Source organism: Chiloscyllium punctatum, chromosome 27, assembly GCF_047496795.1.
Source record: "Chiloscyllium punctatum isolate Juve2018m chromosome 27, sChiPun1.3, whole genome shotgun sequence".
NCBI classification, from domain to species: Eukaryota; Metazoa; Chordata; class Chondrichthyes; order Orectolobiformes; family Hemiscylliidae; genus Chiloscyllium; species Chiloscyllium punctatum.
In genome coordinates, this window is record NC_092765.1 from 76,691,244 (window position 1) to 76,763,332 (window position 72,089).

Sequence of the window (72,089 nt, forward strand, 5' to 3'; positions counted from 1 at the left end):
TTTGAACACAACTGAGGTCCCGGAGGACTGAAAAGTTGTTGGTTAAGAAGGGTAGCATGAATAATCCAGTTAATTATAGACCAGTGAGCCTGTCATCAGGGGTAGGGGAGCTGCTAGAGAAGATATTGAGGGAGAGGGTCTTTTCTCATTTGGATGAAAATGGTCTTATCAGTGATAGCCAAGATGGTTATGTGCAGGGAAGGTCATGTCTGACCAACTTAATAGAATTCTTTGAGGAACTGACAAAGTTGATCGATGAGAGAGGGACTGTAGATGTCATGTACATGGACTTCAGGAAGGCGTTTGGTAAGTTTTTCCATGATCGGGTTAGAGAGAAAGTGAAGTCACATGGTGCCCAGGGTGTGCTAGCTACATGGATAAAGAACTGGTTGGGCAACAGGGTACAGAGCGTAGTAGACGAAGGCAACTTTTCAAAATGGAGAATTGTGACCAGTGGTGCTCCATTTAAGATGTTTCCAGAAAGATACATGAATGGGCAGGGAGAAAAGGGATACAGACCCTTAGAAAATTGGCGACTGATTTAGATAGAGGATCTGGATCAGCGCAGGATTTGACCGACGAATGGCCTGTTGTACTGGAATGTTCTTAGTTCTAACATTACCAAAGACCCATCACATGCCTGTAAAGATCTCCCACAACCTCTTCTATCAGGCTAAAAGATACAGAAGCTTGAAAACACAGAGCAACTGGTTCAGTAACGGCTTCTTCCTGGCTGTTATTAAACTGATGAATGGTCTCTCTAATCTCAGATAATGCTGATCTTGTTCATGTTGATCTCACCTAGCGCATGCTCTGTGCAGCGTACCCTATGTGCCTCTCAGACATGTTTTACAATTATCGTTCTGTACGTCCTTGTTTATTTTGATCTGCCTGGACATCTTGGTACAGGTCAAAATAAATCCTCACCTCCACACCCCCCCCCCCCAGCTCCCACCAGTGCTCACTCCCAGCTCTCTTCGGTCCTCACCCCCAGCTTCTCCCATACCCCCCAGCTCCCTGTGACCCCATCCCCAGCTCCCCGTGTCCTTTGTCTCTCACTGTGTCACTCACACTGTCTGTTTCCCTGTGTTTTCCTTTTCCCTGCCTTCTGTTTCTTTCCCTGAACCTATTACTTTCCCTGATCCCTGCCCATGTGACTGTTTGTTTCCTTGTTTTGTTTCCGTTCTCTCTTTGACTGACTGTCCATCTGTTTCCCTCGCTGTGTCCTCTCTCTCCTTCCCTTCACATCTGTCTCTTTCTCCCTCGCTGTGATGGTGATAGCTTCTCTATTCGTTTGAAGCCGGTGATGGCTCATTGGTTCGATGTTGGCAATGCAGTTAACTCAACTGGGTTTTGATATCGAAGACATCATTTAAAATTATTGGTTAAATTTCAATTGTTGTCAAAACAGCAACCAGAACATGGGTATCCATTTCACAGCCAATTGTTAGATCTAACTATTTTAGAACAACCCGTCTTCCAATGTTCCGTACACTGGACCATAAGAAACTACAGACGGTTGCGTATGTAGCCCAGCCCATCACGGAAGACCACCTTCCATCGTTTATACTTGTCACTGTTGCAGAAAGGCTGGCAACATCAAAGATCTCTCCTAAACCAGTCATGATATCCTACAACCTCTTCCCAACAGGGAGGAGACACAGAGGCTTGAAAACATGGACCAGCATGCTCAGGAACACTTCCTTCCCTACTATAATTAGACTGATGAATTGACATCTCTTTCTTTTCAAATAATATTAATCTTGCTAATGTCAATTTTGCTTTGCTCACCTCTTGTGAAGCTGTAACCAGGTATGCCTCACTGTGTGTAAGTACCCCACGATCTCTGTTTTCTTGTTTACTATGCTGTGCCTGCTCTACCCACAAACCAAACCTTTCCATTGTACATTTGACTAAAATAAATCAAATCAAATCAGATCAATCACATGGACTGCATTGGCTCAAGGTCTTCTCAAGGGCAACTGTGAAAGTGAACTAATGCTGGCCCAGTGAGTGATACCCACATCCCGTTAACAAATATAAGAAGATGACCACACTCAGGGAATACTGACAGGGGGAATCAAATCGCTTAAAACATGGTCTTAGACAAATACAGGTTTCCCTCGCTATCTGAAAAAAAAACTGCCCGCCAGCTGATATTGTGTAAAGTGCAGTAGCACTAATTTATATGGGAAAAGCTTTGCCTTTCTTCGTAAAAGTGAAAATCCTCTTCGGATTTCTTTTGGTTCGCGAAACAAGGCCCTAATGTAAGTCATTCAGGAAGAGAAGTGGCGAAAAGCGAACTTTTGAAAAGCAGGGAATTCCTGTATGTAAAAGGATATGATATTCAGGAAGATGGGAATGGCGAAAAATAAATGAGGTCAATCTCACATTTTATTTCCAGCCCAGGTAATCATCATTCTCTTTGTTTCCTCTTTTTCTTCTATATCCCTCTTTCTCTATTGATTCCTCCTTCTCTTCAAAGTAAACTTCCCTGTCAACGGTATTAATCACACTCCTTTCCAGCTGCTTTCAGTTCACGAAAGTTCCCCAGCACTTTCTGTTCGTTTCTTTGCATTGCCTTGTATCATTTCAGATTTTCAGCATCCTCCTTTATTTGATTTCACCTTCAATTTTGTTATTTCGTGGGACGTTGGCATCTCTGCCAAGGGCAGCATTTGGTGAACATCACTAATTGCCCTGATTCTGAGGCCATTCCACAAGCCAATATAAAGTAAAGCACATTGTCACGGGTCTGAAGTCTCACTTAACCCAGACCGGGTAATAACATTAGTTTTCTTTACCGAAGGTGATCAGTGAAACAGGAAGGCTTTCAGACAAAATGTTGTTGTTATGGTTGTCTTTGTGAAATTCACTTCTATTCCAATTCTTATCATCTTTATTGAAGTTCCGCCATCAGCTGTGGTGGAACTGAAATAAATTACTTGAAACAATATCTTTCGTTTAATAAGCTTTGCTTCTGAATTACATCCAGCGACATTCCTACATTCATATATTGTCCTAATCATGAAGTAACGTCTGAGACAAGAACATTTTTCTGTTTGAAATATTTGTAATCGGAAAAGTGGTCAGATGAGAGCTTGAAACATCAAATCTGAATTTTACCAACCTGTAGGCAATGGATTGTTCAGCAACATCACTGATGCAGAGATGAAGATTGGGGATATTAGGAGCTGGTAGTGGACAGGTTTGGTGACAGAGAGAACAGAAGACATAAATCAGTTCAGGACAAAAAGAGATCTCGAGGTTGTGCACAGTTTTGTTCTCAGATGTTTGTGAGGGAGTAGTCTGCAATTCATGGAGACTGCAATTGAAACTGAAGACAATAGTTTCTTTCTCTGACAAATATCGATAACAGAAATTGCAACGAGGTTCAAACTTGTTTATGGGATTAATGAATGGTCAAAGGTAGAGAACACCAACAATAGAGAGAATAGTTAGTAACACACCATCCACCCCGCCCAGAATAATCATCAGCACTGCTAATATCCGATATGGTAGAAATTCCCAGCAGGGGGAAATCTTGAAAAGACTCAAGAGAAACCTCCTCTCCATTGTTATAATGTTGGAGTCCATTATTCTCAGATTTAGATCTGTCCTCTCTCTGTCTACACAGCTGTTGATCACTGTTACTGTTGGAATTGATACATCTGCTCCTACACTGGGATAGTGCACTGAATGAAGCCCTTCACCAATAGGAGAAGGAATCCCTCCAGTGACTCAGTTGCAATGCATGGAGACTGACATTAATCATAGTCACTGAGCAACCAGTCCCAGCTTTCAATCCAGTACATTCAGTTCACAATATAACTGGACTGGACTACGTGTTGACATCGCTGGCTATTGGTCAAATCTCCCATCACCAATTGCTCTAGTGAGGGAGAATGATGGATGATCCTGCTCTGTTGTCCATTTAATATGCTGTTACCATCTCTCCTCAAATCCCTCCACCCCTACAAAAGAAACACAATCAGGACGTTGTTACTGTGCTGATCTCTCCTCCACGGGAACAAACGCCACCCAACACACTGTCACTGGGCCTAGTTGCCCTGAACATAGACAGGAAGTGTGGACTTCTCTGAATGTTCCTCTCACTGCTGTAATAAGGCAACTTTGGAACTTCCAAAGGGAATATTCTTCAGTAATTTATTTATACAAATTGACAAACTTCTAAATGCAGTTTTATTTGCTGTAAAACCGTACTTTTTTACGCAATCTGGCCTCAATCCAAAACCAAGAGTGATAATTACAATGAACGTATTCATGAAGATTTATGAATCAATGAGTCAGGCTCGAATGAACATGACATTGGTTGGGAGATAGGACAGAATGGGGATAGTGGCTGTGGAGACTGCATGGGGTGTACAATGATATTCCCCAGTCATCATCACTCTTTCTGACCGACAGAACTAAATCTAATGCACAACAAGGAAACGGCCAACATTTGTGAGATGCAATGCTGAATGACAATGTAAACTGAACAGGATCATTTTAAATGTGATAAAGTGAACTATATTTTATATACACACCATTTAATCATTGGGAATACAGATTGAGTAGTATCACTGGACCAGAACATTAACTTTGATTTCTCTTCACAGATACTGCCAGACCTGCTGAGCTTGCCCTCTAAGTTCTGTTGTTTTTTTTTGGTTGAGTTTGATCATATTGTTCATGTCTGGCAGGATACTTAAAATTAAGTATCACACCAACAATAATAGGAACAGGAAAGGACTCCATTGTCCATATATAACCAAATTCAGCATGTAGCCCTGTCAAGAAACATAAAATATATTGATACGGAAGTATGAAACACAAATAAAAATGATGGAGAAGCGCAACAGATGAGGAAGTAACTGCAGAGAGAAACAGAGTTAATATATCGAATATGATGTGACACTGTTCTGAAAAAGTCATATTGGAATCAAAGGTTAATTCTGTGTTTCTCTGCTCAGAGAGTGCCGGACCTGCTGAGTTTCCCTCTATCGATTTTTTTCGTTCTGAACTGTGACAAATTGACGGATCTGAACGATATAAACAAAGCTGTTATCTCAGTTGAATCTCGAGTAACTTGTAACCAAAATAGAAAGTGCTGGAAAATCTCAGCAGGTCTGGTAGCATCTGTAAGGAGAGAAAAGAGCTGACGTTGTGAGTCTAACTGCCTCTGTGCAGAGAAATCAGAATTAAAGATTTTAGTTCAGTGGCCCTTCCTCAGAACGGATGGTAGCCCTGAAAATGTTGATTTATATACAGAAGAGGCTGAATTGCTGTTAATGGAGACTAATAGTAGCTAACAATAGGGGTTGAGTAATGAAAGGCTAAGTGATTACGAGGCCTGATGGTATGGGTTGGCGGCATTGAGGAGTTCAGTCCCTAAAATCATTGAAAATTATTTTGAGTCTTAAGGGCTGCAGTGTCACCCGCGGAAAATGAGGTGTTGTTCTTCCAGGTTGCGTTGAAATGTCCTGAAACACTGCAGCAAGCCTGACGCAGAGATATTGGCCAGGGAGCAGGATGGGGTATTAAACTGGCAGGCAACTGGAAACTCAGGATCTTTTGCATAGTTACAGCTTGGATATACTGTGAAGTGTTCACCCAGTCTACCTTTAGTTTACCCAATGTAGAGAAGACCACAATGTGAGCAGCGAATGTAGTAGACCGGATTGTGGGAAATGTTGGTAGGATGCTGCTTCACCTGGGAGGTATGTTTGGGCCTTTGGATAGTGAGGAGAGACGAGGTAAATGGGAAAGTGTTACACCTCCGGTAGGACAAAGTGTAGTGGACCCGTGTTGGGGGGGGGGGGGATAGTGGGGGAGGTGGGGGGAGGTGTGTGCAGTGAATAACGAGCGGACCAGGATGTCCTGGAGGAAATGGTCACTTCAGAAGGCGGAAAAGGGAGAGGAGGCAAATATGTCTCTGGTGGTGGCATCTCGCTGGAGGTGGGGGAATGCAGATGGATGATCTTCTGCATGTGAATGCTGGTGGGATGGTAGGTAAGGACAGGGATAACTCTAACCCTGTTGCAGGAGGTAGGACAGAGAGTGAGGATAGAAGCGCAGCAGGTGGGTCAGAACTGGTTGAGAGCCCTGTCAACAAATGTGCTGGGGAATTCTCGGTTGAGGAAGAAGGTGGACATTTCAGAGGAAACAATTTTGAAGTTGACATCATCAGAAGCAATGCAGCTGAGAGGGTGGAACTGGGCGAATGGAATGGAGTCTTTGCAGGAAACAGGGAGAGAGGGTGCATACTCCAAGTAGCTGTGAGAGTCGGTGGTTTAATAGTGGATATCAGTGACCCGTCTATCCGCATAAATAGAATCAGAGGTGTCGAGGAAAGAAAAGGAGGAGTCAGAGATAGACCAGGTGAAAGTGAGGGAGGAGTGCAAATTGGAAACGATGAACTTTTCCAATTCTGGACAAGAGAGAGGAGGAGCAGCTGGAATATCATCTATGTATCGGATAAACAATTGTGGATGAGCGCTGGAATAGAACTGGAACAAGGAATGGTCTACGCACCCCATGAAGGAACAGGTATAACTTGGGCCCAGGTGTGCATCCATGCATCCCCTCTGTATGGCAGGAGCAGACTGAAACAATGGGTCTGCCCAGGCAGTTCTGTTTGTGGATTTTCAGGAGAACATAAAAGTGAGCTCTGCTATCAGAGGACCATCAGCTTCGGGACTGTTAAGTGGAGTCGAGTGGGTGGGAATCTCCAGATGAAATGTTGTCAGATTTAGTTAATAACATGGCCTGATGTGCCATGGCAGGGTTATGGAGCAGCAGGTGATATGTGGAGGTATCTGAGAGCTGGCACTCAGCCTCTGAAATGGAGAGGTGAGTCCACCATACTACAGCAGCACCACCCTTATCGGCACAGGCTGAATAGCACAGTCAGGGTTGGATTGACGCGTACAGCGTACAGTCTGCTTAGAGGGTAATAGGTTGGATAGGGTGAGGGGGATGCAGAGAAATGAAAACAACCATTATCACATTCAAAGTTCTCAAAGAACAGATTGAGTCAAAGTAAACGCCAGAGGAAATGGGTCTAGGTGGAGGGAGAGTGTTGGAGCTTGGGGAAGGGTCTGTGGGATGAGGAATGGACTCTTGCCCAAAGAAATGGACACTGAGGAGACGACGGTGGAAGAGCAATTCAACATTATGTCGTTCCTGAAATTCATTAAAGTGGGGGCACAGAGGGATAAAGCTGAGATCTTTGCTGAGTACAGAACATTCAGCATTAGAGCGTGGAAGTTTTAGGAGGGCTGGTGAACACATGATAGGAGGTGGACTGGGGGGAGGGGATGGACTCAGAGCGCAGGGCATGGATGGGGTGGCAGGTGCCAGAGGCTCATAGGCATCTCTAAGTTATTTAATCTTGTGGGCCTCATAAATCTGGTGAGCATGGTGAATGAGCTGGAGAATGAAGTAGAATTGGGGAATGGTGCAGCCTTGAGCCAATGTGATGAGATGCTGTTGGACAGAGAAAATGTTGGTCTCAGTGGCACTGACATCGCACGATCAGTCCTCATAAAGTAACTTATTGAAAATGATCTGAATTGTTATCTTATTGTAACGCCCTGATTTCATTGGGGTGACACTCAACCAGCAAGGTCTTACTTTTCTGAGACTTTAGACCAAACTGTGAAAACAAATGATGTTATTAATAAGACAAGTCCATCCATAGTTTTGGAAGGTACTAGAAAAGGCAGAGTTTATTTGTCATTCCCAATAGCTCTCGGGAAGATGTCATTGTTCATTGAGGAAATTAACAGCACAGAAGTTCACCTGATTCCCGTTAACCACTGTTTGCTGAGGGTTAATGATGCTACATGAGTCAAATATTACTATGATGCAAGGGAAGTTACTCTGATCTCATCTCTAATGACATTGGAAAATCAGTTAAAATGGTAATGAGCAAAATGATAGAACACGGCTTATTTGAACAATGTGGTCACTGTCCTCACAACGTTTAAGGAAAAACTGATGCATGGACGTCTGATTCTGAGGAGAGGTTTGTCCTATTTGTGATGAGGCTGTTTGGTTAAGCGTTGTGACACAGAGACAGAAAAAAAGTTCCACTCTCTATGGGGGACAAAACCACCCTGTTCACTGTGCATTGGACAGTGACACACACACACACACACTATTGTCTGTTCCTATTGGACATTGATCATCTCAATGTCATCATTCACTGATGAACAATAGCAGCACAGAAGCCAGCGGTTCTCATCACCCCAGTTTGAAAGCAAAAACGGAAAGGAATGGCCAGTGGAAGTGGGAGTAACTAGGGAACTGGTGTAACTTACAGTGGGGGTGGGAGAAGAAAGATGCGAAGAGCTATCATCAGTGGAAGAGTATGTAGCAGCTGAAGGGGAGTGCAAGAGAAGTAGGAGTGTAAAAAAGAGTAGGAAGGCGGAGAAAGAATGGCTAATGAAGTTTTAGTGACTGGGAAAAACTTGCTTTAGCGAAAGTGAGATTGGGTGAAAAACATCACTGTTCAGGAAAATTGGGATCTGGTTCCACTCAAAATTAAAATTTGAAGTACTTCATTTTCCAGCAATTGATTCTTGTTCAGATTGCACATTCACTCTGTATTTCTGTATATCCATCAATTGTGGATGACGTTTTTTTTTGCTGGTATGGTGTCTCAACATTTTTGAATTTTTAACATGATGTAATTGCTTCGAATTCAATGTAGACATGAGCATATGATTTGATCTCCTGAAGTTTGTCCATAACGTAGAATTTAATTGAGTATTTATCCTCATCACATTTACCGATTCAAGCAATGAGTCAGTGTTCATCCTGCAGATGAAAAATTTCTTCAGCTCTGACTATTGTTACGAAAAACAGTGCCACACAAAAGTTTCCAGTTGCAATGTGCCAAACCCTAGTTCATCCTAAATTAGGTACACGCTTTATGAATAAGACATGCTGAGTGGTAGAGTGTAAAAGGTGAATTCAACTCTGTGTCGAAAATGCTATTTGCAGCTCCCTCATAATAGGTGTTAACTACATCACTCTGTAAATGTCCCAAAATAACAAAAGCAAGAGACTGGAATTCTTAATTCCTCTTCTGTGAATAACATCTGGAGAACAGGAAAGAAATCAAGGTTTGTTTGTGATATTCATAAATGATGATGGTGATAATGTGCAAGATGGACGGCAGTGGAATGGTAATTAATGTTGGGGATGACACAAAGATTAAATGGGTGTTTCATAGTGAGGAGGAAATTGTTAGCCTAAGGACGATATTAACAGATGATTTCTATACCCAGATTAATGGCCGAAGAATTTTAACACCGATAAATGTGAGATGATGCACATCTGAATTAAGAAGACAAGTGAGTACTCAAACTGTGAAGTGTGAGGGCTAGATTTGCTCCTTTTTTCATTGCAGCAGGGAAGGTTGAGGAGGAAACCTGGTACAGGTGTACAAGAGCATAAGGGGAATGGAGAGGATGAACAGACGGCAGCTATTTACCTTACTCGAAGGGTCAAAAGCAAACGGATACATACTTAAAGTGAAAGGCAGGAGATTGAGAGAGGTTTTGTGAGTCAATTTTGAACTGAGAGGGTGGCACAGACATGGAATATAAAATTCCTACAGTGTGGAAATAGGCTCTTTGGCCCAACAAATCCACACTGACCCTCCAAAGAATAACCCACACAAACACTTTCCTCCTATATTTACCCCTGACTAATGCACCTAACCTACACATCCCTGAACACTATGTGGAATTAAGCATGGCCAATTCACCTAACCTGCACATCTTTGGATTGTGGGAGGAAACCGGAATACCTAGCATAAACCACTCAGACACGGGGAGAATGTGCAAAATCCATACAGGCAGTCACCCGAGGCTGGAATCAATCCTGGGTCCCCGCGCTCTAAGGCAGGAGTTCTAACCACTGAGCCACCATTCTGCCCCTGGTGACATGTGGCTGGAGTGCATTCCCTCGGCGGGTGATTGAGCAGATAATCTCACAAACTTTTAAAAAAACCTTTGGATATGCAATTGGTGGTGCAGGCTCGCATTTTCATTCAATGATTCTATGTGGTGGCAGCTATGAACACTGATATATTCTAAAGCAATAGCTAATGGCAGTTCCTGGTTTGTTCCATTGACAGTGTCAGTAAGTTAGCCTCCAGTGAAGTGCTGGTGTTATCTCCCACTTTCTACTGAAGTGTTTAGGTTTCCTCGCGTTGGTCATGTAATGTTCTGTGTCGATGATGTCATTTCCGGCCCTTTTTCCCTGAGGGTGGGAAGTGGAGTCAAAATTGAATTGTTTGTTGATGGAGTTCCGGTTGGAATGCCATACTTCTAGGAATTCTTGTGCTTGTCTCTGTTTGGCCTGTCCTAGAATGGATATGCAGACCTAGTAAAACTGGCGTACTTCCTCATCAGTACGCAAGAAATTAGTGTTTGGGTCATGTATTTTGTGGCTAATTGATGTTCATATATCCTGGCGACTAGTTTTCTGCTTGTTTTTCCGTTGTAGGGTTTGTTACAGTTCTTGCAAGGCTTATTGTTCATGGAGGAGAACAGAGAAAGATATGAATTTATTGCGGTGCTCAAAAGTATGAATAAACTGTCAGAGTGAAAAATAATGTTCTATTAGTTGGCATTACAGCATCAAAGAATTCTAATTTCAAGGTTGTCAGCAAAAGAGCCAGGAGTGAAATAAGGAAAAACGTCTTTATTTAGCGAGTTGTTACGAACTGGAATTGACTGGCTGGGGAAGTTGTGGATGAAGAGTCAAAAGAGAACTGGGTATATATTTGGAAATTATTAATTTAACGAGCAACAGACAGAGGGCTGGCAAATGGGAGGTGCTTAGGAGACATTTTTGGAACTGATTCATACATAATTGCCAATGGCCTCCTCTTGTACTTTAAAGTTTTTTACTCTATCATGTGTCAGCTGTGAATAAAAGTCAGTGTCCAATTATTTCACATTGTAAATGCTCGCAAATATCTGATTATTTGGTGCAGCATAAGTATTTAAAATGCAAGTATTGCAAGGTCAGCTTCATTATGAAGTCTAATTGTTACTCAGAACATGAATATTTTACATGTTGTTTTCCAATTACTAAAACAAATATATCATTGCTTTGGCACAAAACCCTTTGGAAAGCTGTGACTTTTCACTAACACGATATTATGTTCGTTGTTTTTTTTCACTATCCACATTTCATATTAAATATCATTCATTCTAAAAATTGGAAGTTTTCAAGTTATTGTTCGCTGAAATTTGATAACACAAATAATTTCTTTAGTTTAATATTCAGAGTCCATGTTGAATTATTGCCATTTTAAAATTGTGGCAAATAGCTGAAGATCGTGCATTTCATGAGAAATTAAACTGATTGATATATATATATATATAAATGTATAAGAACGCTAATTCTATTTGTATGTTCAATCTTCTGCTCACTCTGAATATGCAATCACTCAGAAGCCAACCACTTTAAAAATATTGGAGTGGCAAAACATTGCTTTGAATCCTGACATTGAATATCTAATTCTGATAACCACAAGAGTTGTGTTCTTTCTTCGATAAAATAAAATGTACATGCTTTATTTCTGTGTTAGAAAATCTTGACAGGAGTTTATATTTTAGTTCCATAAATATAGAATCAACAGAATTGATTGAAGAAATTATAATTCAGTTGAATGGTTATCGTTCACATCTTATTGTTGCCCAATTCATGAAATATAGCAAACATCCGATTATTGTTCTCGTCAGTAAAGTCAACACCTTGCAATGAGCAACGCTGAAAATTGCTTCCAATTTATCTGAAATCATTTACTGTGTTATTGGACCTCACAACTGCCTGAGATACAGAGAGACTCAGTGGCCTGTTCCAAAATCTGTGCATTGGGCTTCTAACGTGGTTCAGGGCAGTCACTCAAACATTACTTCAAAACAAATAATTTGGAATCCTCCTTGGGCCGGGGGAGAACCCGCCAACAGACTATCACTGGTCTCAGTGTAGGCACAAATATTGTCCAGGTTAAATACTAATGGCTGACCAGCAACCTGGTTTTGAAATTCATCTTCAGTCAGAGCCTGGACCAGAGAGCAGAAGTGTTGACATGGAGAGCCAGAATCACACCATACAAGTTACCTATGGTGATGAAACCTGACCTGCCTCCCAGACTCCATACTTCTGCACCCCGGACCAGACATGGGTGAAGACGTTGACAAGAGACAATCTATTGCAGTGCCTTGTGTCTCACAAAGAAACCTCTAAAGCCATATTCAATACATGTCACCTTCACATTCTCCAGTATCAAAGTAAAATTGTACATCTCTGTGAATGGTCAGAGATTACGACATGGATCACACGGTAGAATGTATGTGAAGTAACCAGCAGCAAACGGCAATCCACAAATCACATTAATAACTGAACTTGGCGAATTCTGTCTGGTCTAAGTAACCACACATATTATACTGGCTTTCAGTGACTGTGACAATGCACACCAAAACTGGAGGTTTTGGCCTTACACCTCTCCAAAGCTTACTGATCTCACACACATCACTCCCTCACACATTCAACAATTGATGAAAATCCACAAGCTGGGTGAGACTGGAAACATAGAACAGTGCAGCACTGTACAGGCCCTTCAGCCTTTGACGTTCTGTCGACCTTTTATCCTACTCTAACATCAGACTAAACTACATACCTTTCATTATCCTATCATTCATGTGCCTATCCATAATATAGCTGATTTTACTACAACTATTGGCTGTTCATTGCACACACCCACCACTGTCTGTGTAAAGAACTTTCCTCTGACATCTCCCCTAAACCTTCCTCCAATTACCTTAAAATCATACTCCCTCGAGATAGCCATTTCCACCCTGGGAGAAAGTCTCTGGCGATCCACTCTATCTATACCTCTCATCATCTTGTACACCACTGTCAAGTCACGTTCCATTCTTCTTCGTTCCAATGAAGAAAACACCCCAGCTCCCTCAAATTGTCTTGGCAAGACATGTCCTCCAGTCCAGGCAGCATCTTGATAAATTTCCTCAGCATTCTCATCAAAGCTTCCACATCTTTTCCATAGCGAGGCAACCAGAATTGATCACAATATTCTACGTGTGGTCTCACAAAAGCTCCATATAGTTGGAGCATAACCTTCCAGCTCTTAAACTCAATCCCTCGGCTAATGAACACATCAAACACCTTCTTAACAACCGTATTAACCTGGGTAGAAACTTTGTGGAAGCTGTGCTATGGCCCATATGATCCTCCATTCCTCCACAATGTAAGAATCCTGCCTCTAACCCTGTATTCTGCATTCAACTTCGACCTTCCACAATGAATCGTATCCCGCTTTTCCATATTGAACACCATCTGGCACTTAGCAGCCGAGTCCTGCATCTTGTCAATGTCCTGTTGCAAACTACAACAGCCCTCCACACTATCCACAGTTCCACCAACCTGTGTTACATCATCAAACTTACCAACCTTCCCTTCCACTTCGTCATCCAAGTCATTTATCAAAATCACAAACAGCAGAGGTCCCAGAACCGATCCTTACGGAACACCACTGCTCACCTCGTTCCACACTGAATACTTCCCATTTACCACCACCCTCTGTCTTCTATGGGCTAGCCAACTCTGTATCCAGACAGATAGGACTCCCTGTATGCCATGCCTCCTTACTTTCTGAATGAAACTACCTCGGGGAAGCTTATCAAACACCTTGTTAAAATCCATGCACTCCGCATTCACTGCTCTGCCTCCTTCAGTGCGTTTAATCCCACCCTCAAAGAATCCAATAAGAGTTGTGAGGTATGACCTGCCCCTCACAATGTCATGCTGACTATTTTTAATCAAACTATGATTGTTCAGAATTCTCTCCAATACTTTGGCCAATACTGATGCAAGACTGACTGGTCTGTCATTCTCAGGACAATTCCTGTTCCCTTGCCTGAACATGGGAATAACATTTTCCACCCTCCAATCAACCGACGCTACTCAAATGGAAAGTGAAGACGCAAAGACCATTGCCAAAAGCACAGAAACCTCTTCCCTCTCTTCCTTTAGTAACCTAAAGGGTGTTTCCTGTCTGGCCGAGAGATTTATCTATCCTTATGTTTGTACTTCAATCAGTCTGTATTTCACCTCAACTTGTTTCCTCCCTGTCCAACCAACTGATTGACTGCTTTCCATTTCAGGGCTCTGTACAGTGCTGCCTTCCTCAGCAAGTATGGTTCCCAATATCCTGTGTATTATGTAATGGAAAACATGGGAATGCCTTTCTCATGAAGGACAGATGCCAAAACTTTGACTCTGCAGTTCTTCTGATGCTGCCTGAATGGCAGGTTGGTGGAACTGTGGATAGTGTGGAGGGCTGTTGTAGTTTGCAACAGGACATTGACAAGATGCAGGACTCGGCTGCTAAGTGCCAGATGGTGTTCAATATGGAAAAGCGGGATCTGCAGTCCTCATATTCTCCATTACTGAGGGCTGTCCTCTCTGCACACTGAGCAGGCAATACATCAGCAGAAACCCGTTGTATTTAGAACTGACTGTTCAGTTCTGGAAAGATGCATTTGACGAATACCTTTACTAAAAACGAAATTACAATTCAACAAATTTTCATTCAGTCCCAGAGTTACAGTTTTGGTTTATGAATTGGACAGCTTGATAACGAGCAGTGAATGACTGAAGAACTGTGAGGTACAGAGTATTCCAAGCGATATATTCCATGTTGGATGTGCTTTACCTTAATGCTGCTAATATAATCAGACAGAAGAATATGACAAGGAAACGAGGTGACATGTGAAAGTGTGACACTTTTGCCATTACAGCGATGTGTTTGAGGGAGGTCATGGCAAAGAACTGAATATTCTGTGTTACCAGAACTTTTGTCAGGACAGGAAAGAGTGTAAAAGAGGAGGTAAAGGTGCCTTATTAATTATGGAATCAGTTACTGGCGTAAGAAGGGACAATATCTTGAAAGGATCTTCTAATGAGGCTTGGTGGTTAAAGCTCAGTCTCAAAACCATGACAGAAACACTGCTTGGGATATATTGTAGACACCCAGTTAAAGGAAAGTACGGGAGCAGGTATATAACCAAGTTACTGAGATGTGTAAAAACAATAATACGATCATTATATTCAGGCATTTCAATTCCAAACATTAATTCGGTCAGTGATAACTTCTTAAGCGGGGGCAGGTGCTTTGAAATTTATTCCAAAGAGCTTCTTATATCAACATAGAGCAGATACAACAATGGGCCGTGCAGTGCTGGGCCTCACTGTGGGGAACGAAGCCAGTCAGGTGTTTCAGGCAGAAGTGGGAGAGCATTATAGGACCAAGTGACCGTGATATCACACATTTTGACTTTGCTAAGGAAAAGACCCCAAAACTGTTTGAAACATAAAAGCTTTTTGGATTGGGTAGACAGGTTTTATGAAAAAAAAAGACAGGATCTGGGCAAAGTGCAGTTGCTTCTGGGTAAAATCGTAGCAGAACAAGGTGGGGCAGGGGTTGAATGATCATTTGATTCAAATGGAATTGATGACAGTGTCGGCCCAGCATATTACACCAAAGATAAAATTTAGGAAAACAAGCCCAGAGAACCTCAAATGTCGATGCAAATTCCGAACAGGATGAAAAAAGAAAGAGAAGCTTAAAGCAGATACCAAGTGAGCTGGCCAATGAAGGTCCTAAAAGAATATAGCAAGTGGAGGGCTAAACTTAAAAAGTCAGTGGAAGAGCAGAAGAAGGGTTGATACAACTTTAGCATGTAAGATTAGCAAGAATCCAAAGTCATTTTTTTTTGGTTTATTAAGGGGAAGACGATAACGTGGGAAAGAATGAGAGTGTTAGGGTCTAAGGGGACAGCCTGTTCACAGAGCCAGAGAATATGTTAAATACATTCTAAGAATCGGTCTTGAGTTTGGAGAAGCAGTTTCTGGATTCAGGGAGACTGACCGTTTGACACTTGTGCAAATTGACACAGGAGCTGAGGAAGAATTGGACGTTTATGCAAGATAGAGTGGGCAAATAACCAGATTAAAGACCACCAAGTCTCACATCAGTGAGAGGGAAACAATTGTAGAAAATTCGGAGGGCTGTTAAGGCTGGATCATTAAATATCTTCAAGGCTGAGACAGACAGATTTTTATACAAGTGTTACGGGAAATCATAGGAAAGTGGAATGGGGGATTAACAAGATAAATATAACCTAATCGAAGGAAAAGCAGAGTCAGTGAGAGGATAGATATATTGTTTCCCCTTTGTCTAATGGAGTTCTTTTCCAATAGCCCTGTCTTCACAAGAACATCAACCTCTCTCATTATGGAGTGAGACACAGTGTGGAATGCAATCGAGGGATTCAAGGAATTCATAAACGCGATACTAATAGACAGAAAGTACGAGAGGTCTTCAATAACACGGATTGCCTGTCGGGGTGAGGATTTGCATCGACACAGGCATCACTACCAGAAGGAAGACCTCAGCAACACACCCTCCAAGGCCAAGCAGAGACCTGCACTGGAGAACAGGTAGTCAGGGGCCAGGTGTCAAGGAGTGCTGAAGGCCTAAAGACTATAAAACTATCGTGTCTCCTTCCTTCCTTCCCTGACCAAAACTATGTGTGGAGGGGTAGAGAGACATGCCGTTGTAGCATAGTTAGCAGTAGGGCTTTGACACGAAGGGCTTCGGACATCTCCAGCTCAGCAAAATGTACAGGGAAACTGAAATAAACTCCTTTTAACGTTATTGCTACAGCAGTCAAGATCGCATTTAGGGCAGTCTCACGTTCCTCGTGTGGGATGTGGGAGCTCACGGAGATTTCCACCGTCCCTGATGGCTACACGTGTGTCTGTGCACCCAGCTTCAGCTCCTGTGAAACCGTGTTAGGGAGCTGGAGCTGGATGGCACGGTGGCTCAGTGGTTAGCACTGCTGCTTCACAGCATTAGGGACCAGGGTTCAAATCCTGGCTCATCAACTGTCTGCGTGGAGTTTGCACGTTCTGCCCATGTCTGCATGTGTTTCCTCTGGGTGCTCCGGTTTCCTCCCATAGTTCAAAGCTGTGCAGGTTAGGTGCATTGGTCATGCTAAATTGCCCGGAGTGTTAGGTGTAAGGGAGTGGTTCTGGGTGGGCTGCTCTTCAGTGGGTCGGTGTGGATTTGTTGGGCTGAAGGGCCTGTTTACACTCTGTAGGTAATCTAACTTAGGATACACTCAGAGTCATCTGAGATACTGAGAACTTCATAGATAAGTGCTTTAGTGTGGTGGCCACACCAAAGACACGCCCCTAGTTATGTTCCTTTAATGACTGTAATAGTCCAGTCCAATGTTCATCGCCCTCAGTTCATTAGCTTTACCTGTCAGTCCTGTTGTATTTAAATAAACACACTTTAATCCAACAGGCATACCTTGCTTCCTGTCATATTCCAGGTAGAGAGTGGCTGTGCGACCACCAGGAATGGCAAAGGGAGTAGGCAGAGAGTACAGAAATCCCCTGTGGCCATTCCTCTCGATAACAAGTAGACCATTTTGGATTGTTGGGGGCGATGCCCGTTCAGGGGAAAGCAGCAATAGCCAGGTTCGTGGTTTTACCACTGGCTCTGGGGCGCAGCGGGAAAGGGTAAAGGTAAACAGGACGTTAAAGGTAGGAGAGTCGATTGTTAGAGGGACAGATCGGAGATTCTGTGGCCACAAACGGGAATCCAGGATGGTGGTCTACCTGCCAGATGCTAGGGTCCAGGATGTCTCCAAGTGGCTGCAGAACATTCTCAAGGGGTTGAGTGAGCATTCAGAAATCATTATGCACGTATACACAAATGATACCCGTAGCAACACGGAGGAGTTCCTGCAGCGTGATTGCAGAGAGCGAGGAGAAACATTTTTTTCAAAAAAACCTTGACAGTGGTAATCTCATGAGAGGGAGATTACCGTCAGAGACTTGCACTAGAGGGGGCATCAATATCTTGGCGGCCAGTTTTGATAGTGTTACAAGGGTGAGTTTAAACTAGATTGGCAGGGGGTGGTATCCTCAAGAGCAGGGAGGCAAGTGCGAGGCTGGAAGGAGATATAGTAATCAGAAATAGTAAGATTAGGCTGGTAAACGACAGAGAAATGCCTTTTGGATTAAATTGCATCTATTTCAATGCAAGAAGGCCTACAGGTAAGACCGATGAACTCAGGGCGTGGATAGGTAGTTGGGACTGGGATATTCTAGCCATTACACAAACATGGCTAAGTGATGGATAGGACTGACAGCTTAATGTGCCAGGGTACAGGTGCTTTGGGTGAGACAGAGATGGTGGAAGGAGAGGAGGGGAGTTGCATTTCTGATTAAGGGGAGTACCGCAGCAGTAATCAGAGATAAAATAACTGATGGATCAGCCAGTGAGGCTTTGTGGGTGGAGTTCAGAAATAGGAAGGGGTTGGTGAGGTGATTGGGGATGTATTATAGGCCCCGAAATAGTCAACAGGAATGAGAGTAACAGATATGCAGGAAGAGAGGGGAGACCTGCAGGAGCAACAGGGTTATCATAATATGGGATTTGAAATTTTAAGTACAGACTGGAATGGACAGAGTTCAGGGATTTGATGAGATAGAATCTGGTAAAGCGTCAGGAAAGTTTCCTCAAGCAGTATACAGAGTGTCCTACTCGGGAAGGGGCAAAACTGGAAATTTTCTTCGGAAAAATGGCACGGCAGGTGACTGAGTTAACAGTGGGGGAGCGCTTTGGGACCAGTAACCATAGTTCTCTTAATTTTCAAATAGTTATGGAGAGGGACAAACTGGTCCACAGATTCATGTTTGAACTTGGGGTGTGGCTAATGTCCAGGCAGCTGGAATCAAGGGACTGCCTGGAGGTATATAAGAGATACAGGAGTTTACTGAAGAAGGAAATCAGTAGCTTGAAAAGGGGGCAAGAAAGAGCCTTGGCTGAGAAGATTAGGCTGAATCCAAAAAGCTACTTTAAACATGTTAAAAGAAAAATCAATAACTGGATAGAAAATAGGAAAACTGGATAGAAAAAGAAGACCAATGTGGACAAGGATGATTTGAACTATCAGAGATGGGTGAAGTCCTCAACGGATATTTCTACTCTATGTTTACCGTGGAGAAAGACATGTTCACTTGAGAACTTGAGGAAGTTAGTGGTGATATCTTAGAGACAATCCATGTCATAGTCGAGGAGATTTTGGACGTACTGGAATGTTTGAAAGTGGATAAATCTCACGGTCCTTACCCGATATATCCAAGAACACCTCACGGGGCTCCAGAAGAATTTGCGGGGCCCCTGGCCTATAATGTTGATCATCATTGACCACAGTGACGTCCCGGAAGACTGGAGGATAGCAAATGTTGTGCCTTTATTCAAGAAGAACTGAACACAAAAAGCATTGGAACTAAAGACCAGTAAGGCTCTGAGGGATAAGATTTACTTGCATTTAGAAAGACAGGCTTTTATTAGGAATAGTAAGTGTGGCTTTGTGCGAGGAAGTTTTGCCTGACTATTCTCTTAAAGTAATTGGATGATGTGACTCGGAAAATTGACTTAAGTGGGGCAGTAGACTCCAAAACATGTAGTGTTGGAAAAGCACAGCAGGTCAGGCAGTATTCATCAGGAAAGTCCAAAACATCGATTCTCCAGTTCCTCTGATGCTGCCTGACCTGCCGTGTTTTTCCAGTGCCACACTTTTCGACACTGATCTCCAGCAACTGCCGTGCTCATTCAGAGCACAATGGGGCTGGTGGACAACAATCCTCCCAGTCCCTGGATATCTCTGTGGGCAATCCTCAGGGTAGCTTCTTCGGCATAAACATCTTCAGCTGCTTCATCAATGTCTTTCGCTCTGTCACACAATTAAAGATGGGGATGTTCTTTGATGATTATACAATGTTCAGAACAATGAGTAACCTCCTAAGGGCAGTAGATTCAGTCGATATGGATTTCAGTTACAGCAGAACAGAATGAGGTTTGTCAGCCCCTGGAGCCTGATGTACAATCACAGGAGGAGGCCAATAAGCCCCTAGGGCCTATAAAACTGTAACCAGATCATGCAGCACCAGTATCCAGTTGCACAGCAACAGGATGAATCTATTCAGCGACTTGAAGTCAGTAACACAGGAAAAGGAAGAGGCCACAAAGTGACTGCACTATGGGGTACACTTGAATAAAACCAGGCTACATAGCCCCTCAGACCTGCCCTTCCATTCAGTAAGTCAGGGCTGATTTGCACTCGGCCGCAATTTCTCTTTAATGCCCAATTCTTTGTAGCCCTCGACTCTCTCTCGGGTCAAAACCCATTGACACCCACTCGCACCCCCGAAACATTTCAGTGATGTCGCCTCCCCTAACTGTCTGGTCCCAACCATCACTACTCCCTGAGAGAAGGAAACACTCCCCACACATACACCTTGGCCTATTGACATGGATAGAAGATATGAACACAGCGTAAAGTGACTGGCCCTGATATCACGGCAGTATTTGATTGAGCAAGATGTTAAGGAGACCTGAACAAAATTGAACTTGATGGGAATCAGTTGTAAACTCCCCACTGGTTGAATCAGTCAGAGCACAATGGGGCTGGTGGACAACAATCCTCCCAGTCCCTGGATATCTCTGTGGGCAATCCTCAGGGTAGCTTCTTCGGCATAAACATCTTCAGCTGCTTCATCAATGTCTTTCGCTCTGTCACACAATTAAAGATGGGGATGTTCTTTGATGATTATACAATGTTCAGAACAATGAGTAACCTCCTAAGGTACGAAAGTATCAAATCTGGACAACATTCAAGCTTGTGCTGTTAATGTAAAGGTAACATTAATCAAAAGCACTACTGGACACTAAACATTTCCATGGTTAAAAGAAAGAGGAACCCCTTCAGCAACTCTAGCTGGTTTCCCAGTAATATAAGAAAGCCATTCAGCCGATCAGATCTATTGGATAACAATAGGTGCAATGCGTTCACACACTCCTGCCTATTATACAAGAAGACAATTTAAAATAAAAGCAGGTGTTGGAATCCAAAATACACAAAAAAGAAGCTGGAAGAACAGAATAAGCAAGGCAGCATCAAGATTTTGAGAAGTGAACGCCTTGGATATAACCCTTTGTCAGGACTGTGGGTGGGGATAAGAGGGTCTATAGAAAAAGTTGCGGGTGAGGGAGGAGGAGGCAGAGTGGCGAGGTGGGGATAAGTGAGCACAGATAAAGGTATCAGTGAGTTGTTGATGGGAGGGCTGAATCCAGTTGGTAGCTGGACAAAAGGTTGCTCAGAGCAATGGAAGGGAGGGGAGGGCTTGGGAAGGGAGTCGGGGGACTGGAAGGGAGGTTATTTGAAATTGAATAATTCAATGTTGAGTCCCCGGGGTGCAGGCTGCACAGGTGACAGATGAGATCTTGTTCCAACAGATTATGGTTTGGTTCATTGTGGCAATGGAGGAGGCCAAGGATGGCCATGTCGGAAAGGGATTGGGAAAGAGAATTGAAATAGGAAGTGACTGGAATGTCTTCCATTCCACCCAACGACCCTACCTTTCAGCTCCCAACGGGATTCATCCCCCCCATCGCCCAACCAGGTTGTACCCACCACTTGTGTCCACATAGCTGAAACTCACCATCCCCCTGATCTCCCCACCCCAACCACTACCTTCCCTCTTTATCTGCAGCTCCTCCTACCCCCCAACCCAGTTCTGAAGGACATTTATACCTGAAATGTTGACTTTCCCAGCTCATGATGCTGCCTGGCTTGCTGTGTTCTTCCAGCCTCCTGTTTGTCTCCTATAACTCAGGAAGATAGAGTCTAGTCAGCACAACGTGCTGGTAGGCAGAAACCATGGGTTGCCCACTGAAGTCCTCGAACCTCTGCCTTCGTGCCAGGAGGAAGACATTCAGTTCCTCGAGACACTGACACATGAACAGAAGAGGCCATTCAGCCCCTCCAAACTCTTAGTCTGAAATAGGAGAATGTCATTGTTGCTGCAACACGACAAACCAATGAGGCACAGACTGCAAAGACTGACTGCTCCATGTTTTTCCTCCTGTCCCCATTGCTAATGGTACACACGTGCTATGTTAACGTGGTTTGCTGATCATGAGGAGGGAAAGTGAATGGTTTGTGCCAAGTCCCAAGGAGGCATCTTCCATCTCTGAGATGTTATGGACTAGGCTAGACCACTCAAAACACTTTTAAGCACGAAGCCCAGCGCATACCTTTGCAATTTGTTTTGGTAAGTGTACAATGAAAATTACCCGGAGTAATTTAGCTAGGTTGACTACTAGATTTTAAAACAGACAAAAACTTTATTCATAAAATTACACAATGAAACACAAAGAACAGAATAAAGAATAACGACAGAATTCAACCTATTCAGCTGGACTTAATTATGCTATTCCGAATATACACAACTGTCCCAATAAGCAAACTCCCAATAAACCCAGTATAAATGGAACACAAACTTCCAGGTTGAAGTTGAAGGTCAGAAAAGAGTCGATAGTTTCCACACAGCTCCCAGTTGAACTTCCCAGTTCAGGACTCAACTGAAAACTGCTCAGCTCAGCGAGTTCAGCTAAAATATCTCACCACTCTCCGTCCATTACACTGGTCAGTTATAAAGCATGACCACTTTGGCCTGAAGTCTCATCTGTTTCCATGTAAACAAAAGGCCTCTGAAAATCCTTTCCCTCTCTGTACTAAACCAGACTGATTGGAGCTTGGCCCCGTTTTATTATCCTTCTGGAAAAAAAACCAAGGACAGAGTCTCCTTGAGCTAAGGAACAGCTTTTAGACAAAAAATGGGCTTGCTTTGCGACATGTCTCTCCCACCCCTTCAAAAAAACGAACCAACAATGCAAAAAGGTGGCTGCATTTTTAACCCTTCCAAACCCAATTAGTAGTCTCAAAACTGACAGATACACTATACTAATTGTAAATATTCAAACATGCACAAACCCATGCAAATTCAGGCCGCAGTATACCCACCATCGAACAGCTCCATATCTCATTCGAGTCTCAAAAACCCATTAGCTTTCACGTTTTCGCAACCTGCCACAAACACAATTGTCAGATCGAATGGCTGCAACAACAAGCTCCATGTAAACAGTCTGGCTTTTTTCTCTTTAAGTTTTTCCACAAATGTCAATGTGTTGTGATCAGTGTGTGCGATTGTCTCATATGCATTGCTGGTAATTGAAACACAGTTATGGTGTAATGCCAACAACAACTTTAAAGCCTTTTTCTCCACGGTTGAACATTTCCGTTGATGAACGTTCGAATTCCCAGAAAAATACCCGATGGGTCTTTCTATTCCCTAATCATCCCCCTGCACCAACACCGGACCGACACCCACATCACTGGCATCGATAACCACCTTGAAAGGCTTCGTGTAATACAGTGTAGCTAATACTGGGGCAGTGGTTCATACAGTTCTTAGGCTGTAAAATGCCTTTTGACAGTCCTCTGTCCACTGAGAGTTCTTGCCCTTGGCAATTCGGTGAGTGGAGCAGCCACACGGCTTAAAGTTTGGCACAAATTTTCAGTAAAATCCAGTCAATCCGAGGAACCGTAGTATTGCATATTTCTTCTTGTCGACAGTGTGGCACATTCCGCAACTACTTTACTTTTTGTATCTCATTGGGCCATTGGTCCATGTCCAATAAGATGACCCAGGAACGTGACTTGGGCTTTCTCAAATTCGCTTTTAGCTTGGTTTACCAACAAGCCTGCCTTCTGAAGTCAATCAAACATGTCCGATAAATGCTGTAAATGTTCCTTTCATGAGTGACTAAAAATCACCAGGTCATCAATGCACACCACATAGTTGGGTAATCCGGCAAAGTCTCTGAAATGTGGCTGGATCGTTTTACATACTAAATGCCACAACCTTGAACTGAGATCGTCCATTTGGTGTTATGAAAGCCGAAATTGCCTTTGCTCTCTCTGTCAGAGATCCTTAACAGGAGCCTCTGAGCAAGTCCAACTTAGAAATGTAAGTAGCTTCTCCCACGTTTTCGACACAGTTCTTCAAACATGGAATTGGGGATATGCATCAGTCTTTGTAACGAAGTTGACTTTGTGAACGTCCACACATGACCGCTGGGTAACATCTGGTTTGGCACCATGACTTTTCATGAGCTCCAATCACTGTAAGTCACTTCGATTATGCCATCTTGGAGCGTGTGCTCTATCTCCGTCTGAACCTGAGCCAACTTTAGAGGGTAATGCCTTTAAGGATGTTGCTTAATTAGAACAACATCTCCTGTGTCTACATCATGCACAATTATGTTCGTACTTCCCAGTTTATTTTAGCATGTCTCTCCACGATATCGGAATACTTCTTTCAGTTAACTAAGCTTTTCTTGAGGAAGGTAACTCAATAATTTATCCCAATTTTTGACAATTTTCTCATTGTTCAATTTGTTCATTGTTCAATCCTCTGAACTTGGTTCTTCCTTCTGTGCTGTAATCATTAACACCTTCTCCTCTTGCTTTCCTTCCCTATCAAAATACCTGTTGCGCAAAATCACATGACACACTCTGTGAGATTTCTGCCTGTCTTGAGTCCGTACCAAGTAGTTCACCTCATTCAAGTTCTTCTCAATTTGATAAGGTAGAAGAACATATGCTTCTACAGGCTCAACTGTTACTGGAAGTAACACCAATACCGTATTCCCAATTGCAAAATTGCAAATTTGTGATTTCTGATCCATTTCCTCATTCATTGTATGCTGCGATACTTTTAAATGCTGTCTACCCAACTCTCCAGCCCTATTTCAGATGCATTTCGGAATGGCAGGCAGTGACCAGTGGGGTACCGCAGGGATCCGTGTTGGGACCGCAGCTTTTTAAAATATATTTTAATGATATAGAAGATGGTATCAGCAAAAACATTAGCAAATTTGCTGATGATACAAAGCTGGGTGGCAGGGGGAAATGTGATGAGGATGTTAGGAGATTACAGGGTGACCTGGACAAGTTAGGTGATTGGGCAGATGCATGGCAGATGCAGTTTAATGTGAATAAATGTATGGTTATCCACTTTGGTGGCAAGAACAGGAAGGCATATTACTACCTCATTGGATTCAATTTAGGTAAAGGGGCAATTCAGAGGGATCTGGGTGTTCTTGTACACCAGTCAATGAAGGTAAGCATGCAGGTACAGCAGGTCGTGAAGAAGGCTAATAGCATGCTGGCCTTCAGAACAAGAGGAATTGAATAAAAGAGCAAAGAGGTGCTTCTGCAGCTGTACAGGGCCCTGGTGAGACCACACCTGGAGTACTGTGTGCAGTTCTGGTCTCCAAATTTGAGGAAAGACATTCTGGCTATTGAGGCAGTGCAGCGTAAGTTCACGAGGTCAATTCCTGGAATAGCGGGATTACCTTACACTGAAAGACTGGAGCGACTGGACTTGTATACCCTTGAGTTTAGAAGACTGAGAGGTGATCTGATTGAGATATATAAGATTATGAAAGGATTGGACACTCTGGCAGCAGGAAACATGTTTCCGCTGATGGGTGAGTGCCGAACCAGACGACACAGCTTAAAAATACGGGGTAGACCATTTAGGACAGAGATGAGGAGAAACTTTTTCACCAAGGGAGTGGTGGCTGTGTGGAATGCTCTGCCCCAGAGGGCAGTGGAGGCCCAGTCTCTGGATTCATTTAAGAAAGAGTTGGATAGAGCTGTCAAAGATAGTGGAATCAAGGGTTATGGAGATAAGCCAGGAAGAGGATATTGATTAGGAATGATCAGCCATGATCATATTGAATGGTGGTGCAGGCTCGAGGGAAGAATAGCCTACTCCTACACCTATTGTCTATTGTCTATTTAATCGTTCCCTAAAATTTGACACATCGTCCAATTGGGTGGTCTCTGAATTCTGCCTTATTAATTTCTCCTTAACCAATGTTAACTGTCCTTTTACTTCATGCCAACAAATTAATTCAAATAGTCTGAATTTGGTCGATTCATTTCGTGCGTCTCTGATCACAAATATTTCAAAAGAAATTTCCTTATCGCAATCATCTGGATTATCCTGACCATAAACCCTCAACATGTTCTTCACGGTTTGATGCCATCTCACTCATGCTCACTGGGATTCCCAATAATACGTAGTAGATTTGAATTGCTTTATTCCCAAGTTATCCATCACCTGTTTGAATAGTTCGGATGTGAGGCTTGATCTGTCTGGATCTCTATTGGTAGTCCGTACCTGGTTAAAAAATAAGTTTTTTTTTCTACAACTCTTTTAGCTGTGATGCTGTATAATACGTCTGCCTCTGGAAATCTAGTCGACACATCCATTATTGTTAATAAATACTATTCCCACTTTTTGTTTGAGATAGGGGACCTACACAATCTGTCAAGACTCTTGTGTAAGTTTCCTCAAGTTCTGGAATAGGTATTCAAGTTGTAGGTTTTATTACTGCCTGTGTGATATGTTTGAGACGTCTGGCAATATTCAACTAAATCTTTGTGTAGTCCAGGCCAGTGAAAATATCTTTGTATTTCAGCCTGTAATGTCCTCACCCCGAAATGATCTCCAAGTGGTAGCTCATGCGTCACTCGCAGCACCTCCTTTCTATACACAACAGGCAAAACAATTTGATGAATTTCTGTCCACGTCTGATCTGCTTTAATGTGTGCTGATCTCCATATCCGCATTAAGACATCATTTGTTAAGTAATAATACACAGGAATGCATTCATTCTCTTTCTCGCTAAATACCTTTTGATATAAATTTTGTAACTCCTCATTTTTCAGCTGTAACTCAATCAGCTTAGCAGAGCTAAAAATACGTTCATGTTTTCCTACTTGCTCCTTCTCTGTTCCACTTATCTGATCAAAAAGAAACTTTCGGATAACTCTACTTCATCTTCCTTATCTGTGCCTTTATCCTGCTTAAAGCTGTGCATCTGTGATCTTCTGGTCACGTAATCAGGGGAAATTCCTGGATAAACATTCTCCAGGTCTTCAGTTGCCTGCATCTACACTGGCTTTTCAACTAAAGTAGGCAGCACGCCTACCAATGCAGCAGCTATTTTATTTGCAAGGAAAAATTTGATTCCTGGAGCTGAGAGTTAGGGGTCCAGTACTCCTACCACACATTCTCCACTCTTCTCTGGACTCTCTAGCCTCACTTTACATAACTGAGCACTTTTTGCCTCAGTATGAATTCCTGTTAACAGCACATTTTCTGATAATAGTCTCTCAAGAGTGCATAAAGCCTCACCCCTCAGTATTAGAGACTGAAAAGATCCTGTGTCAATTAATATCGGAACCTCCTTACCAATTACTCCTGGCCTATGTGAATCATCTTGTACACACTGATCATCTTGTACACACTGAGGCAGTTGCCTAACTCCCACTATGCTTTATGTTCCGAGTCCAACAAAACTTCCAGGCTTGTCTGTTATCCTACAGCTGGTTTTCTCCCAGCCCATCAACACTGTGATTTTGTGTGGCCCACTTTATTACAATGAAATCACCATAGTATTTTAACTTCTTTGTCCCCTTCAAGGTTTTCTTTATTACTGTGGTAAATTATCCTTATGATGTACACTGTGATCTACCTTTCCCTTTGCACGTGAGGATATCTCTTTGCTCCAATTTCTGTCCCTCAGAGACCAGAACGGGTTCTGGAAGCCAAACCAAGTTTATGTACTTGTTCATAATCATCAGCCATTTCAGCAGCTAACCTTGCTGGTTACACTCTCTGCTCTTCAACCTGAGTTTGCACTACTTCAGGTAGTGAATTTGTGAATTCCTCCAAGTACTAACCTCTCTCAGGGCATGATAGCTTTGCTTGAATTTTAAACCTCATACCCAACTATCGAAATTAGTCTGTGTGATCCTTAAAAACTCAGTGGTTTGACCAGGATCCCTCATTAGATTCCTGAAAGGTCGCCTATACAGACAAAATGTTTTCTGTAACCTGCTCATACTCCCCAGATACCTCCTCTGATAGGGATGTGCATACCTCACCAGTCCTACCTACAAGTTTCGTTTGGATCAACAAAACCCACGTTGCCTCTGCCCACTGCATTTGTTTTGTCAACTTTTCAAATGAGATGAAAAGGGCAGCACATTCTTCTCATTAAATTGAGGCAACGCTTGAACATACTCAAACAAATTCTCACGAGGCTTCTGACTACCAGGGGCTTGCCCATCCTCACCCTCTTCCTTATAAGCGCACCCTTAGACGTTATCTCCAGCCTTTTACACTGACTTTCATTTTTAAGAGTCGGTTTTTGCTATTCAAAGCTTTCTCTCTCCCCTGTTGCTCTCTCTTTTGCCATTCTTTCTTTTTACTCTCTGTTCTGCTGCTCTCTCTTTTCCCCCCTCTTCTGCATTTTATCAAAAGTCAAATGTTTCATTTTGGCTGCCCTTTCCCTACCTCTCGATGTTAACTCACGATGTGTCATTTGCAACTGAATTCTTGCCATGTCTGATTCTGATGGTTTCTCCAGCAAGTTTAATTGACGAGCTACTGCTGTAACTATCTCTTCTTTCCTCACAGAAGCAGTCAGTTCCAATTCCAGCTTCTCTGCTAATTCTCGCAACTTGGTCTTAGTCACTTTTCGTAAAAATTCCAAAATCACTGCATGCACAAACATTTGGCAACTGAAATAGCCATTACTATTCTCAGCTTTGTCAACCCAATCAAACTAATACCCGAAATCAAGACACTAGCATCTCCCACTCGTTGTTAAAAATCCAGGAATGAGTTTCCAGTCTGTTATGGACGAGGCTAAACCACTCAAAACATTCTGAAGCAAGCAGCCCAGAGAATAACTTTGCAGTTTGTTTTGGTAATTATCCAATGAAAATTACCCGGAGTAATTTAGCTAGGGTGACTACTAGATTTTAAATCAGACAAAAACGTTATTCACAAAGTTATACAATGAAACACAAAGAACCAAATAAAGAGGCCCTATAGAATTCAACATGTCCAGCAAGACTTAATTGTGCTGTTCCAAATACACACAATAGTCCTAATAATCAAACTCCCTTGTAAAAACGTTATAATGGAATGCATGCTTCCAGGTTGAAGCTGAAGGGCAGAAAAGAGAGAGAGTTTCCACACAGCTCCCAGTTGAACTACCCAGTTCAAGACTCAACTGAAAACTGCTCAGCTCCGCTCAACTCAGCTAGCTCAGCTAAAAGAGCTGACGACTCCCCGTTCATTATCGAGGCCACTTCTAAAGCATGACAACTTTGCCATGCAGTTTAATCTGTTTACGTATAAATAAAAGGCCTCTGAAAGTCCGTTTCGCGTCTGTATCTCACCAGACTGATCGCAGCCTGACCCCGTTTTATTGACCCTCTGAAAAACATCAAGGACAGAGTCTACTTGAGGCAATGAACAGCTTTTAGCAAGAAAGAAGGATTTGTTTGTGACAGAGAAGACAGGCTAGTTTTCTGTATGGACGTCAGAAGCTGGTGGGAATGGCTAATACTATCAGAGTGTGGCTGATGACAGATTTGTGAACAACATGACGTTCAATGCAGGGTCACACACCAACTGTACATCTCGACGGTGAGAGTTGATTCAGAACCTGGACCTCTCTCTCAACAACATGGGGGCTTCATAGAGCTTTGTAAACTATCATAGCGTCATAGAATCCGATAGCACAGAGACTGGCCCATTAGCACAAACTGGTTCATGCTGATCAAAATGTCAGTCCATGCTAACCCCATTTCCCTGTGCTTGGTCCATATCCTTCTAAACCTTTCCTATCTTTATATTGTCCAAATGTGAAGACACGTATCATGGAAAACATGTTATGTCTAATGCTATCCTGTTTTGTTTTTGAAATAATGAGTGTTGATTCATAACACTCCAGTGTTAATGCAATCACTTTTTTTTTCTTTGTAACGTTATAGATTAAACACTCAATTACTTCGCACTCTCCTCATGGTACCATCACCGCTGGGATTAGTCTGCTGAAACTCCATTATACCATCTCTTTTTAGCAAGGAGATCATTGATTATAAATGAAAGAAAATGCTGTCTCAAGTACACTCCACAACTGCAGGACGGTGTCTTCACTCTTATACTTTAATCAATTTGTAATGAACAATGCTACTCAGTTATTGTGCTGATTACTTGCTGAGTCATATAGTCATAGAGATGCACAGCATGGAAACAAATCCTTTGGTCCGACCCGTCCATGCCGACCAGATATCCCAACCCAATCTAGTCCCACCTGCCAGTACCCGACTGCTCTGTAGGAATCCTGTTAGTGCCTCATGATCAAGGACATCCAGCTCCTTTTCATAAAGAGCACTTCCCATCATCTCGCCTTCTCATATATACAAAATGATTAGATTATTTACAGTGTGGAAACAGGCCCTTCGGCCCAACAAGTCTACACCGCCCCGCCGAAGCGCAACCCACCCATACCCCTACATTTACCTCTTACCTAACACTACGGGCAATTTAGCATGGCCAATTCACCTGGCCTGCACATCTTTGGGCTGTGGGAGGAAACCGGAGCAAACCCACGCAGACACGGGGAGAACGTGCAAACTCCACACAGTTAGACGACTGAGGTGGGAATTGAACCCGGATCTCTGGCGCTGTGAGGCAACAGTGCTAACCACTGTGCCACCGTGCCGCCCAAATGAGAAGGATGGCATTTTTTGCCAATCATTTATTTGCCTTATGAAGCATCGTCACACCAACAACAACATCACTATTGCCATTGGAATTGATTGGAGATACTGAGAAGGCGATGATCTAGCTGTATTATCTCTGAATATGAATCCAGGGAATCAGGTAATGATCCAGACACCGAATCCGAATCCCACAATGGCAAATGTTGAAAATTGAATTCAATAAAATATCAGGAATTATGAATCAATGAAACCATTGTTGATTGTACTACCTGCCACCCTCATGGCCTTCAGGAAAGGAAATCTAGTATCATCAACTAGTCGGGCTTACATGTAACTCCAGACCCACAGTAATATGGTTAACTCTCAGTTGCAGTTTGAAATAGCCAAGCCAGCCACTCAGTTATATCAGTCACTTCAAAGCCTCAAAGAAAAGAAACCACATGGACCTCAGCACTGACTACTTACAGCCCACAGACTGCAGTGGTTCAGGAAGGCAGCTCACCAACACCTTCTCAAGGACGATGAGGAAAGGCAATTAAATGTTGGCCCAGCATCCCATTACTGAATAAAGAAAGATGATCCCACTCAGGGAAGAGAGAAAAACAGACATAAATAACTTTAAACAGGGACTTTGACATATACCTTACATGGTCATGATTATCAGTAATATGGGAACAGGAGAAACATAAGCAAGGTTTAAATTTATTTTTTTTATTACCATCACAGCCGATTATCAAAAATCCCTTTGTTTGCTTCTTTCTCTCTATCTCTCTCTTTCTCCATCTATTCAACTCAGTCCTTCTCCCCTTCATAACAGATGTCGGTGTCACCAACATCAATCACGCTATTTCCCAACTGTGTTCCGTTCTGATGTATGGTCATTAGAATCGAATTGCCAATTCTACTTTTCTCTCGACGAGAGGGGGCTGCCAAATCTGCTCAGATTGTCTGGCACTTTCTCGTTCTTTATTGGTTCTGATCTGTTGCATCATTCTTTGCTTTATTTAACCTTTAATTTTGTTATTACTTGGAATGTCTGCATCACTGACAGGGGCTGCATTGGTTGACCTAACCAAATGTCATTTACTGCGAGGTCATTCTTTCAGGCAGTACAGAACCAAGCACATTGATGTGGGTATCACATCAATCTTAAGCCGGACCAGATAATAATACAAGATATTTTTACCAAAGGACATCAGTGAAATAGATAAACGTATAGACAAAATGCTGGAAATGTTATGGTTGTTATTTCCAATTCCTGTCTTTTGTATTTACTTTCTGACATCGTCTGTGGTAGGATGTGGAACAGTCTCTTTCTGTGTAATAACCTGTGCATCTGAATTACATTTCTTCCGACATTACTGCTCTGAGAGAATGTTCCTGTCATTAAGTTATTTTAGAGACAAGAACAAAGTTGTGATCGAAATATTTGCAACTGAAAGAGTGCTTAGAGGAGGGGTGGAGCTATAACGTCTGAATTTTACCAAAGCATAGATAATGGTCTATTAAGCGTATGCATTGAAACCAAAATAGTGACTGGGCATATAATCGAGCTGGTAGTGGATAGGTTTTGTGATGGACAGAATACTGAGACATAAATGGATGTTATTTATTTAAATTCGGTTTTGTGAACAGTCTTGTTCTCAGATGTTTGTGAGGGCGGGGGTGTGGGCGGTTCTGAAATATGTGGGTAATCAATGGAATTTGCATTTGAAACTGAAGACAATAGTTTCCGTCTTTGTCAAATATAGATAATAGAAATAGCAAAGACGTTCGCCATGGTCGAAGAGATTAATAAATGGAGAGAGATGAAGAAACTTACCAGGAACACCAACAATAGTGAGGATAGGATAGTAACCCGCCTGGATAATCATCAGTGCACCATATATCCGTTCTGGTAATGTTGTCCAAGACCAGGAAAAATAGAGAAGACCCAAGGATAAACTCCTGTCCATTGTTGCAGCATTCCAGTCTAATGTTCTCAGATTCTGATCCATTAATGGATCATTCCAGACTATTTTCAGATGTTTAAGTCTCCTTTTTCTGTCGTTGCAGCTGCTGATCCCTTTGAGCGTTGGAGTTGATGCATCTGCTGCTACAATGGCATAAACCATTGCAAGAGGCCTCTTACTAATAGGAGACGGAAAACATCCAGTGACACAACTAGGATCCATGGAGACTGGCATCAATCACAGTCACTGAACAAACAGCTCCATTTAACCCTTTTCAGTATGGTTCCTTCAGTTCACAAAAACTACTGGATTGGATTGAATGTTGGCACCGCCGGATATTGACTACGTCTCCCATCAGCCATTGCTCTCGTGAAGTTAATAATGAAGGAGAACGACGCATGTTTTCTTATCGCAGGCTAGATGATTCTGCTGCGTTGTCCGTTTGTAATACTGTAACTGGCTGTACCTCCCACCACCACCATCCTCAAAAACCACAATCTACAATCTGTTACCGTGCAGATCTCTCCTCGACTAGAACAGGCACGAGCCAATACATTTGCAGTGGATATATTTGCACTCCAATACATAGGAAATGTGAATTTGCCAGGGCATTCCTTTAATTGATCTGATAAGTCAATTTTGTATCTTCAACACTCAATGTGCTCAGCACTTTTTTTGAAATATAAATTCACTAACACCTTAACGCACTTTATTAAGCATACGTTTCTTCACTTTCTCCTCATGGTAACATCATGCCAGGGTTTAGTCTAGTGAAACCCCATTGGACTGAATCATTTACAAGATCATTATTTATAAAGCTGATTCAACCTGTACACAATACACCAAACAGTCTTTCAACAAAACTCTATCATTGTGAAAGATACATTTACTCTGGTACTTTAATCATTTTGCATGATGAGCCACATATCTTTTACTTCCTGCAGCGTAAAAATTCTGTTTGTGACTTATGACCAAGCACATCCACGTCTGTTTCAACAACAGCACTTCCCAATCTCTTACTATGCAATGAACATAAATGGGAATGATGATATTTGTTGTTCATATCTGAAACATTTTATATCTTGTGAAGAGCTTTTCCCAAACTCTGATTCTTCTGATACCCCAAAGCCTTCACTCCAGATAATTATATTACTCTCTTCATTCTCTCGATTATCCAACTTTTAATACATTCGGTGTATTCCACCCCTACCTACCCATGGACTCTAACATTCCCCACTCACCTGTATTCAACCATGTCAAACGTCTACTGAAAATACAAATACTTCATTCCCACTGGTTCTCAATTGTCGATATCACAACGGACAACCTCCACAAAGTCCAGCAGGTTTATCAAAGATCAATTCCTTTCCCCTTCCTGAATATAGATTGACTCTACCGAATCATGTCATTATTTTCCAAGGGTCTAGTTGTCTCATTCCTCACAAAAGGTTGCAATGTTTTTCTCACAGCTTACATCAAGCTAACCACTGTTTAGTTTGCTGTTTGCTCTCTCACTCCTGTTTTAAATATTTAGGTTTACAATAGCTGCTTTCCAGTATGGAGGATCCTTTCCAGAATCTAACCAGCTTTAAAGAATAATCAGTAATTCTTTCACTCGCTCTACTGCCACCTCCTCAATACTCTGGGATGTAGCTCATCAGATGCAGCAATATACCAACCATAAATTCAATGAGATTTTGAAAGACGTACCTTTTATTAATACTAATTTCCTGCTGTTCCCCATTTTCAGCAGTAACTCTGTTCCCTTGTATTTCTGGAAGTTACTTTCTGTACCTTCCTCGGGGAGATGGACACAATATATTGCTCTCAGCGGACAGATGGGTTCTGTCAGCCAATGAATATACCGGAGGACTGCACTCCGGTGATGATGGATATGTTACTCACCCCTGTCTGGAAAGTTCCAGCGTTAATCCAGTTTAATTCATGGTGAGCATCAGCACAGTCCTGTCACTGGTGTGTGAGGCTGCACAGTATACTGAAGGAGGGGACACAGCTCTTAACAACCTCAATTTTGAAACAAACTGGTTTCATACCTGACACCTGGTCCAGCTTAGACAAATGTCCCGGGAAATCCCAGGAAAGATAATGCACTGTGCTGCACCTCCCTATATATAGAGCTTCCCTTCTGCGGAGTCTCATCTCCATTTGTTTACTATGGACCCAGATACTCTATAAATGCAGTGTATAGAGTGGGGTCAGCAGACCCAGCAGCTGACGATACAAACCCGAGATAATCAGCCACAGAAACTCCACTGATTTTCCAATGACAGGAGCAAGTCAATTCCTCACATGGAACGTGAATGTGCTCAGTGTTGAAAACTATTTCCACTCCTGAGTTTCTCTTCCTCGCTGAGAAAGCCGTTGCATCTCTGCACACTCCCACAGTAACTGTTTCTCTCTCCAAAGAAGCAGTTGACAATGTAACATAGCCTTTCTCTATATCTCAGCAACTATACGGCTGCACCAGCATTGCTCATGGATTTCATCATCGCACTCACAGAAGAGAGATAAAGGGAACCTAACTCACTTTGATCAGGGACAAATCTAAATGGACGCGATATTCAGGAATATGGGAAAATGGGGAAATGTGAGAATAAGTTGCCATTTTGTTTTCCTTTCAGTTCATTATCAGCAATCCCTTTGCTCACTTTTCATTTCTTTTCCTCTCTTTTTCGGCAATTTCTCCATCCATTCAATTTAAACCTGGCCCCCACCTCTCTCTCCACCCCAACCATCCATGATACCAGGATAAATTATATTATTTCCCAGATTGCTTTCAGTTGTAAAGCAGGGTGACTGGACTCAAACCGTTATTTGCATTTCTCCTAACAGAGGCTGCCATACCTGCAAGATTCTTCAACACTTACAGACGCTGGAGAATTTTATTTTTGATCTCTAGCACCCACCCTTCTTTGGTTTATTTCACCTTTAATGTGTTGTTTCACGGGATGCCAGCATCACTGGCAAGGGCAGCATTTGTTGTCCATCACTAATTGTCCTTGACAACGTGGCCATTTGTCAAGACAAAATGGAGCCAACAATGTTGTTGTGGGTCTGAAGTCACACTGAGCTCAGACTGGGTCATAATGTTAAGTTTCTTTAGCAAAGACTATCAGTGAAATAAAAATAAATCTTAACGGTTTCTGGTTTCCATGAGTGAAATTAAGTTTCATTCCAATTTTTGTCATTCGAACTTAAGCCCTGTCATCGGCTGTGGTAGGGTTTTAAACACTGCCTTGGAGTCACAGCCCGTGCCTCGAATTACCGTCCAGTTACATGATCATTCTGATACAGAGTCCTCATTGCCTAGTCCGTATTCCCTAGTTCCTGCCAGAGAGAGATGACAGAGAAATCAGTTTAACTACCAACAATCAAAAGGATTTTGGGGAAAAAAGCGAAAGGGAGATTGAGAGACAATTTCATGTAAGATCACAGTTTTCAGAATGCTGAAATGAAGGCATTTCGACAGCATCCTACAACATGAGCCAGTATTCCCAGGATGATAGGTGAAGGGGATATTGGCGTCAATAAAAATGAGGGAGAGTTTTAGATGAACATTTGTTCTGCAACTTTGTAGCTGGGTGTGGAGTCAGCAGAGTCTTCGACTCATTGGGCTGAATCTAACGATAGTTTGTCTCAGTGACATTTTTATTGAGTGTGACAAAGGGATTATCTGTACGACACTGAACTCATTTTATGGTGCTATCTTATTGAACTCATAACATTAACTACCCACTCAATCTCATAGTGTTACTCGCATTCAATGCCACCCCAATTCTCCAACCCGACATGGCTGGAGGGACTCACCATCGCACTGATGCCCCTGGCTATTCTATGGTCACTGACACTGGTGCCATCTTTCAAAGGCCAATGGGCACACTGTTGCACTTCCTCAGTTTGAAGCCTTTCTGCACAATTGACCACGAGCATGGCAGGTAAAGGGAACTAACACCACGGTTTTCATCAGAGGCACAGAGGTCCTAGTGGATGGGCTAGTACAGGGGGGTCCATTCTCTTTCCAGAGGAGGCCTCACCACCAGCCCCACCGAGCATGGTCTGAGCTCACCACCCAGCACAGTGCAGTATCTGCAGTCTCTCTCTCTCTCACACACACACACACAATAACACACACACACACACACACACACACACACACACACACACACACACACACACACACACACACACACACACACACTTTGAATATGGAAAATTCCAGATAGTGTTCCAAAGAATTCCCATTTTCAGATATAGCAACTGTCAGTCATTCAACCCCATGGGTTCCTGCAAAAATATGGACTTATTTTATATCCAATCACAGTTAGTAATTCTGGCTATTTCACTTTGTCTCACTTTATTGTGTTCAGCAAAACACGGCTTGTCAACACTTGTCGCGTTATGAAATACAATTTTGAGCAGAGAACATTTTATCTTCAGCTGTTATCTTGACCGTTATCTGGATTGTACCATTTTCTTTGTTATGAAAGTTTCTCTTACCCTTTGCCTGTGACTGTTTCTGTCTGTAACAGTTAAACTGTCTCGCACTCAGTTGGCTGGACGGCTGGTTTGTGATGCAGAGGGAGGCCAGCAGCGCAGGTTAAGATACCCCACACTGACAGAGGTTACCATGAAGGGGACGCTCTCTCAACAATGGGCAATCGAGCATGGCAAATCCACTCTAAGCTGCACATCTTTGTACTCTGGAGCATTGGGAGGGAACCCACACAGATACGTGGGGAATGTTCAAACTCACCTGAGGTTGGAATTGAACCCAGCTCCTTGGTGATGTGTGGCCGCAGTGCTAGCCACATATCCATCATACTCCTCAGTTAGCTCTGTTAATTACTTGTAGCTGACTGAAGAAATCCAAATAGCTTGTTCTGATAACTGACCCTGACCCAGTATTAGACCTTTATCATCGGCCATATCGCCAACCTGGTTACATTTAAAATTTGTTGTGAGCAGTGGAGGAGTGGGACTAGAAAAGGAAACAGTGAAACTCTCCAACCTCAGTCAGAACCGCAGTGAGGAGAAATTCACAAAGTGGGAATTCATTCAAGTGGGAATTCTCTCGCCCAGACGATTGGGAGGGCTGAATCTTCATATTATATCGAGGCTGACTTTGTCTGATTTTCCATAGACAGGTGAATCAGGAATCATTGTGAAAACAGAGAAAAGTGCAGCTGGGAACACAATGAGATGAGCCATGACCTTATTGACGGGTGGAATAGTGTCAAAGTTCCGAATGGCCCAGTCGTGTCGGTTCCATTCAGCCCTTCGGTCCTGCTGTGCAGGAGCAGATTGAGGCCACTCTGATGGTTTAGTGTTGTTTGGCAAATGTATAGGAAAATCCAGGCTGGGTCAGACATTGACGCCCCTCCCCCAATCCCTCTTTTCATGCTTCCCTTCTCTGTAACTTCTGCTCCTGATGTAGGTCATGTTACAGGCCCAGATTCGCATTGAATACAGCCTCCATGCCCCACACAATGTCAACTCAGAAAAACCCTCTGCTATCTCTGAATGCAGCATTTTACATCATGACTTCCAGGAAAATAATCAAGTATTTTCCAAAAACATAAATAAGAATGGAAGAAATAGGAACCTGCACTGTCATTCAATAAGAACATGGCTGATCTACTCCACGGCTCAACTCCACTTTCCTGCTAAACCCTTGCATCCCTCAACTCGCTGAAATGTCACAAACCAATCCACCCGTCTATAAATACAATCAGTGACCCAACCTCCACAACTCTCGGGGTTAGGAAATTCCAGCCATTCACTACCTTCTGAAAGAAGATATTTCTTTACATCTCAGTTTGAAATCGATATTCCTTATTCTGTATCTACATATCTGACTTCGAGACTCTGCTCTGGTGTGGAACCATATTCTCAACACCGACCTTGTCAAGCCCCCTCTGTATCTTATCCGTTTCAGGAATGACACTCTCATTCATTTAAACCACAATGAATAATCACCTCAGCATTTTTGATGTATTCAATAATTCAATCCTTTCATCCCAGGAACCAGTCTAATGAACCAACATTTCTGCATCAACATGCTGACGTTATGTTTCATAAGAAACACGCCAATCCGTTGTACTGTTCCGTTTTTGGATGAACTCTCCATTTAATAACAGCCTGCCTTTTAGTTGTTAGTGTCATCCTCAAGTTCGAATGTATATTGCACTCAGCTCCTGCCGTCAGGTGCTGAGTGCAGCTCTTGTAAGCAGCTCTTGCCGTCGGACTGATATTTGTGGTACTCCAGTAGATACATTTTTTTCATAAAGATCGATGAATCCTGACTCTCCGATTTGTAAGTGTTAACCAAGTGCCATCCCATGCTAATGCATTACCCGTCAGACTATGAGCTTCTGTCTTGTGTAAGAACCTTTACTTTGTGATACCTTGTGGAAAATCTCTGGAAAGCCTCATGTCTACCAGTTCCCCTTTATCAAGGCCACTTGTTACATTCTCATGGATTTCCAGAAAAACTTTGCATGATTTTACAGGGAAAATGTAGTTCGCCTTTAACAAGACCATGATGACTCTGCGTGAAGTTTTCTAAATGCTCTGCAGTCCCTTCCTTAATAACAGACTCTCACAGATTCCCAGCAATAATGGTAAGGCTAAGTGTTTCATGCTTTCAGTCTCGTTCGTTTCTTGAAGATAGGCGCCACATTGGAGGGTCTCCAGTTTCACTGAATCACTCCTTTAATCCAGGGAGTTATGGAATATTTCACACAGTGCCACCAGCCACTCTGTGACCACTTCTTTTAAAACCAGCTCTGAATTGTTGATGACCTGTTTACCCTTGGTCTAATTTGTTTGAGAAATGCCTTATTCCTTTTTTTAGAGACAGCTCAAGATTTTCCCTGCTGTTACCATTTTACTTATTCCATTGAAATATTTACAGCTCCTTTACCTGTGAGGAATTATGTAAAATACAGGTGTAAATTACCTGTCTGTCTGTTCCCTGTATCCAGTTCCCCAGTCACACCCTCCAAATATCCTCAATATACTTTCCTGACTTCCTTTTTATCAAAGATCACACACACACACACACACCTCTTTAACTCTTCTTACATACATGGAAAAGCTTCGCTTCTTGTTTTTACATTTCTTGCCAATTTACTTATATCACATCTTTTCTTCCCTTTTCTTCGCTTTCTACATTCATACAGTCATAGCGTATACAAGCACAATCTTTGGTCCAACTTGTGCATGTCAGCCAGGTTTTCCAAACTAAACTATTCCCATCTTCTTGCATTTGGCCCATATGCCTCTAAACGGTCCCCATTCACATGTTCGTCCAAATGTCTTTTAAATGTTGAGGCTGTACTTGCATCTGCCAGTCTTCCTCTGGCAGCTCATTCCATAAACACGTCACCCTCTGTGCAAAAAAAATCCTTCTTCCTCCCTTTTTAATCTTCCCTCTTCCACCATAAACCTATGGCTCATGATTTAATTTTCCTATCCTGTGGAAAAGACCTTGGCTTTTCACCATGCCCAAGCCTCCCCTGATTTTGTAAATTACTATAATGTCACCCCAACCTCCTACACTCCATCTGATACTAACTTCAAGAACAAGCATTTAAAGATAAGGACGGCAAATTTGGAACAATGTTAAAAGTGACAGGTAAACAACGCTCAGCCCAAACTTCATCCTATTATTTGTTTTCTTCTTTATGTTACAATACTAAGGCAGCATGAAAATCTTACTCGTGCCAATAAGCCAGCAAGCACCTGAATTCCTTTGCCTGACAGCAGTGATCTCTACAGTGAAAATGTATCTCTGGCCAGATCTATATAATATCACATGTTCAACATTCTCCCTCCTGGCCTTTCCCACATTCACATCGTAATTTCAACTCATTTTACACCATCTTCTCTTTTCACCGCTGCTAAAAGCCAGTTTATCTGTTGTCACACCCTCTTTTCCCTGTCACCTACCCCCCACCTCTGGCAAGGAACTAAAATGCCCAGTTTCCAATCCTTTTCAGTTCTGAAGGGTCACAGTGGACTTGAAACGCTAACTCTGTTTCTCTGTCTCTGCAGATGCTACCAGACCTGCTAAGTTTCTCCAGACGTTTCGCTGGACATGAAAGAAGAACTCAGCTTTCACTTCACAAGATGCAGCCAGACCTCCTTAGTTTCTTCAGCAATTTCTGTTTTTGAACATTTTCCAAAGACGTGTGTTGAATCTGCTCAAACGCCCTGTCCAGCAGAGAGCGCTGTACATTGCGAAGTGAACAAAAACGCAAAGTGCACAAGTTCATTGGCTCTGAAATGACATAAGGCTGGCATCACTGACACGAGTGAGGTCTTAATCATGGTCAGGGAGAAAAACAGAGGAACAAACATTCACTTCAAACATAGAAGATGTTATGATGGGAAAGAAAATTATTCAGATTAATATGTTAAAGGATCTGAGTAATGTAACATATTGGAAGCGTGACATCAGGGAGAGACCCTCAGCAGAATGAGATAATGAAACTGGATGTGTTTGCACATCAGAAACATCAGAAACCAGGTTAGCTTACTGAGTACAGGGTTGATGGATGAATGGGTATGGGTGTGAACTGGGGGAAAAGTCAGTAGAATTGATTTGCAGATATTGCAGCTCACACTGGGTTATCATGTGATCACAGCAGCAGCCGCAGCAGAATTGCATTCAAACACAATCCATAACTTTCCCCCCAGGGTAATGCATCGCTCTACCATTATCATCAAGCCGAGTGATGGTTTAGTGCCGAGTTTGGGTGAACATGGCAGAGTCAGAACCATGTGTATCTAAACCTAATGACAACCCATTAAAGCTACCGCACTTGACTGGTTACATTCCAAACAGCAGATCTACCATCTGATGGAGAGGGGGAAATGATCCCAAGACAACAGATAAAATCCGAAACTCTGCAGTCAAGGCACATCCAGTCATCAATGTCGATGGACTAATAAACAACTTACAGGAGGAGAGGGCGACACAAATATCCCCAGCCCTATACATCAGTGTGTAAGACAAGGATGTAGTATCTTCACCATCCTCAGCCAGAAGTGTTGAGTCGATAATCCACCTCACCCTCGTCATCACAGATGCCAGTTCTTCAACCAATTCGATTCGCTGCACGTGACGTGAAAAAAAAACAGCTGAACACAGTAGATATGACAAAGGCAATGGACCCTGACACCATTCCTGTAATAGGACTGAAGATTGTGCTGCACAACAAGCCGTGTCGCTGGGGAAGCTGTTTCATTCCAGCTCCAACTCTGACATCTGCCTGGCCACGTGGAACGTTCCTCAACTATATCCAGTCGCATAACAAGGGAATGACTACAGTCTGACCATTTACCACACCTCAGTCCCGTCGGGATCGTCGCATTGGTGGGAATTCTTTTTGACAGAACTGACAAGCAGCACAGGAATAATGTACTCAGTGTGGTTTCTGATTGGTCCCCATGTGGAGATGGCGTTGTTGTGCAAATATCACTGGATTACTGATCCAGACCAAGATAATGCTCTGGCAGCTGGTGGAAGTTGAAAACAATAAATAAAATAACGAGACATAAAATCTGGTCCAGTAATATTGACCTTGAATCTAATGTCCATTGTAAACATCTGTCCCTTCCCCAATGTACTTTCAGGAAGTGAATCTCCCGTGCTTCTTGGTCTGGCCTACAAGTGTCTCCTGACAAACAGACATGTGATAAACTCTGCAATGGTCCCTGGAACGGCCAAACAAGACACTCAATTGTATGAAATTGCTCTGAGTTCTTAAAGGATAAAACCAGACAGAACACCAGCAACGAGCTTTGGAAAAGGGAACAGGAAACACAGTCCTTTCAACCAGACAGATGCTGCCTTCCTAATGTTTAAGAGCTTGTGAAAACAATGACAGCGCTTTCCCACAGACTGCACAGAAACATCAGGAAGGGAGCAGGGCATTAGACACGTCTAGCTTCCCTGTTCTAGCTCATGGAGACAAGTTTACTTTTATAACCCTGGTTAATACATTCTTCAGAAACTCATCAATTCCTGTCTTATGCTAATCAATGATTGACCATCCAACCAATACAATCACAGAAGCACTGACTCTGTACAGTCAGAAATACAGCAGGATCTACATTAGTCCCACTTTCCTATACGTGGCCCATAGCCATGTATGTTATGGCACTTCAAGGGCACGATCATGTATTTATTAACGGTTGTGAAGTTACCTGTGCCAACTGCCCTCTCAGGAAGTGCATTCATGACCCCAACAGCCTCTGGATGAAAAACAATCCTCAAATCCTCACTAAACATCAAGCCCTTCACTCTAAAATGGTCGTCCCTTCTTATTCCCCTTTTGACTGGAAGGAACAGCTGCTGTCTATCCATCCTGTCCATGCCCCTGGTAAGCTTATCCTTCTGAAGCACGTCCCTCTCACCTTCACTGCTTCAAAGTAAACAACCCGACATGATCTACTCCATACAAGGGAACATCCTGGTGAATCTCCACTGCAATCACATAATTTCTGTAATGTGGCTCCCAGAACTGTACATAGTATTCCATTTGCCCTAACCAAAGTTACACATAGCTCGTATAATCTGTGCCTCCCTGAATATAGTCTATGTTTATGGTGTCTATGATTTGTCAACTTGTGCATTAACCTGTTTAATCGCATTCAGGGATATTAGATTAGATGACTGACAGTGTGGAAACAGGCCCTTCGGCCCAACAAATCCACCCCGACTCGCCGAAGAGCAACCCACCCATTCCCCTTCATTCACCCCTTTACCTAATACTACGGGCAATTTAGCATGGCCAATTCAACTGACCTGCACATCTTTGGACTGTGGGATGAAACCGGAGCACGGGGAGCAAACCCACGCAGACACGGGGAGAATGTGCAAACTCCACACAGTCAGTTGCCTGAGTCGGGAAGTGAACACGGGTCTCTGATGCTGTGAGGTAGCAGTGCTAACCACTGTGCCACCGTGCCGCCCAATACGTGCAGCAGAATCCTCTGAGCTTCCTAGTGTGCTGCTATTCTTTGAGTCCTCCCCTGTCTGGTTGCTTCTTCCAAATTACATCACCTCATATTTATCAGGGTCACATTCCATCGGCCATTGATCCACCCATTTCATTATACCATCTGTATCTTCCTGTAATATAAGTCCTTCCTCCTCATTGCCAACCAACCAGCCAAACTTTGTGTCAAACGCAAACTGATTTATCACACTCACGCCAATCCCTTCCATATTCATAGCTGCATCATTTATCAATACTATAAATAATAAGGTTAAAAATCATAAAATACCCCAGTTTATAATCCAACAGTTTTATTCGGATGCACTAGCTTTCGCAGCACTGCTTCTTCATCACGTAATCATGCTCTTCGAAAGAGCGTGCCTTCAAATAAACTGTTGGAATATCATCTAGTGTTTGTAACTTTTTTAACTTTGCCCAAGCCAGTCCAGCACTGGCATCTCCGAATCACAAATAATTTGGGATACAGCACTGATCCCGATGTTGCACGATTGGATATTGGTCTCCAGTCAAACAAACAGACTTCTACCAGCAGACCTTCTGTCTCCTGCCACTAAGTTGATTTGGATGCAACTTGGCAAGTCACGAATGAGTCCAACCTGTTACTTGGTTATTCTGTTCCACTTGACGTACCTGTAGAATATCTGGGGATTCTCCCTAATCTTGCCCTGCCAGCAGGTTTCCATGTCGCTGTGTTTGTCAGTCCTCTTCAAATGAAGAATTGCCTTCTTATTGCAGTCTGAAATGGTCAATCATTTACCTGCCATTATTTACCTTAAATGTAGAGTAGACAGCCAGAGAAAAATCCTGTTTATTTCCATCTTCTCATATGTTTAGTAACTTTTCTAAATTTCACTATGATCACCTCTCATTCTTTGAAACTCTAAAGAACACAGGCTGAGTTTCCATATCAGGCAATCTCACCATCGGAGGGATTAATCTGGAGACTGTCCATTGCACATCCTCCATGGTCAGTATATTCTTCCTCAGATTGTGTCACCAACACTGGACTCAATACTCTATGTACAGTTTCATTAGCAAGCTGTGAAACTGCTTCAACATGACCTTCCGACTATGTTCTGATTCACTTAAATGAAGGCGAATATGACTTTAACTTTCCACTTCTATATATTTCTCCAATTACCATTTACATTACTTTATTTATGAATTCACTGCATGAGTTCTGATAAAAAAGCCTTCTCAAAATCGAGCTATGCCATTTCTATGTTGCAATAAACAAGTTCTAATCGTTCTGAAGTTTGTCAAATATGAACATTCTGTCAGACTCTGTCAGTGCATTCTGATTCTCTCCAATGTTGCTGTTAATTTAGGAATATCCAATCTCTGACCCTATATAATAAATTCCATCAGTTTACCAACAGATGTCAAGTTAATTGGTCTGCAATTCTGCACAAGACCTCTTCTTCCTTTTCCAGTTGCTTGAATCCCTCCAATTCATCTACAATGCTTGGAACACATTTACTAACTTCCAGCCTCTGCAGAATGTACGAGGAAAAAAAACAGTCATCGACAGCACCATTAATGCGTCTATTGCTGATTTATTTCTAATATTTTGATCCGAAGTACAACTGGCTCATCAGACATAGCAATGCTTAATCCAGCTACAATTCTACTATGCTAGCCTTCAACTACTACCTTGTTACTGATATGAACTGACTTTATGTCTTTAGTTCCACAAGTTCCATGTGATCACTTAGTATTTCTCAGCGATTTTCCTCCGTGATGACAGATGCAAAGTAACTGGCTGCTTTCTTCATCATTTCCCTGTTCTTCACAATAACCTCTCCTCTCCCGATTACAAAATTCCACATTTGACCTTGCCTTTATATTGTTTTCTTTGCAATACAGATTGTAGATTTATGTAGTCTTTGTGTTCTTCTTTCACAGAATCATTAAAAGCCCACAGTATGGAAAAAGCCCTTGGGCCCAACAAGTCCATCCTGCCCCTCCGAAGAGTAACCACCCAGACCCATTCCCATCCGATTCTGCATTTTGCGACTGATGCAGCAAATCTACACATCGCTGAACACTTTGGGCAAATAAGCATGGCCAATTCACCTAACATGTAAATCCTTGGTCTGTGGAAGGAAACCGGAGCACCCGGAGGAAACCCACGCAGACACGGGGAGAATATGCAAACTCCACACAAATTTCTGAGAATTTCCCGGTTTCCACCATATCTAAAATTCTTCTAAAATCACTTCCAACGATTAATATAATATTTAATTTATCATGTTAGCATTCATTAAGTCACTTGCTCTTTCCTTGGTGATTCTACCTTAAAGAAATAGACATTTTATTTCACACATTGCAGTATTTCTGCAGAGCTTCTGGTCTTGACCAGGTGTGTCCAAGAACAGAGCAAAAGACGAAAGAAGATATTGCAGGGGTCCGGACTGATCTTTTTGCATCATCGCTGTCCACTGTGGAGGTCCTGGAAGAGTAGAGGGTAGAGAACGCTGTGCCCTTGTTCAAGGAGGGTTGCGAAGATGAACCTGTGAACTGTAGACCAGTTAGCTTAACGACTGTAACAACTTGAGAAGGTTCTGAGAGATAACATATACATGCATTTGAAAAGACACGGATTCAGAAGTGGCAGTCAGCACTGCTTTGTGCATAGGATATCATGGCTCACAATTCTTTAGCGTTCTTTTGAGGAAGTGACCTGGAATGTTGATGAGGTTAGGGTGGTAGACATAGTCTATCTAGATTTCAGAAAACCTTTGATAAGGTTCCACATGATAGCCTGCTCTGAATGGTTCGATAGCATGGAATCCAGGGCACTCTGGCAAATTGGATACTCAATTGGCTTGATGGTAGAAAGCAGAGGCTAATACTGGAAGGATGCTTGTTGGACTTGAGGCCTGTGACTAGTGGAGTGTCTCAGGGATTGGTGCTGGTCCTATTACTGTATGTTATCTATATCAATGATTTGGATGAGAATGTGCAAAGCATGATTAGTAGTTAGGCTGATGACAATAAAATAGGCAGGACTGTGAACAGTGAGGTTATCAGAAATTGCAGCAGGATCTTTATCAGCTGGGGAAGTGGGCCGAGAAATGGCAAATGGAGATTAACATATGGGATGTTGCTTTTTGAAAAGTCAAATCCAGGTTGGAATTTCGTGGTGAATGTTAGACCCTCAAGAATTGTAGTGGAACAGGGGGACCTTGGTGCTCAGAACCGTGGTTCTCTGAAAGTAGTTGCACGTAGACAGGACAGTGAAAAAGGCTTTTGGCACACTGGCCTTCATCAGTCAGGGCATTGAGTATAGACGTTCGAGAGTTATATTGCAGTTGGACAGGACGCTGGTGAGACATGTACTTGGAGTATTGTGTTCGGTTTTGTTCACTTGCCATAGGAAGGATGTGATTAAATTGTAAAGACGACAGAAGAAATTTACAAGGATGTTGCCAGTACTCAATGGTCTGAGTTGTAGGGAGAGTTTGGAGAGGCATTTTCCTTTAAGTGGAAGAAACTGAGGGGAAATCGTATAGAAATGTATAAGATCATGAGATGCGTCAATAAGGTGAATGCACTCATTCTTTTTCCCAGTTTTGAGAATCAAAGACAAGAGGACATCAGATTAGAGGTGAAAGAATAAAAATGATCCTGAGCGCCAAGGTTTTTACGCAGAGGTTAGTAGACATATGGAATTAGAAGACAGCATTTTGATTGAGGCACGTACATTAACGACATTCAAAAGGCTTTTAGATAAATACGCAGATAAGAAAGATTTAGAAGAATAAGGGACAAAGGCAGGAAAATGGAATTAGCATGGATGGACATTTTGGTCGGCACGGACCACTTTTCTCCAAAGGGCCTGTATCCAAGCTGCAGGACTCCATGATTCTAATATTCTAACCACCATTTTGTGTCTACCACTCCGTGTTCAAACATTCGAGATTGTATGCAGGCGCCGTGTAAAATGCAGTATATTAACCTCTCTCGTCCTCAGAGCAAGGTTATTATTGAGTCCTTCTGACCCACACAACACCAAATCCAAAATAACCTGCTCTCTTGTTTGAGTCACAACATACTCTTCAACCAACCGGTTGTACGCTTATGGAATTTACTTTTCACAACATTGGCAGTCACTTAGTTAACGCAGTTTAGATGCAATTTGAGATCATGCAATAATACAATATTTGCATCTCTAATTTACAGAGCATATAATGCACAGAATTTGCCCGAGAGCAAATAATACACTAATACACTAATGCTTGCTTCTCCTTCCTATTTGTAAGATCCACCCAAACTGATTCTGTGGAAGCTGAGGGACAGGGTCTGTGGCGTTATTAGTGATAGAAGTGAACAAGCCATTCTGGGAGGGTCACCTCGACGCTGACATGATCTGAAGAAATGACCAGCATCACAGGACAAGCATCAATATCCTCCCCACTCTGCCAGGTTAACTTTCACCGTACCCTCTCTGCGCCGTCACACTCACTACCTGTTATAGCACCTACCCCCTAACAAGGCTCATATTTTATCTCTAAATAAGGCTCAGGCACTAACACTCTCACTATAGATTCAGCACCTACCATCCCCCAACCACCACCCCCCCCAAACACCGCGCACTCTCTCCCTCCACTATACTCCCAACACTAATAACATGTTCAAAGTTTTGGAGAAGATTTGTAGCTCGAGTGCTCGTTGTGGTGGTTCTGTTCGCCAAGCTGGGAATTTGTCTTGCAAACGTGTCCTCCCCTGTCTAGGTGACATCCTCAGTGTTTGGGAGCCTCCTGTGAAGCGCTGCTGTGCTGTTTTCTCAGGGATTTATTGTGGCCTGTCTCTGCGGCTTCCGGTTGTCAGTTCGAGCTGTCCGCTGTAGTGGCCGGTATATTGGGTCCAGGTCGATTTGTTTGTTGATCGAGTCTGTGGATGAGTGCCATGCCTCTAGGAATTCCCTGGCTGTTCCCTGGCTGTGAACACCAACTAGCCACGAAACGACACGACCAGCTATCCTTAGTAGCTACACACACAGACGACAAGCAACATGAATTCGACTGAGACAACACTACCATTATAGGACAAGCCAAACAGAGAACAGCCAGGGAATTCCTAGAGGCATGGGACTCATCCACAGATTCTATCAACAAACACATCGACCTAGACCCAATATACCGGCCACTATAGCGGACAGCTCGAACTGACAACCCGAAGTGGCAGAGACAGACCACTATAAATGCCAGAGAAAGCAGCACAGAAGCGCTTCACAGGAGGCTCCCAAGCACTGAGGATGTCACCTAGACAGGGGACGAAACGTTTGCAAGACAAATTCCCAGCTCGGAGAACAGAGCCACAACAACTAATAACACTGCATGGATACAACACTGTGGGCTGAGTCCCTCCGAACACCTCACTATTCCCCCTCCCCCTCCACCTACACCAGCATTAACAGCAGGGACACACACTCCCATTACCACTCCCTCCCCCCCCCCCCCCCATTTCACCTATTCCCGCAGAAACGGACAGTAATAGGAGAGAAAGGGCCAAGCCAGATGGTGGAGGGCCCGATATCTGATCCGCCTCCACACCCCCCCCCCTCCCAACCATATGGGTAGGACCCTGGTATGAGCCAGAGAGGACCGGGACGTGTCGTATGGAGATTCATCGACATCCATGTCCCTCCAACTGAGTAAAAAAACAATGTTCAGTAAAGGGCAATTCGCACTTTAGCCATTCTGTCTGTTCTCACAATTTTCTCCCTCCCAAAACAACAAACAACTCATTGCAGAGCGATGCAGACACAAAAATATTCAGAGACATATGTAAATACGCTAATATACTGTCACTCACCGTACATACACGGAGATAGAACCGCACACGTGTAGTGGCATACGGAGACATCGACAGTCGCACACAAATAGACAGAAGCACAAGTAAAACGCACAGGCTAATACACAGATGAACTGATGTCAGCACATAAATACACAAACACACAGACACATGAACAAACACACACAAGTGCACATACAGACCCACAGAGACACAGACACTAGTGCGTATAGGACAGAGATAGATAGGTTTTTGATGAATAAACATGTCAAGAGTTACAGAGAGTAGTCAGGAGAATGATGTTGAGAAATCTCTAATCTCTCTGGCATACAGAGTCGATGGGCCGAATGTCCTAATTCTGCATTTTTAATGCTTGTGCGGTGTCATGCTATCAGTTATTATCTTCCTGGGACGGGAGCAGGGAATGAGTTTAATACATATTTCATTGAAAAGGGTCAGTGGTCCTATTGGACAGGTTTAGAGGGCTGAATGGTTTATATCTATGCCTAATTATTATGTCCTTGTATTTCAAAAAAGGTGGCGATTTCATGTTAGGTTAACACAGTTTAAAATAACAGGTTCCACACTGAAATAATGTCTCCCCTTTCATTTTAGTGTATTACTATCAGTCGGGTCCTCATCCTCAGGGAGCAGTGAAGACTCGTTTTTTGAAGATATTCAAGGCTGAGCTCGACTGAGCTTTGCTGGACAGGAGAGTCAATATTTATTGGGAACAGACAGGAGACGGATGGTCAGACACAATCGGATCAGTCATGAGCATTCTGTCTGGTGGCGCCGAATGGACAACTGCTGCCCCTACCCCATGTGTTGTTCCCTCAATCCACCCCTCGAGGCTGTTACAGAGATATACTGCTGTCCCTACCCCTTGTATTGTTCCCTCAATCCACCCCTCGAGGCTGTTACAGAGATATACTGCTGTCCCTACCCCTTGTGTTGTTCCCTCAATCCACCCCTCAAGGCAGTTACAGAGGTATACTGCTGTCCCTATGCCATGTGTTGTTCCCTCAATCCACACCTCGAGGCTGTTACAGAGACATACTGCTGCCCCTACCCCCTGTGTTGTTCCTCAAACCACCCCTCGAGGCTGTTACAGAGATATACTGCTGTCCCTACCCCATGTGTTGTTCCTCAATCCACCCCTCGAGGCTGTTACAGAGATATACTGCTGCCCCGACCCCATGTGTTGTTCCCTCAATCCACCCTCGAAGCTGTTACAGAGATATACTGCTGCCCCTACCCCATGTGTTGTTCCCTCAATCCACCCCTCGAGGCTGTTACAGAGATATACTGCTGTCCCTACCCCATGTGTTGTTCCTCAATCCACCCTCGAGGCTGTTACAGATACATGCTGCTCTCCCTATGTCATGTGTTGTTCTCGTAATCCACGCTCGATGCTGTTGCAGAGATATACTGCTGCCCCTACCACATGTGTCGTTCCCTCAAACCACCCTTCGATGCCGTTACAGAAATATACTGCTGGCCCTACCCAATGTGTTATTCCCTCAATCCACCCTCGATGCTGTTACAGGGAAATACTGCTGCCACTACCCTATGTATTGTGCTCTCCATCCACCCCTCGCAGCTGTGACAAAGATAGAGGACCATCTCATTTAGCCAGTCATTATCGTTACCATGAGACTGGAGGAGTATATTCTGCCTATTTAACAAGTTACAGAGGAAAATAGAACGAATCATTTTAGCTCATTGAGTACATTTTACTGCACAGGACGCCATGTAAACATCTGAGCTGTTACACAGGAAGCTGTTGCTAACAGGAAATAGAGAGTAGCGATAAATGCTTATTTTCACATTACAAAGCTTTAACTGGTGGAGTGCCTCAGAGATCACTATGGGATCATCAACAATCAGTACCTGGACCAAAGATCTGGAGGAAGGGTCTGAATATATCAAAGCCCAATTAGCTTCAACACCAAGCTGGTCATCCAGTATGTCATCAAATGGAGGTCGTGTGTGATCAATGTGATATAGGCAAAGGGAGATTAGTGAGCAAACCTTCAACAGGTATAGCATAATGTGAGTTGTCTATTTTGGATGGAAGGATAAAACAATGGTAAACAATTTAAGTGGAGAGAGATTGTAGAACTCTGAGATACAGACGGTATGCATGATCCTGCTACACGAATCAGATGTAGTTAGTCTGCACTTGCTGTAAGGGATTTGGAAGCTAAGTGGAATGATTGTGTTTCTGGCAAAGGGTACCAGGTTTAATCAGGACTGTTTTACTGCATCTGTACCGGTAAAAGTGAGGAGTGCAGATGCTGGAGATCAGAGTCGAACAGTGTGAGGCTGGAAAAGCACAGCCAATCAGGCAGCATCCGAGGAGCAGGAAAATTGGCGTCACGGGTATAAGTCTTCCATCAGGAATATGCCCGAAACATCGAGTCTCCTGTTTGTTGGGAGTGCCTGACCTGTTGTGGTTTCCCAGCATCACATTTTTCGCATCTACATCTGTACAGGGCGTTGCTAAGACCACATCTGACACATTATGTGCAGTTTTGATCCCTTAGCCTAAAAAAAGTTCTTTAAGCTTATGAACAATGTTTTGTTTACACTTTTATGGAATGAAGGCCTTTTGTTTTGAAACATTATCAATTTTGGTCTTAGATGAGAAATCCTTTAGAAGCATACACAACTTTGAGAAAAATCAGCGGGATGCATATTTTCTCTTCTTAGGGACACAAAAACTATGGAATAAATTTTAAGAATAAAATGCATTGATTTTAGCACAGATATTATGAAAACATCAGCGATTTTTAAAAATTAAGCATATGCATACCAACAAATCATCAAATTATAAAGCAGGAATTTTCTCTTTTGCTAATGAAAGGCACTGTGTATAACAACAGCAATGATGCATTTGCATATCGTCCATTATGATCCATTCCAGAGAATGTTTACGATGAGCGCACACGGCCCAGTTTGGTGTTCAGTTGACATGATTGCATGTTTCAACAAGAGAGGGAGAACAATTTTCCCTGCCTGAGAAGCAGAAGCTGATTGATCCCTCTATCTTCTTTTGTTCCAACTGGCAACAGTAAATCTCTGACTCACCTCTACCTGATGAGTCGTGGAGTATTCCTGATGAGAGGTTCATTGGAATCTCTCTACCGTCTGAAGCAAAGGGAATTCAGCTAAATCCAACTATTCTGGGGAGAAATCACATCACAAGTAGCTTGCCTGAGCAGAATGGGCAGCACGGCGGCTCAGTGGTTAATACTGCTACCTCCCAGCACCAGGGTCCGAGGTTTGATTGCAACCTCGGGCGACTGTATGTGTGGAGTTTGCGTATTCTCCTCGTGTCTGTGTGGATTTCCTCCGGGTGCTCCGGTTTATTCCCACTGGTCCAAAAATGTGCAGGCCATGTGAATTAGCCATGCTAAATTGCCCATAGGGTTCGGTGGGACTGGATCAGTTAATCTTGGGAGGGTCGGTGTGGACTTGTTGAGCTGAAGGGCCTGTTTCCACACTGTAGGGAATCGAAGCTAATGACTTGAGAGGACCGAATAACATTTCGGAAATTCTATCATCTATCCATTTGTTATGAGTTCAACTATTATGAAACTCTGGAAAGCTTTCATTTTTCTGTTTGTCTTAAGATCGGTGTGTGTGTGTATGTTTCACATTATTCTAGAAGATGAACCAGGCTGACATTTATATAATTAACCATATCACTAAACTTTGAACTTTGTTGTAAAAAGTGGAGCAGTGTGACAGCAAAATGAAACACTGACCCTGCAATATTGATTGGACCACGAATGACAAATTCTAAAAGAGCTGTTGAAGTGGGAGTTCCCTTCCCCAGAAGTTTGTGGTGCCTGGATGTTTACATTTATTCAAAGTTGTGTCTGTGAAATATTTGATAGACAAGTGAATGTAGGAAAATGGTGCACGTGCAGAAGAAGTCCTGCTGAGACCACAATCAGATCATCTACGATCTTAGTGCGTGGCAGACCAAAGACAAAGTGCCTAATGGCCCAATCCTACTCCTCAGTCTGATGTTCGTATATTCCATTCAGCCCCTCACAGCTCCTGCACAGGAGTAAACAGAGGCCAATTGCTCGAAGTACCTGGTCCACAGTAATCCAGGATCTCCTTCTGTCCCTCACAATGGTCACACAAATTTGGCGTGGGTTGAAAAATGTCAATACAAAACCCAGGCTGGGCTCAAAAGACACCTCTGGTCTATTAATAGAGTGTCTCCTCTCTGCAACTTTTGCTTCATTTGTTGGTCATGGTGCAGATCCAGATTCACTGTGAATACAGTCCCCATACCTCACCCTGAAATGACTCATAAAATGCTTTGCTCTCTGTAACTGTAACATCCAATAACGGAATGTTCAGGAACATTACAACCATTAACTTCCTAATTACAGAATATGAGAGCATAAGGAACAGGATCGGTTGGTAATTTGGATGGTCAGGCCTGCCGTGCCATTGTATAAGATTATGGATGATCCACTGTTGTTATCAACTCTGCTTTATTTCCCAATTTTTCACATCCCTCAATTCCATGGCAGGTAAAAAACCCACCTACCTCACCTGTAAATACTGTCAGCGATATAGCTCGGGGAGCTCTCTTGACCAGATAATTTCTGACATTCACTATACTCTATGAGAAGGTTACACGCCTCAAACATACACAATAATCTATTTGTATGTTCAAAAGAGTGAACACAGCAGCTCATGTAAGAGTGACAGACCCTGATATCAAGGCAGGAGTTGACTCAGGATGGGATCAAGAAACGTTGACTAAATTAAATTTAATACAAATCAGCCACAATCTCTCCACTGGGCGTCAGTCATCGCACAGAGGAAGATGCTCATGGTTGTGGACATCAATCCTTTCAGTCCCGGGACATCCCTACACGAGATCCTCAGGGTAGCTTCCTCGACACAATCATCTTCAGCTGCGTCATAAATGTCCTTCCCCATCATTACATCAGAAATGGGGATGATCACTGAAGATCACACAATGTTCAGAATATTTTCCCCCCTGAACTCCTGAAGCAGTCTGTGTCCATGTGCAGCAAGGCCCGGGCAGCATTCCAGTTTGTGCTGTTAAAGTGTTGGTAAAATTTATGTAATAGTAGGGCCAGACATGGCACATTTCCATAGTTAAAAGAGGAGCTCATTCAGCATCTCAAGCTGGTTACACATAAATATGAGTTGGCATTCAGCCCATCAAATCTACTGAACAGGAAGAGTGGCAATACATTCAATACTCCTGCCTGTTACAAAGGAAGGGGAGGGGTCTGCTCAGCACATCGAACTGTTAAACAGGAACAGGTGGAGCCAAAACAGTCTCTCGAAACTGTTCCACGGGACGAGGAAGAGGCCATTCAGCCTCGCAAAGGCTTATAGAGGAACAGGAGGATGTCACTGATGCTCCAACATGACAAATCACAGGAGTAGATCTTGATATTTATCGTGGCTCCACTGTCTGTGGAACAATTGCTACTTTAATGTGGTTTGCTGGCAGTGAGGAGGGAAGCGAGATGTTTTCTGTCAAGTCTCAAGGAGACATCTTCCATCTCTGAAAAGGCAGACCAATGTTCTCCGTGGGCATCAGAAGCTGGTGGGAATAGTTAACTGTTTTAGATTGAAGGTATTGTGGTTGATGTTGGGATTATGAATAACATGACATTCAGTGAAGGATCACTCAACAAATGCACTGCATTAATGTGTGGAGTTTTTATTCAAAGTCTGGATTTTCTGCTTACTCATTGATATGGGGATTGGGGGTGGTGGGGGTATGTTTTTAGAGGTACTAAAAGTATCTAGAATTTAATAAAGTTAGTTAAAAAAAGAGACCGTGGGATCTATCACCGTATCAATGTCTGTTCAGAACATCATGTGTGATTGTTCATCCCCCTGAACTTCCAACGCAATCCATCTTATTCTCTCACAGTGCGACAGATTAATCTTCACTCACTGCTCATGGTACCATCATCCAGGGATTAGTTTGGTGGAACTCCTTTGAACTCTCTCTGTGGTAAGGAGTTCCTTATATCGGAGAGAAAATCTGTGGACAATACCCCAAATACTGCCTCAACAAACCTCTGAGGGATGATCACATTAATTACTTTCCCTCACCTCGCCGTCTCCATTTCTTTCTCATGGCGTAAAAAGCATCATTCTCTATATATTGCCACTGATGCGAAATTTACATCTTCCTTACATCTGTATGTCAGTGTCAATAAAACCAGCACCAGAGGTGCCGATCGAGATGGACATCACTCTCGGGGACAGACTCAATGAGATGGAATACACCTAAAATAAGGAATTGTCGCCTACCTGATGGAAATGTGCAGTAGCAATATGGGAAACAGGAAGTAGGAGGGAGTTATCTTTCATTTTCTTCTTTTTCACGAGGTATATGAAGCCCTGGTCAGACCAACATGTTATCCCTATCATGAACTGAGTGGCTGGTTCAGCTGTTCCATTGGACAGTATAAAGTAAACCACATTGATGTGGGTTTGCAGTTACACGGAGCCCTGACCAAGGAAGGATAACCCATTGCCTTCTCGAAAGGACATGACAGAAGCAGATGGGCTTCTGTTTATTACAAATAATGATGGTTTATTTTAAATTCCATCAACTTGCTTCATGAGACATCAACAGATCATTATTCTGTGCCTCTACATGAAGAGTCAATGATTTGAGCACCACGCACTATCTTCCTGTCTGACAGATTCTGTGGAGGGAACAAGTTAAACATCTCAAGTACAATTCTTTTCACTTGGACATGTGGTTAGAAGGGACTTGAAACAGATGAATCCAGATTTCATAGTGGCACAAAAAAAGAAGTATATTCAGAAGTTGTACTGAGGCTGACGATTAGACCTGGACATCATAATGGTGGTACTGAGCAGGATTAGTGAGTGAGGAGGATATGGAAATGTAGATCTGTGCAGGGCGAGAAGGATTATGGAGTTTGAGAACAGTCTGATTCCTTCTCGCATATCAGTGAGCAATTTAGAAATAGTAATTTGCTTTGTAGAATTTATCAGGAAAGGAATTTTTGATTGGAAGTGAAGACACTGATTTTCCCTTTTCCAAAATTTACCTAACATGAGCAGAAACACAGTTCAGCCCAGATTTATAGACAAAGAGAATGACTTACTAGAAACACCAACTATGCCATTACCTCTGATTCTATCTTCTCTCTCTCAAATTGCAGAATAAATTCAATCATATTGTGATTACTGCTTCCTTCATGTTCCTTCACTTTAAGTTCTCTTAAATAGTCTGCCTCATTGCACAACACTAAACCCAGTATTGCCTATTCCTGAGTGCGCTCCACTACAAGCTGCTCCAAAAAGCCCTATCGAAGATACTCCACAAATTATTTTTCTTGCAAACCACTACCACCCTGATTTTCCCAGTCCCCCCCCCCCCCCACCCGTGTCTTGAAATCTCCCATGACTACTGTACTTTACCTTTTCTATGCATCTTTTCTATCTTCTGGTGTATATTTTGCCGCAGCTCCTGACTTCGTTTTGGAATCCTGAACATAACGCCATCTATGTGTCTTTATTCAACCTTTCGGGATACTCTATTCGACCCACACTGATTTTGTGCCGTCTGACCCTACTTTATGTCATCAGTCAGAACGTTATACAGTCAGAGAGATGTACAGCATGGAAACAGATCCTTCAGTCCAACTCGTCCATGCCGACCAGGTTACCCAACCTAATCTCGTCCCATTTGCCAGCACTTGGCCTATATCTTTCGTACCCCACCGATTTACATACCCATCCAGATGCCTTTTAAATATTGGAATGGGACCAGTGTCCACCACTTCCTCCCACAGTTGTTTCCATACACACACCAGCCTTTGCATGAAAAACCTCATCCACAGATTCAATCAATAAGCACATCGACCTGGACACAATATATCGGCCATTGCAATGGACAGCTGGAACTGACAACTGGAAGCGGCAGATTCAAACCACTATAAATACCGGAGGAAAGATAACAGAAGCGCTTCACAGGAGGATGAGGATGTCACCTAGACAGGGGACTAAACGTCTGCAACACAAATTCCCAGCTCGGGGAACAGAACCACAACAGAACACACGAGCTACAAATCTTCTCACAATCTTTGAATATTCTCTGTAACCAGGATTGAGAGTCCTGAAGGTTGTGCTGCCTTCCTGGTGCTTGCGTTTGGGATATGTCATCTGTGGTGCAGAAGAACTTGGAGTGGGAGCGGAATGAGTCAGTGGCTAGGGTTCGTGTAGGTACCAATGGCTGGACAAGCAAATGACAATGAGAAGAGGACGGTAAATACAGAACTGAACTGTTATATCGGAATGCAAGGAAGAAATAATGTAAATAAGCTTGTGACCCATACACAAATTAGCATATATGACGTGGAGGGCATCACAGTGACATCACTGAAAGAGGATCAGGAGTGGGAGCTGAATATTAAAGGGTATTCATCCTGTCGAAATGATAGGCATGTGGGCAGAGAGACAGATTTGTCTCATTCGCAAGAAATGGAATTGAATCAATTAGAAGAAATGAAATAATCTCAGATGGTGTAGAATCTGTGTTGGTAGAACTGGGGAATCAAAAAGATGAAAAAATGCTTTTGGAGTTATATACAGGCCGCCAAACAGTAGTCAGGAGCTGGGGTGCCGTTACACAGGAGATAGAAAGATCTGTAGGAAAGGCAACGTTACAGTGATCATGTGGGATTTCATTATGCAGGTGGACTGGGAATTCAGTTTGATAGTGGTTTGTAGGAAAAGGAATTTGTGGAATGTCGATGAGATGGCTTTTTGTAGCAGATTGAACAGGCAGACTAGATGAGGGGAGCTTTGTATAAAAGAAATCATAGGAGACAGTGAGCATAATATGATTGAACTTACTCTGCAATTTCAGGTGGAGAAGTTAGAATCAGAGGTAATGGTATCACAGCTGAATAAAGGCAATTACAAAGGCATAAGAGAGGAGCTGGTAGAATTAACTGGGATACAGGCCCAGAAGGAAAGAACGTGGACAAGCAATGACAGGAGATTTTTGGAGTAATTCAGGATGCACCATAGATTTATCTTGACGAAAAAGAGGCATGATAGAGAGAGGATGAGGCAACCATAGCTGACTAGGGAAGTCAGGGACAGCACAGAAGCAAATGAGAACGCATATAATGTGGCGAGTGGCTGTTTGGGAAACCAAAGGATTGAGAAGCTTACAAAGACAAAATGGAGAGCAAACAAAATAAAATAAGGAGAGAGATTATTAAATATAGGGGTAAGCTAGCCACTAACATTAAGGAAGTCTGTACGAGCTTCTTTCAATATATAAAGTACAAAAGAGAGGCAAAAGTAGACATTGAACTGCTGGAAAATGATACTGGAGAGGTAGTAGTGGTGAACAAAAATAGGCCGAGGAACTGAAGATACGAGTAATACCTTAACATTCAAGATAGTGAAGGGCCAGAGCTGATTATGCTGGCCACCACCATGGAGGGAGTGCTAGAAAAAACTGAATGACCAGCAGGTGGTTGATTATCCTGGACCGGATGGACTACATCCCAGAGATATCAGGAAGATAGTTGCAGAAGGTGTGGGGGGCATTGGTGATCTTTCAGGAATCACTAGTGTAAGGAACAATCCCAGTGCACTGGAGACCCTCTAACGTGACACCCCATTGTAACAAGGGAGTGAGGAAAAAGACAAAAAATATCCACAATTAATGGCTTAACTTCGATCTTGGGTATGATCCTGGAATCCATTGTGAAGGATGAGATTTCTGAATACTTGGAAGTGTTTGGTCAAATGGGACAAAATCTCTTCATCAAGGGAAGGTCATGAATGAAAAATCTGTTGGAATTATTTGAAGAGGAAATGAGCAGGCTTGACCAAGTACAGCCACTGGATGTTATCCACCTGGATTTCAAGAAGGCCTTTGACAAGGTGTCACACAGGAGATGACTGAGTATGATAAGGGCCCGTGGTGTTAGAGGTAAGGTAGTGGCATGAAATACTTGCGTGCCAAATAGCATAAACAGCAAGGGACAGACAGAACTGAGCTATCCCACAACGAATGCATCAGATGTAAACAATGCAGTCCTCCGAGTCCGATCATGGATGGTTTTGGATGATTAAACAACTCACTGGAGTCTCCACAAATATTCCCATCCTCAATGATGGAAGAGCCCAGCACATCAGTGCAAAAGGTAAGGCTGAAGCTTTCCCAGAAATCTTCAGTCAGAAGTTTCGAGTGAATTGTCCATTTCGGCCTTCTCCCGTGGTCCCCATCATTACAGATAGCAGTCTTCAGCAAATTCGATTGACTGATGTCAAGAAACGATTGAAGGTACTGGGTACTGCAAAGGCTATAACCCCTGATAACCTGCCGGCAATAGTCCTGAAGACTTGTACTCCAGAACTTCCCGCTTCCCGAGACAAGCTGTTCCAGTACAGTTACAAACCGACAATGGGAAAAAAATACTGCTGAAGTATGTTCTGTACATAAAACGCAGGACAAATTCAACCCGACCCAATACCGCCTCATCAGTCTACTCTCCATCATCATTAAAGTGATGGAAGTTGTCATCAATCGTGTTATCAAGCAGCACCTGCTCAGCAATAGCCTGCTCAGTGACGCCCCTTTTGGGTTTTGCCAGAGACACTCAGCTCCTGACCTAGTCACAGCCTTGGTTCAAACAGAGAAAAAGGAACTGAATTCCAGCCCTTGACATTAAGGCTGCATTCTTTCAAATGTGACATCAAGGAACCCCAGCAAAAAGGGGATCGCGGGCCAACACTTGTTATTGGAGTCATAACTGACAGATAGGAAAACGGTCATTGTTATTGAAGGTCAGTCATCTCAGTTCAAGAACATCTCTGCAGTAGTCCCTCAGGATAATGTTGAGGCAGGTTTGCTCCATGAACTGGAATGTTTATTTACAGACGTTTCATCACCATTCTACGTAAAATCTTCAGTGGCTCTCCGGATGAAACCTAGGTCCAAACATCTTCAGTGGCTTCATCAATGACCTTCTCTCCATCATAAGGTCAGAATGTGGATATTCGATGATGACTGCACAATGTTCAGCACCATTCGCAAATACTCAGATACTGAAGCAGTCCATGCCTAATTGCAACAAGATCTGGACAATCTCCATACATGATCTGACAAGTGACAAGTAACATTCCCGTCACACAATTGTCAGACAATGACCCTCACCAGTAAGAAACAATATAAACACTTGGTATTCAGCAGCATATTTGTCACTACATTCCCCATTCCACACCCTCTATCAAAACACTTGGGGTTATCATTGATCAGAACTTCAACTGGACTCACCACATAAATATAAGAGCCGATCAGAGGCTAGGAATACTGAGTGAGTAACTCACCTCCTGTCTTCCCAAAGCATTTTCACCATCTACAAGGCACAAGTCAGGAGTGAAATGGAATTCTCTCACTTGCCTGAATGAGTGCAGCCACAACGACACGAAAGAAGCTTGACACCATCCAGGACAAAGCAGCCCTTTTGATTGGCACCACATCCACAAGCATTCACTGGCTCCACGACCAACGCTTAGTAGCAGCAGTGTGTACTATCAACAAGATGCACTGCAGAAATTCTTCAAAGATCCTCGGACAGTACCTTCCAATCCTACAAGCACTTCCATCTAGAATGACAAGAGCAGCAGGCTTTTGTGAACACTACCACATTCAAACTCCCCTCCAAACCAGTCAACATCCTGAGTTGGAAATATATCACAATTCTTTCACTGTTGTTGGGTCTAAACCCTGTAACTCCCTCCCTCATAGCATTGTGGGTCAACGCACAGCAGGTGGACTGCAGCGGTACAAGAAGGCAGCTCAGCACCACCTTCTCAAGGGGGCAATTAGGGACGGACAAGAAATGGTGGGCCCATCCAGCGATTCCCATATCCGAAAAAAAATGTAAAAATTTCCAAGTTGAGCACCTTGATGGGACAAGTAGTCTGATTTGAACATGAATAGGAAAGCAGTGTTTCTAATGATGAACATCTTAGACCATTCTGTTTTTAGAAAGGTGTTCAGTGTTCCATGACGTATTGTTGCTGAGCGCTGTGATAAATTGCACCTGTTTTGTTAAATTCAACAACATTAGCACAACAGGATCGATCCTTCAGAAATACCAAACTGAAAATGACAATCATCATAGAGAGTCACAGATAGCAGCTTATATTCAACATATTACTGCACTACTGACTGGCACTGAATTCTCCCACCAACCATATTACAGGGGTTACCATTGACCAGAAGGTGAAGTCAAATCAACGTATAGATACAAGGGTTACAAGACCAGGTCTGAGACTTTCAACTCTGCACTGAATAATCGACTGTATGACCATAAGGGCATGAGATATAGCAATAGATTTAGGCTATTCAGCCTATCTCTTCACTCTGAAACTGTGCCATTTTGTTGTAGTCTCTAAGACGAATGTAAATGTCTTCTATACTCTAACTGTATAAATCTTTGCAGTAGTCGGTCAGCTTCAATCATATGCGCCCCCCCCCCATTCTTCTGAGTTCCATTGAGTACAGACACAGAGTCCTGAACTGCCACTCATATGACAAGCCATCATTCCCAGGATATATCATGTTCAACACCCGTAGATCCTTCCCCAGAACAGCTCACAATAATCCAAATGCCGTCTAACCATAATCCATTACATTCTCAGGGGTGTGTCTCTGCCTTTCTATTCTCACTCTCTTGAAATGAATGTTAACATTGCATTTGCTTTCCTAACTGCCAATTGAACCTGCGCATTAACCGTAAGAGAGGGCGAGGACTCAACTCCTTTTGTGCTTCAGATTTCATGAAGCCTTTTAGAACATAGTGTCTGCCTGTATTCCACCTACTGAAGTGCATAATCTCACATGTTCCCATATGGTGTTCCATCAGCCATGTGTTTTCCCAGTGTCCTAAACTGTCCAAGTCTTTCTGCAGCCTCCCCACTTCCTCAATATCACCTGCCCATCCAATCGTCATTGTATCATCAGCAAACGTCGCAAAACGTCCGTCAGGTCAGATGGTTCACGTAAATGGCACTTTCTGACTACCTAAGGACTGTCCACCATTGCAAAGGCACAACGATCAAGATGCTTGACTCCATTTAGGTTTAAGCAGTGGCTTGACTGGATTTACACCTGCAAAGTCTTCACTACTTGTACTACTGGCACTGACACCCTGCACTCCATTTTATTATGAATTTATACCCTATTATGGTGATGGAGAACTTGATGGCGCACGATCCCAGTCTATTAATGGCAATCTGTCTCAATGCTGACTGTGTGGTGCTCACAACAACCAATGTCATTGTGTGTTGAAGACGACAGAGAGAGGTGTGGGGAGGGAATATCAATCATAAATGACTGTGTGACTGTCACTGAGGGCTGCCACATGCCGCGAAAGCCCCAGATGTACCTGTGACTGTTGTCACCGCTGCAGGCAAGGTCAGTCTTTCAGTGAGTCAAATCAAAGAAACTGATGGGCCTGGAGAGTGTTCCTGGCTGAACGATCAAATCCTGCTTGTACCAACTAGCAGAGGTATTCACATACAACTTCAGTGTCTCCCTCAAGAAGCCGAAGTCCCAACCTGATTCAAGAAACCATCATCAAACTCGTGAGTGAGAAAGCACATGGAACGTGCCCTTATAGATGATGAAGTGCTTTGAGAGGCTGATTATGGCCTACACCAACTCCAGTCTCCCAGGCTGACCTGCTGCCCTATAATGTGCCGACTGATGTAACAGGTTCACAACAGATACGCTCTCAATACCCGAGCCTGCACGCATCCCTAGAACATCTGGACAACAAGGATCACCTACACCAGACTCCTGCTCATTGACTAAAGCTCCACCTTCAAAATCATGATCCCTTACAGACTAATCCCAAAATTCCACGACCTTGGTCTCGGTTCGATCCTCTGCAACTGGCTCCTCAGGATTTGGATCCACAATCATGAGGATAGGTAAAATCACCTCCTCCACAATAACAATCAACACTAAAGCTGCTAAAGGTTGTGTTCTCAACACCCGACAATACTCCTTGTACACCCACGGCTGTACCCTCAGCCCCCTACGGTACTTCAGCTACACCCACGGCTGTGATCTCAGCCCCTTAGTGTGTTCCCTGTACACCCACGGCTGTGCCCTCAGCCAACCACTGTACTCCCTGTACACCCACGGTTGTTTCTGCAGCCCCCTACTGTTCTCCCTGTACACCGACGGCTGTGTCCTCAGCCCCCTAATGTCCTCCCTGTACAATCACGGCTGTGTCCTCAGCCCCCAACTCTACTCCATGTACACCCACGACTGTATCCTCAGCTCCCTAAAATCCTCCCTGTACAGCCACGGCTGAGTTTCCAAATTCCCAACAACGCCAGCTACAGGTTCGATGATGACATCACGACAGCAGTACGGATATTAAACAACAACGCGTCAGAATCGAGAAAGGCGATAGAGAACTTGATGGCATGATCTGTTGATAATGACCTCTCTCTCTAATCCGGCAAACGTAAAGGACTGATCACTGACTTTATGAAGAAAGGAGGGGAACACACCCCATCTACATCAACCGTTTGAGGGAGTGCCGAGCATCAAGTCCCTCGGAGTGATGATAACTGACAGCCTGTCCTGAACTTCTCACAGAGGTCTGACGGTCGGGAAGGTTCAACAATGCCTCTCCTTCCTGAGGTGATACAGGAAAATCAGCATGCACTACTTCTACAGATGCACCATTGAGAGCGTATTGTCCCAGTGGATAACAGCCTGGTATGGCAACTGCTCTACTCAGGACCATGAGAAACTACAGAAGGTTGGGTGCACAGCTCTGATCAACACGGACTCTAACATCCCAACCATCAATTCCATTTACATGGCTCGTTGCCGCAGAAAGGCTGCCAACACATACCCCAGATTACTGAGGGAAGCGAGACAGGAAATAGCTGAGGCATTAACAGATATCATTGAACATGGCTGATGTCCCGGAAGACTGGACAATTGTTAATCCCCTTGTTTAAGAAAGGTAATAGGGATAATCCAGTCAATTATGGACCGGTGAGACTGATGTCAGCGGTAGGGAACCTCCTAGAGAAGAAACTGAGGGATATGATCTACTCTCATTTGGATGAAAATAGCCTTGTCAGTGATAGGCAACAGGGTTTTGTGCAGGGAAGGTCATGTCTTACCAACTCAATAGAATTCTTTGAGGAAGTGACAAAGTTGATTGATGAGGGAGAGAAAGTGAGGACTGCAGATGCTGGAGATCAGAGCTGAAAATGTTTTGCTGGAAAAGCGCAGCAGGTCAGGCAGCATCCAAGGAGCAGGAGAATCGACGTTTCAGGCATAAGCCCTGAAGAAGCCCTTCCTGAAGAAGGGCTGATGCCCGAAACGTCGATTGTCCTGTTCCTTGGATGCTGCCTGACCTGATGCGCTTTTCCAGCAACACATTTTCAGCTCTGATGAGGGAGAGATTTTAGGTGCCATGTACATGGACTTCAGGATCAAGAACTGGCTGGGCAACAGGAGGCAGAGAATAGTAGGGGAAGGGAGTTTCGCAAAATGGTGAAATGTGACCAGTGGTTCCATTTGAGATGTTTCTGGAAAGATACATGAATGGAAAGAGAGCAAATGGATACAGATCCTTGGAAAATAGGTGACAGGTTTAGGTAGAAGATTTGGATCGGCGCAGGCTTGGACCATCGAATGGCCTGTTTCTGTGCTGAAATGTTTTGTTCTAACATTATCAAAGACCAATCACACCCCAGTAATGGTCTCCCACAACCTCTTCCATCAGCCTAAAAGATATGGAAGCTTGAAAACACAGAGCAGCGGCTTCATTAAAAGTTTCTTTCTCACTTTTATTAGACTGATGAATGTACTCTCTAATCTCAGTTAATACTGATCTTGTTCATGTTGATCTCGCCTAGCGCATGCGCTGTACAGCGTAACCCATATGCCTCTCAGACATGTTTTATAGCCATTGTTCTGCACATCCTTGCTTACTATGATCTGCCTGTACACCTTGGTACAGGTCAAAGTAAATGCTCATCTTCCTCCCCCCAGCTCACTCCGAGCTCTCTCTGGTCCTCACCCCCAGCACCTCCCATTCCCATCCTCAGCTCACTGTGACCCTATCCCCAGCTCCCTGTGTGCTTTGTCTCTCACTATTTCTCTCACACTATCTGTTTCCCTGTCTTTTCCTTTTCTCTGTCTTTTGTTTCTTTCTCTGAACTTACTATCTACCCTTCTCCATGTCCATGTGACTGTTTATTTCTTGTTTTGTTTCCTTTCTCTGTTTTACTGACTGTCATTCTGTTTCCCTTGCTGTGTTCTCTCTCTCCTTATATGTGTCTGTCTCGTTCTCCCTCGTTGTAATGGTGCTGGCGTCTCTATTCGTTTGAAGCATGTGATGGCTGTTTGGTTGGATGTTGGCAATAAAATAAACTCAATTGTGTTTTGGTGTCTTGGACATAATTTAAATTTATTGGTTAAATTTCAATTGTTGTCAAAACAGCAACCAGAACTTGGATCTCCATTGAACAACCAATTCTTACATCTAAATATTTTGGAACTGCCTTCTCCCAGTGCTCTGCATACTGGCAACTGAAAGCATTCTATTCATGTGCATAATAGTGTGACGGTAACAGCTCTTCCCAGGACCATAAGAAACTACAGACAGTTGTGTGCACAGCCCAGACTATCATGGAAGACAATCTTCCATCCATTTATACTTCTCATTGTCAGTGAAAGGCTGGCAACATCAAATATCTCTCCAAAACCAGTAATGATCTCCTACAACCTCTTCCAAAAGGGAGGAGATACAGAGGCTTGAAAACATGGACCAGCATGCTTAGGAACACCTTATTCCCCACCGTAGTTACACTGGCGAATTGAAGTCTCTAACTTTTCAAATAATATTAATCTTGCGAAAGTCGCTCTTGCTTTGCGCACCTCCTGTGCAGCTGTCACCTTGTGTGCCTCACTCTGTCTAAGTGCTCTGTGAGGCTCAAGGTCTTCTCAAGGGCAATCAAATAAGTGAACTAATGCTGGCCCAGCCAGCGATACCTATATCTCATTAATAAATATAAGAAGATGACGACACTCAGGGAAGACAGACAGTTGGGATCAAATCGCTTTAAACATGATCTTAGATATATATTTTTTTCCCTGAGTATCTGAAAGTAGAGTGTTCCTACAAAACCTTTCATAAGCTGATATAGCGTGAAGTGAAATAGCATTAATTTATGAGGGAAAATAAATCATCTTTCTTGGTATAAGTGAAAATCCTCTTCGGATTTCTTTTGGTTAGTGAAAACAGGACGTAATGGAGGTTTTTCGTAAAGGGAAGTGGCAAAAAGCGAATTTTTGAAAAGCGGGGTATACATGTACCGACATGGGCAAGATATTCAGGAAGATGGGAAAAGTCAAAAATAAATAAGGTGGATCTCAAATTTTATTTCCATCCCAGTTGATCATCATTCCCTTTATTAGCTCTTTTTCTTCTATCTCTCTCTTTCTCTATCGATTTAACTCACTACTCCTGCCCTTCAAAACAGAATTCCCTGTCCCCAGCATTGTTCACACTATTTTCCAACTAGTTTCAGTTGAGGAAAGCTCCCAGCATTTTCTGATCTTTGCCTTGCATTTCTTATGCAATTTCAGATCTCCAGCATCTTCTTTTATTTGGTTTAAGCTTCAAATGTGTTATTCCATGGGAAGTCAGCATCTCTGCCAAGGGCAGCATTTGTTAATCATCACTAATTGCCCTGATTGTGAGGCCATTCCACAAGCCAATATAAAAGCAAGCACATTGATATGGGTCTGAAGTCACACTTAGCCCAGACCGCGTAGTAACATTAGACTTCTTTAAAGTCATCAGTGAAACAGCAAGATTTTCAGACAAAATCTGGGTTTTAAGGTTGTTTTTCGTGCAATGCACTTTATTCGAATTCTTATCATTTTTTTATTGAAGTTCTGCCGTCAGCTGTGGTAGGACATGAAACAAATCGCTTGAAACAATGTCTTTCGTTGAATAAGCTTTGCTCCTGAATTACATCCAGCGACATTCCTACTCTGATACATTGTCCTAATTATTAATTAACGTCCGAGACAAGAACAATTTTGTGATTGAAATACTTGTAACTGGAAAAGTGGCCAGAAGAGAGCTTGAAACATAAAGTCTGAATTTTACCAACGTGCAGACAATGGTTTGTTCAGTCACAGCACTGACGCAGAGATGGAGACTGGGGATATTATGAGCTGGTAGTGGAAAGGGTTCGTGACAGAGAGAACACGAGACATAGATCAATTCAGGGCCAAAAGGGATCTCGAGGTTGCCCACAGTTCTGTTCTCAAATGTTTGTAAGGGAGTGATCTGCATTTCAGATGAATGGAGACTGCAATTTGAATTGAAGATAATATTTTGTTTCTTTGACAAATATAGATAACAGCAATTGCAATGAAGTTCAAAATTGCTTATGGGATTAATGAACGGACAGAGGTAGAAAACACCAACAATAGCGAGAATAGGTTAGTAACACACACTCCACTCCGCCCAAAATAATGATCAGTACCGCTAATATCCGATATGATAGAAATTCCCAACAGAGAAAATTTTGAAAAGTCCCAAGGAAAGCCTCCTCTCCATTGGTTTAATTATTCAGTCCATTATTCTCAGATTCAGGTCTGTCCTCTCCACGTCTGTGCAGCTGCTGATCTCGGTTACTGTTGGAGCTGATACATCTGCTCCGACACTGGGATAGCGCACTGAGTGAAGCCCCTCACCAATAGGAGAAGGAAACCCTCCAGTGACACAATTACAATGCATGGAGACTGACATCAATCACAGTCACTGAGCAAACAATTCTAGCTTTCAATACAGTACATTCAGTTCACAATATAACTGGACTGGACTGGATGCTGACATCGCTGGCTTTTGGTCACATCTCCCATCACTAATTGCTCTAGTGAAATCATTGTGTGGGAGAATGATGGATGTTTTCTTTTCGCAGGCTAGATGATTCTGCTCGGTTGTACGTTTGCAATGCTGTAACCATATTACCCCAAATTTTCACCGCTCCACAAAAAAAAAACACAATCAGGACGTTGTTACTGTGCTGATCTCTCCTCCACGGGAAGAAACGCCAGCCAACACACTGTCACTGGATGCAGTTGCTCTGCACATAGACAGGAAGTGTGGACTTCCTTGAATGTTCCTCTCCCTGCTCTCATAAAGAACCGTTGGACCTTTCATTCATAATATGCTTGAGTAATTAATTTATAGAAATGGACAAACATTTTAATGCAGCTTTATATGCTATAAAGCAGTAATTTTTACGCTTTTTCTCCTCAGTCCCAAACCAAAAGTGAACTTATTCATTAAGACTTTTGAATTAATGAGTCAGGTTTGGCTGGGAGATAGGGCGGAATGGGGGCAGTGGCTGTGGAGACTGCATGGGGAGTACGATGATATTCCACATGTCATCAACACTCTTAACGTCATATAGAATTAAATATAGTTCATAACAAGGATATTTTATATTTTATATACACACCATTTAATCATTGGGAATACAGATTGAGTAGGGTCAACGCACCTGACGCATTAAGATTGATTTCTCTTCATAGCTACTGCCAGACCTGCTGAGCTTTCCCTCCACTGTCTGTTTTTGTTTGAGGTCGATCATATTGTTCATATCTTGCAGGATGCTTACAATTAAAAACAGATACTAATAACAAAATTTGTAGGGCTATGGGGACAATACAGGAGAATAATAGTAGAGCTATCGCTCATTCCAAACTGGAAGAGGCAATTGGCTAAGCTTTCACCACCTTTGTTGTAATAATTATATGTTATGCATTGAAAGCATTTGTAGAGTGGGAAGACAAGTTTGTTCAATGAAGGACACAGAGTGTTCCATCATCAATAATCTATCCCTATTATTTCATGATGTTCAGCTGCCTCTAAAACATATTTTAAAAAAAAGATCTCCTGAGATTTATAGGATGTTCAGAATTGTTTTTACTTTCTATCTTAAAGAAGAAGCAGATTTCGGTTGTAATTCAGGTGTCACTGGAATACCAACTGTAATAGAACGAGAAATGACCACATTGTCCAAATATTACCAACTTCAACGTGTAGACCTGTCAAGAAACATGAAATATAGTGATAATGGAAACATGAAATATAAACAGAAATTGCTGGAGAAACGAAAAAGATGAGGAAGTATTTGCAGAGAGCAACAGAATTAACATATGTCATATGATGTGACACTGTTCTGAAAAGTCCTATAAGAATCAAAGGTTAATTTTTTGAATCTCTGCTCAGATCTTGCCAGATCTACTGAGTTTCACTCCAGCTCTTTTGATTTCTTTCTTCTTTCTGAACTGTGACAAAGTGTCTGATCTGAATGATAACAACAAAGTTGTTATCTCAGTTGAATCTTGAGTAATTTGTTATGGACATTAAATGAGTAATTACAAAGTTCCTCTGTTTGACAGGGCTTTAAATATCGATGACGTATTGCGTTGTGAGAACTTGCGATGAAAATGTTGAATCAAAACAGAAGTTGCTGCAACTGCTCAGTAGGTCTGGGAGCATCTGTGCAGAGAAATCAGAGTTAACGTTTCAGGTCCAGTGCCTCTTCCTCAGAACTGATGGTAATAAGGAAAATGTTGGTTTATATGCAGAAAACACTGGATGGTGAGATTGGTTGAGAAACCATCACCATTCAAGAAAATCGGGACCTGGAATTCATTCAAAATTAAGAAAGGATTTCTTGTACTTTTTCTTCTATTGCTTGGTCGTTTTTCAGGTTGTACATGTACTATATATTTCTAAATCTCCATCAAGTGCAGACGACATGTTTTTTTTTTTCTCCCTTACTGTGGTGTTTCAATATTTTTGATTATTTTCCAGTATGTATTTGCTTCCAATGCAAGGTTGATATGAGAATATGGCTTGACCTTCTGCAGTTTGCCCATAATATAGAATTTAATTGAATATTTATCCCCATCACACCCGTTGAATTAAACAAACAATGCATGAGTCCACGTCCATCCTGCAGATGAAACATTCCGTCAGCTCTGGCTATTGCAGGGAATGTTACAAAGAACAGTGCCACGAAAAATGCTGATGTTCCAGCGCAAGATGCCAAACCCAGTTTATCCTAATTTATTTACAAGGTTTATAAATAAAACATGCAGAGGGGCGGAGTGTAAAAAGTGAATTCAACTCTGTGTCGAAAATGCTATTTGTGGCTCCCTCATAAAATGTGTGAATTACATCAGTCATAAATTCACCAAAATTGGGAAAGCAAGAAACTGGAATTGTCAAATAATCCTCTGAATAACATCTGGAGAACAGGAAGGAAATCACGGCTTGTTTGTGATATTCAGAAATGACGATTGTGAGAATGTGGAGGTGGGGAGCAGTGAAATGATGATCAATGTTGTGGATGACACAAAGATGGGCTGGGTGGATCACAGTCAGGAGGGAATTGTGAGGCTACAGGAGGATAGAAACAAATTATTCAGATAGCCAGATCAATGGCCTGATGAAATTTAACACCGATAAATTGGGAAGATGCAAGTCAGAAGTAACAAGACAAGTAAGTACTCAAAAGTGAATATGAAAGAGGAGGGCTAAATTTGCTCGTTTTTTCTTTGCAGCAGGAATGGTTGAGGAGGGAATCTGGTACAGATGTACAAGAGCATAAGGGGTATGGAGAGGATGAACAGACAACAGCTGTTTTCCTTAGTCAAAGGATAAAAAAAAGACACACTTTTAAAGAGAAAGGGAGGGGATGGAGAGAGAATTTGTGGAATGTGTATCGAACTGAGAGGGTAGCCTGAATCTGGAATGTGTTGTCTAGGAAGGTGGTTGAGGCAGGTAACCTCACAAACGTTTAAAAAGCCTTTGGATGTGCATTTGCTGGCACAGGCGTGATGACCCTGTTTTTCATTGCATGATTCTTTGCAGTGGCCGCCATGAACACTCTGGTGTATTCTGAAACAATAAGCAATGTCATTTGCTGCTTTGTTCCTTTGACGGTACTCAGTAAGTTTCTGTATTACAAAGCAGCAGCATCTCATGCAGCTTCAGCACTTACTCAACTAAAGTCAGCCCAGCCATCTCTGGGAACATCCAGGGTAATTCACATGCTCTGTGCAAGCATTGGCCAACAACAGCACTGACAGTATTCTAGCTGCTTGTCACCATTATTATAGTTACAGCCATAATTTGAACACAGCTTTTCCTCCATTATAATAAACACCTCTAGCAATAAGGATGTTGTTTCGCTGAAGCATAATAAATTATTTCTCATGTATTCACTTTGACAAACAGCAAGTTTTCCTGTGTTTTTTTCTGCCAGTTGTTTCTCACAGAATTCCTCACCCCACCCTCTTTCCACTTTATCATTTTCTTGTGCACTTTCTCTCTGCTCTCACACACCTCACTCCCTCACATCCCCCACACTCTCCATCCTTATTTATTAATCCCTGAAAAACTTGCGCCTAATCTCTATAATTTATTCCAACTCCCAACTCACATTTTGGACTGATTTAATTCCTTCTCTCGGCATGGTCATTA